Raw genomic sequence first — 72,089 nt, forward strand, 5'->3', positions numbered from 1 at the left:
AATATTTCAAGGCCCTGAATATTGTAAATGCTTAATTTATTATAAAGAATTCATATTTTAATTATAAGCCAGTAATATTTTTTTTACCACAAATGCTTCCACAATACCTTATTAAATTCAAGACACCAGTAGATTCCACAATTAGTTGAAATACATTAATTCATAACTCATTCACTTACTTGTACATTAAATACGTAGGGGGGCTATTATGTGTCAGTGACCTTTTTCAGTGAAAAAAATTAAGATAGTGTCTGGCATATTTAAAAAACATTAGCCATCATTTATTTGGCATCTACTATTTTAAAATTATTCATCTATGGTTAATACAGTGACAGTGTTAATAGTGGCAGTAGAGCAAAGTAGAGAAGCATATGCATTCTTAAACCAGAATAATGGTTTTTGGTGCAGGTTTTCCCCTTGCTAGAGATGAAATCTTGTTTCTGTCATCTCTGTGACTTACTTTTCTCATCCATATAATGGAGAAAAAAATACCACCTATGTTCTCAGATTGCTGCCAAGATTAAATGAAGTAATGCATGTAAAATATTTTTAAAAGTATCTGGGACACTTTAATTTTTCATGTATTGTAAAAATTATGATTCTTGCTGAATGGTAGGAATAATTGATCCTGAATCCTAAGTACTGGGAAAAATTATTGCTCTTTCTGATTCCATGAGATCACCTTTAAATCAGAGTTTCAAGTGACTTGTCACAAATCTCACAGCCAGTAAGCTAGGAATTAAATGCTGATCTGTCAGCTTCCAAATCTCAACTGTATTCCTATAATATCAAATGTTCCCATGATGTGTAGCCGTTAGGACCACTTTCTTTTTTCTGTTTAAATGAAAATACTCAAACTTCTTTCCAGGTACTTAGGGAAATTCTGAAGAGTTTCTAACACATGGGAGAGAGTATCAAGAAAGGAGTTGGAGAGTCTTATATTCCTTTGGCCACTCTAAATTCTTACTGCAAATTAAAGGATCTATTTACTTTTTAATTTTACTTTCCACTCATCATCGCACAATCAATTGGGTACTCTCTTTGTTATTCACACTTTTTATTCCCCCTCCCCCCCCTTTTTTTTTCAAGAATTTGCTTGAGAGAGTGTGTGTGTGAGAGAGAGAGCACTAGCGGGGAGGCCTGAGGGAGAGGGAGAAGCAGGCTCCCTGGGACCGCTATGCCGGCTCAATCCCAGGGTCCTGGGATCATGGCTTGAGCAAAAAACAGATGATGCTTAACTGACTGCTCCACCTAGGAGCCCTACACTTTTTACTCCTTTTGAAACTGACTCCTTTTGAAACAAAGTTTTTCAAAGCTCCTAGAGTAAAAGGGGTGCCTGGGGGGCTCAGTTGATTAAGCTTTTGCCTCCAGGTCGGGTCATGACCCCAGGGTCCTGGGATCGAGTCCTGCATTGGGCTCCTTGCTCAGCAGGGAGTCTGCCTCTTGCTCTCCATTTGCCTCTTTCTCAGCTCATGCTGTCTCTCTCTCTCTCTTTCAAATAAGTAAATAAATAAATGAAGTTTGGTCCTGAGACATGACATGTACAGAGTCAGGAAAATAATAGGAAATGACTTAAAAATAAATATTAGACTTCTTTTTTTATATTTTTAGGACATGTTTTTGCAAACCCAATGTTACAGGACTTGCCATTTAGAAACAAAATTGTCTGCTCCCCCTGAAACCTATCTTCTGACTTCCGTACCTTTTCTGTGACATGCTCTATTACACATTTTCCCAGTAGCCATATGAAAATATTCTTAAAGAAACGGGAAGTACCTTTTTTTTCTTTTACATATTTTATATGAAGTCAAAAATATAATCTAAGAGCATATTGGATTAAAATGTGTGTGTGTATTTGTGTGTGTGGCTAATCATCCTAAATTGTTTTTCTTAAAGCTTGCAAAGATAAAGATGTGAATAGGTAGTCTAATTCTTATAACAGCTATGCAATTTTCTACTTTGCTACATAGAAACACCTATGCTTCCCTGAAGGTATTAAGCATCCTGGATATTATGACAATAATATTTAGACTTCACAGCACTTGCTAATGAATTCTTTATAAATCAGCTTACTGTATCTAGTTAGACTGAAGGATATGGTTTCATTGTGTTTGCAATTATAAATGAGAAGGGGAAACCTTATTTTCTTATTCTTTAAGAACCTCAGAATAAGGTATTTCAAATTTAAAAGAAGAATGTTTCTCAGCAACTAACCTAAATTAAATCACTACATGGGGCAGGGGAGAACAGAAAGAACCAATGTGAATCTTTTATTTTTCCAAGCAAGAACAATGGAACATTTTTAAAACCTATTTATCTTTATTAAATAATAAAAAAAAAAGATTAGCTTTTTGGCAAAGATTTCTGAGGTCTTGTAAATTTCTCTGCTTCTTAAAGGAATCCAATACATAAGAGAATTATTTATTCATGTTTTTTGCCTTACCTTCTTTCAAAAGCCAGAAATTCAAAGAATACTGTTGTACTTCTTTCCAACTGCATATTGAAAAGGGCATTATACTAAAATCTCACATAGACAGATTCTGAATACAAGAAAATGGATGATTGAGTTATAAACTTTGCAATGATTTTCAATCAGATGCTGAGGAGCTTATTTTCAAAATTTAATCTGAAAAATAACTATTTGCTTGATAGTACAAAAATACCTTGATAATATGCAAAAAGCATGCCCTTGATTCAAGATACCTACATTATTTCTCCTTAGGAGAGTTTTAAAAATGTGTGTGTGTGTGTGTGTGTGTGTGTGTGCTCACACATTTTTTTCTCAGATCAGTACAATATATATGATGTGTAAGTTCATGGTGGGCAGGTAGAAAAACCAATCAAACATTCTTCTCGAGGAGCTAAAAGTTTAGTGAAATCACCAAATATATATCTAGAGAACACTCACTAAAGGCCGTTCACGAGCCATGCTCACTTACACAAGTTTGTCTAACAGGAGGATGGAAGTGGCAAAGGATTCTACCTGGATTGAATTTCAGCTCTATTATTCACTAGCTGAATGAAATTGCCTTAACGTCTCAATGTGTTGGTTTCCTTGTCTGTGGAATAAAATATTCATCTCTGCAAATAACAATGTTAACAACGAAAATGGAAATATTAATTTTTTTATTAATATTAACATGAAAAGAATAATTTTAAAAATATTTTAATTTTTTGAGAGAGAGAGAGAGAGCACAAGAAGGGTAAGCAGCAGAGGGAGAGGGAGAAGCAGGCTCCATGCTGAACAAGGATCCCAATGTTGGAACTCAATCCTAGACCCTGGGATCATGACCTGAGCCAAAGGCAGATGTTTAGCTGGCTGAGCAATTCAAGAGCCCCTGAAGACAATATGCATATAGATAGATAGAGAGAGAGAGAGAGAGAGAGAGCGAGCGCACCAAGCTCTGCTGAGAGCTTTTCATGCACTGTCTTTTTACAAATGACATAGCATACACTTAGACAATAGAAATTCTAATTGTTCAACTCCATGAAATTTTACAAATTGAAAACATCCATGTAATATGCACCTAGATCAAGAAACTGAATATTACTAAAGACCCAGGAGCTCTTACGTGACACTTGCCAGTCACCTTATCACTACCCCTGCTCCCTGCACCTTGATTTCCAACACTATAATTTAGTTTTGTCTGTTTTTGCAGTATGCATTTAAGTTGTGTCTGTAGCCCTGAAATGTAAACATAGTTAATCCCTTTCACATATCCTTAAGTACAGATAAAGTCAAAGGTGATGCATTGTCCTGGAAGGCTATGAAACTGTTTCTTGGAAAACTGATTCACTGGCAGGACTGTTGGATTGAAACGAAGGAAACAAAACAGTGAACTTGTGTTTGAGTGTGGCTGCTTCTGGCAAACACTGGAATTCTGAGAAATTTATTACCCCCGATTTTCCCCCTTTCTTTTTTTTTTAATTAATTTATTTATTTATTTATTTATTTTCATCATAACAGTATTCATTGTTTTTGCACCACACCCAGTGCTCCATGCAATCTGTGTCCTCTCTAATACCCACCACCTGGTTCCCCCAACCTCCCCCCCTGCCTCACCCCTTCAAACCCCTCAGATTGTTTTTCTTAATGAGATCATTGTATGGATTAAATAATGTGGAAGAATTTAGTAAACAATAAAGTGCTTTACAACTGTAAGACAACAGCTGCAGCATCAGTGGTAATACAAAGAAAGAAAAAATGAGAAATAGCTGGTGAATAGGGTGTATCCAGGAAACAGCAAGAACTGTATGATGAGGCTGCCCTTACCGGTATAGATTACATGGTAGAGAGATTAATTATGAGCGAGTACATTAAAATGTGGTTTGGAAACATGTGGAGTCAATCTCTCCAATAAGCAGCATGGCTTAAATAAAAAATAGGGATCTATAACATAAAGTTACTCTAATTTGCTTTGGGGGGGTTGGTGATTAGGATAGCTTTTTAGAAATTTAGGTAGGGTGAACACTTTCGGGAATTTGAAACAAAACTAATATAAATTTTCTTTAGCCTCTGTACTTTAGAATGTGAAGGGTAGTATAATTTATGTCAGTGAAAAAAGAAACCTCTGAACTGCTTTATTCTCTGTGAAGAGACTAGCATGGGAGAGAAAAGAGAAGGAAAGCCCATTCTACCAGTTCTTCTGTGGCCACTGAAAGCCATGTAACTTGCTGATCAGGAGGTAGATTTAATTCCGTAAGGCTATTGGTCTAGACCAGAAATGTACATAGGAATCACATCTGTGCCTTCTTAAAAGGCAAGTTCTGGGTCCCATACCTTCAGAGACACCAGATCATTATACTTCTGAAGGAAACTAAGTGATTTAGATAAAGGTATTCCAGGAGCTCCAGATCCTAACTCATTTTAGGGGACAAAGAACGAAAAATTTTGCAACTTGGACTAAAAGTTGGGTGTGTGGGTGGGTGGGTGGACAAAAAAGAAAGCCTGGTAGAGTTTGAGAAGGGAGATGAGGGTTAAGAGAAAGGATGCTGAAGTGAAACAGGAAAGAACGTGCAGGGAAAGGTGTGGAACCCAAGAAGGATAGCAAAACATTGAAAATCACACAAGAGAGGGGAAGTGTGTAGGGAAGAAATGCTTCAGAAGAATCGAATCAAAAGGGTCTAGGAGGGGCACCTGGGTGGCTCAGTGCGTTAAGCCGCTGCCTTTGGCTCGATCATGATCTTGGGGTCCTGGAATCGAGTCCCGCATCAGGCTCTCTGTTCGGCGGGGAGCCTGCTTCCCTCTCTCTCTCTGCCTGCCTCTCCATCTACTTGTGATTTCTCCCTGTCAAATAAATAAATAAAATCTTTAAAATGCAAACTATTAAAAAAAAAAGGGGGTCTAGGAAAGGCAGCATTCAGAATATTATGGAGGAAAGCTTTAGGATTGTAACAAATGGCACTTGAGTAATGTAAAAGAAATATATAAACCCTGTGATTTATACATGAGAAAATAATAGAAGAACAAGATGCAGTCCAAAAGCACTTGGCATTAATGACTAGAGAATGCATTAGCACTGAGGCTGACCCAGGGTTCGTGGGGCTGGAATGCTTCAGTCACAAACAAACATAGGCAAAATATGAATACAAAATTAGGTATAGGAATGCATGTTTATTTAGAATGAGAAAAATACGGCAAAAATTTAAAAAATGTAAAAGTTAAGAAACACGTCATTTAAAACAGTAACAATAAAATAATAACCATAGCTATGGTCTAGCATATATTGATGATACTCCTACTAATTTGTTTTCCTTCTCTATGTAGTTACCTCATTGAATGACAGTTGTTTCACGTTTTTTCAAAGAACAGAAAGATAATATGTTCTTTCCTTCCTCATTATTTCTTGAATTATTATTATTATTACTACTGAAAATTTCTGGAAGCTCCTTTCAGTTTCACAATGCCATATCAGTGAAATTACATCTGTACTTTCCTTCAGAATAATTTTCTAAAAGTAGATTCTTCTAGAAAATTCCAGAAGAATTTGTTCCATAGAATACCAGGCTTTTAACCTCTCTTGGTCCCAACACTTGGTGTTTCAGCAGCTCCGTTTCTGCCAGATCTACTTCCTGTGCTTTCAGTGTTGAGGCTTTGGAGAGAGAATCCATTCATGATGAGATGGTTATGAAACCAGGACCACAGCATTCTCTCTACAAAAGCAGGGAGTTGAGTGAGGTCTTTAGCCAGCTTCTGGTGAGATTCAAGTATTTTGATGCTCCATGAGGTCTGTGAGGGGCTGGTTGTCTCTGGCAGTGGGTGAATGCTGGCTTACAACCTGGAGAACACTGCCTGGGCTGGGTAGGCCCCCAGCTGGGACAGAAGCTGTGTCCTCCCCATTTTCTTGGAGGACAACTCCCCATTCTGGGTAGAAGAGACTCATACAAGTGAAGGTTCCAGAAACTTAAACTTCATTGCCTTCACAAAAAATCTTGTCTCTGACTTAAATTCTAGATAAGAAAAGAATGGAGGTCAAAGTTGACTGGCTACTGCTTGTCTGCTTATACTTATATCAAGTCAGCCATTCAGTAAATTGAGTCTGGGTTTTCCAAAGTTCAAGTTTGGTATTTTCTATAGAAAATATTGGTTTCAAGTACTGTTTGGAATCCCTGAAGGAGTAATAAGTGTGCCACATGGTCCCAGATCCCAATAGCTCCCAGAAGTCACCTATTATCTGGACAGGTGCTCAGACAGGAAAGAGATATCAGTGATTGGGTTATTCTACCATACCAGGTGCCTATCATTTATTTATTTACTTATTTATTATTTTTAGAGAAAAGGAGAGTGCATGTGAGCGAAGGAGGGGCAGAGGGAGAGGGAAAGAGAGACTCCACATTCAGGGAGGAGCTCCCTACAGGGCTTGATCTGACAACGTGGAGATCATGACCTGAGCCAAAATCAAGTATGGACACTTAATCGACTGAGCCACCCAGGTGCCCCAGTGTTCAAAACTCTTTTCTAGGTATAGAGACTTAGAGAGTCTATTCTGGTCCCAATAGAAATATAATTTATATGATTGTTTCCAAGGAATAGACTCATGGAATAGTCTCATGGAATAAACACCTATTTATCATTATCATATCAGAAACTAAAAATAAAGATATACACATTGCCATCAAAAGGTGATACAATTTACTTCAAATTAAAGCCAGGCTAACTGAACTGTTATTCTGAATGGTGTGCTCCATGTTCTCCCCGCAACAAACACATTCTTTGTATAGCTAGCTGACAAGTAAAATGGCATCTCTAAATTTCTTATGGTTGTATTGTATCACATTCTATTTTCTGAGAACTTTTAGAAAGTTGTTCCTCAACTTTGTGTTCTAAATTGTGGGTTATCATAATCACTACTAATGATTTGTTCCATTGACTGAATCACTTAAGGAACTCTGCCAGTAAAATGATGAGCATTTTTTTAGGGGATAATCTATGGAATAATTGAAGTCTTTAGAAAAACTGACTGCAAGTAATAATTCTAATTGTATTTGACTGATGGAAGGAACGCCTCATGATGAATTAGTGCAGGATCTAAAGCGTTACTTACCATTAATCTGATTTTTTCCATCCTTACCAAAGTCAAAATAAAATTATATTGTTGGAAGAATGAAGAATAGAGAAATAAAAGCTTAGATCTTTGATAGGTATACTGTCATTAACAAAAAATATCCTGGAGTCTCAGACACCGTGATCTTTGCATCTGTGTTTCATGTGATGACTGGATCTTGGATCAGTGCTCTTGCCAAATACTATTTTGGGGGATGTGTTGGGGGAGAGCATGAGGAAACAGAAAGTTTAACTGGCACCTGATCACAGTCTTCATCAGCATCCGCCTCCCCAACCATCTAAAGATGCCTTTCCATAGCTGTATGTCCTCAAAATAAATACAAGACATAATTAAGTTTCATGTACTTGCTATGTAGATTTGGGATCAGGATAAGTCATCAAGCCCCTACCTTCCAGCTATATTCCTACATTTCTTTCCACTAAGTGTATAGAAATTCTGATGCTGTATAGAAATCTGCATAGAAATTCTGTATAGAATTTCTGTATAGAATCTGTACTAGAATATTCTGTATAGAAATTCTGATGCTACCACTGCTTTTATTACTTTTCACTTATTTCTGGAAAAAGAGGAGTTTGTCATTATGTTCTTTAGTAGAAACTACAGTGCAAAGTGCCATCATTACACTGAACTCATAGGAGTCCCCTCTCTTCTCTGACTTGACCATTCCAATTTCTTCCACTGAGGTGCTCTCTTAATTTTAATTTCTTGTTTTTATTTTTATTTTTTTCTTCTTGCATACCAATGACCTAGTTTATATTTCAATTCCAAGAACTTCTTCTCAGAATCCAAAAAGATAAAAAGAAATCAAAATTAATAATTACGCTTTCTAGGCATATTGGTGATCTCATATAAGATACAAAAGAGAGTATTTTTTTAGACTATTTGTTGCTCTATCTTTGCAACAGACATATCAGAGTATTGAAGTCATGTCTCTGAGTTGCCCTTGTCTTTTCCAATGAAGTTACCCTCTCTCCCAGGAGCAATACCCATTTTGATAACTGATTTAATGATGTTGGTATGAATAGTGTTGAAAGTGACACTGTGCCATCCTGTTGGTTGCAAAGAGGTCATCAAAAATATGGATGGTAAGGAGCAATCAATACATCTCTATTACATACAGAGGGAAGGGAAGTGTTTAAGACAGCAGTTCTATCATCCAGAGGTGCTTATATATTCTCAAAGCAGCTGTCTTTAAATGAGTCCATTTTTAATGGGGTTAAGGCCTTATTTTAAAAGTGTTTGGCCGGTCTATAACTTTTCCAAACACTGTCATGTCATTTCTCATTTGTGAAGTTCTTCCTCAGCCTAAGTGCCTAGAGTAACATCTATTAAAAAAAAGAAAGAAAGAAAGAAAGAAAATCTATTTTGTAAAAGAAGTTTGTAATATGAAAGTTCAAATAGGTTAAAGTTGGAATTAATAGTTATCAATGAAAATAAAATATTAGTTTTCAAAAATAGTAAGCGAGTTGATTAAAAAGCAGTTTACCCTAACAACAACAACAACAACAACAAAACCCTTTACGCTCAGGAGTAATAAAAATAAATCCTTTCTGTAAGAGACTTAATAATTGGATAAGAGTGAAAAATGGGTTGGTGGGAATTGAGTATGGGTTCTTTCAAGCTGGATAATGACAATGCTGATGTGAAACTAACTCAAGCTTTTCACCAGAGCTTGACATCCTAGCATTAACAGCCTCAGGGCCTCAGCTGTTCTTGCTGAGACTTACTATAGTTATCTGCTCTACCAGAATCTCACTGGCATTCCACCACACTTCCATTTTAATATAGTAATGTTGATCCATTGACAGCAATTTTTGGCTGCGTCAAGAGACTTGTGCCACCTATTACATATCAAATTGACCTGCCTTAATTTGATTTATACATGCTATTCTTCACAATTTATTTTTTTCTTAACATTTTATTGGTGTATCATTGGGTATATGATTAACTTCACATATTTAAAGTGTAACATTTGATAAGTGTTCAAATATGTCCACCTATAAAATAACATCATCATCAAGATAAGACAGGTCTATTCCCTCCAAAAGATTCCCTTTTAAAATCCCTCCCTGCTTCTGTCTGTCAGAACACCACCTGTCCCTTAGCAATCATTAATCTGCTTTCTGTCATTATATGTTTGTCTGCATGGTTTAGATATTTATGTCATCATAAGCATGAGATATTTACTCTTTCTAGCCTAGATTATTTCACTCAGAATTATTTTCAGTTTTGTTTGAGTGTATAAGTAGATCAACAATACATTCTTGTGTATTTCCAAGTATGAATTTATCACGTCTTTAACCCATTAACTGTTGATTGACATTTGAACTTTGAACTTTTTTTTTTCTCAATTACATATAAAGCTGCTATGAAAATTCACATTTCAGTCTTTGTAAGAACACATTTTTCCAGTTTCTTGGATGAACATCCAGGAATGGAATATCTGGATTATACAGTGGGTTTGTGTTTATTGTTTTTTAAAGATTATTTATTTTAGAGAGAGAGAGAGAGTATGGGAGCAGGGTGTAGGGACAGAGGGAGAGGGAGAGAGAGAATCTCAAGCAGACTCTGTGCTGAGCACAAAGCTTGACACAGGGCTCAATCTCACTACCCTGAGATCACAACCTGAGCTGAAACCAAGAGTTGACCACTTAAATGACTGTACCAACCAGATGTCCCTATGTTTATCATTTTAAGATACTGCCAGTCAGACTGTTTTCCAAAGTGACTGCACCATTTTACATTCCCAGCAGTAGTGTATGAGAGTTTCATTTGCTCTATATCTTTGCCAAGAGTTGATATATTCAGTCTTTTTAATGATAGACATTCTAATAGGTGTGTGCAATATCTCATTATTATTTTAATTTGCATTTCCCTAATCATTGGAGATACTGAAAATATTTTTCTATGCTTATTTGCCATCCATGTATTATTATCAATGAAATATCTATTTAAATATTTTTACTTCTGTCTTATTTATTTATAGAATATACATTTATGTATTATTTTTAATTTTTTGCTTGGTTCAAGTTTATATTTGAATTCCAGGTAGTTAACATATAGTAATATTAGTTTCAGTATTTAATGATTCATCACTTACATACCATACCCAGTGGTCATCATAATTAATGTCCTACTTAATACCTATTTAGCCCATCCCTTGCCCACCTCCCCTCCAGCAACCCTCAGCTTCTTCTCTATAGTTGAAAGTCTATTTTATGGTTTGCTTCTCTTTTTTTTTTTTCCCCTTATGTTCATCTGTTTTGTTTCTAAATTCCACATATGAGTGAAACCATATGGTATTTGTCTTTCTCCGACTGACTTATTTCACTTAACATAATACACTCCAGCTCCATCTGTGTCATTGTAAATGGCCAGATTTCATTCTTTTTGATGGCTGAGTGATATTCCATTGCATATATATACCACCGCTTTTTTATCCATTCATCAGTCAGTGGACATTAGTCTCTTTCTTAGTTTGGCTATTGATAATGCTGCTATAAACCTCAAGGTACATATGACCGTTCAAATCAGTATTTTTGTGTCCTTTGGATAAATGCCTTGTAATGCAATTCCTGGATTATAGGGTAGTTCTATTTTCAACTTTTTGAGGAACCTCAGACTGTTTTCCAGCATGTCTACCCCAGTTTGTAGTCCCACCAACAGTACAAGAGGGTTCCCCTTCCTCTGAATGCTCACCAACATCTTCTGTTTCCTGTGCTGTTCATTTTAGTCATTATGACAGGTGTGAGGTGATATATCATTGTAGTTTTGATTTGTATTTCACTGATGATGAGGATGTTGAGCATCTTTTCATATCTCTTAGCCATTGGGATGTCTTTTTTTTTTTTTTGCATCTATTCATGTCTTTGCCCATTTCTTAACTGGATTATTTGTTTTTTGGGATTTGAGTTTGATAGGTTCCTTATGGATTTCAGATACTGACCCTTCATTAGATATGTCATTTTTAAGTATCTTCCCTCATTCTGTAGGTTTTCTTTGAGTTTTGTTGATTTTCTTCCTTTGTTGTGCAGAAGATTTTTATCCTGATGTAGTCCCAATACTTTATTTTTGCATTGTTTCCCTTGCCTCAGGAGACAGATCTAGCAAGAAGTTGCTACAGCTGAGGTCAGAGAGGTTGCAGCCTGTGTTCTCCTCTAGGATTTTGATGGTTTCCTTTTCACATTTAGATCTTTCATCCATTTTGAATTTATTTTTGTGTATGGTATAGAAAAGTAGTCCAGTTTCAATCTTTTGGATGTTGCTGTGCAGTTTGCCCAACACCATTTGTTCAAGATACTGTCTTTTTTCCATTGGATATTCTTTCCTATTTTGTCAAAGATTAGTTGACTGCACTGTTATCGGTCCCTTTCTGGGTTTTCTATTCTGTTCCATTGATCTCTATTTTTGTGCCGGTATTATACTGTTTGGAACCACAGCTTTGTAATTACTTGAAGTCCAGAATTGTGATGCCTCTGTCTTTGCTTGTCTTTTCCAAGGTTAATTTAGCTATTCAGGGTTTTTTGTGGTTTCATACAAATTTTAAGATTGTTTGTTCTAGCTCTGTGAAAAATGGTATTGATATGGATTACATTAAATGTACAGATTGCTTTGGGTAGTATAGATATTTTAACAATATTTGTTCTTCCAATCCATGAGCATGGGATGTTTTTCCATGTCTTTGTGTCCTCTTTGATTTCTTTCATAAGTGTTTTATAGTTTTCAGAGTGTGGCGTGATATATTCTACATGCTGAATGGGAAAAATCTGTGTCAAGAATACTCTATACATCAAGGTTGTCATTCAGAAGAGGAGAGATAAAGAGTTTCCTAGACAAACAAAACTAAAGGAGTTCATGACCACCAAACCAGCCCTACAAGAAATACTGAAGGAAATTCTTGGGTGGGAAAGAAAGATCTATTTAAACATTTTGCTAATTTTTAAATTTGGATTATATATTATACATAATTTCTTTCTAAGAATTCTTTTTTAAAAGATTTTATTTATTTATTTGACATACAAAGGTCACAAGTAGGAGAGGCAGGCAGAGAGAAATTGGGAAGCAGTTTCTCTGCTGAGCAGAGAGCCTGATGTGGAGCTCAATCCCAGGATCCTGAAATCATGACCTGAGCCAAAGGCAGAGGCTTAACGCACTGAGACACACAGGCACCCCCCTTTCTAAGAATTCTTAATATATTCAGGATACAATACCTTTATCAGATTTATAATTTACAAATATCTTCCATGAGTTTGTGGCTTGTTTTTTCATTCTCTTAAGAATTGTTTTTAAACATTCTGACTGGTGTGAGGTGATATCTCATTGTGGTTTTGATTTGTATTTCCCTGATCCCGAGTGATTCACAGACCTGTACCCCTGGGGATAAAAATATATGTTTATAAAAAATAAAAAATTAAAAAAAAAAGAATTGTTTTTAAAAAAACATAAGTTCTGGGGCACCTGGGTGGCTCAGTGGGTTAAGCCTCTGCCACCAGCTTGGGTCATGATCTCAGGATCCTGAGATCAAGTCCCACATTGGGCTCCCTGCTCAGCGGAGAGCCTGCTTCCCCCACTCTCTCTTCTTGCCTCTCTGACTATTTGTGATCTCTCTCTCTGTCAAATAAATAAATAAAATCTTAAAAAAAAAAAAAAAGCTTAGGTTCTTCATTTTGTTAATGTGTAGCTTTTAAACTTACTCTCTTATAGATCATGAGTTTGGTGTTTTCACTGAGAAATATGTGTTCAAAAAATTTTTCTTTTTTTTTTCTTTTTTTTTTTTAAAGATTTTATTTATTTATTTGACAGAGAGAAATTACAAGTACACTGAGAGGCAGGCAGAGAGAGAGAAGGAAGCAGGCTCCCTGCTGAGCAGAGAGCCCGATGTGGGACTCGATCCCAGGACCCTGAGATCATGACCTGAGCCGAAGGCAGCGGCTTAACCCACTGAGCCACCCAGGCGCCCCTCAAAAAAATTTTCTAATCTGTTTTCTACCTTTAGTTTTATGTTTCTTTTTATATTTTATTCTAAGGCCAATTATTTAATATTTATATGTGGTGTGAAATATATATCAACATTTTTTGTATATGGATATTCAATTGTTCCAGCATCATTTGTTGAAAAAATGGTGTTTTTTTGTTTTATTTGTTTGTTTTTTATCCCAGAAATGTTTTTGTACTTTTGTCAATCATTTGTCCAAATTGGTTTGAGTCTATTTTTGAACTTTCTATTCTGTTTCATTGCTTTCTTTACCTTTGTGCCAATTCCAAACTTCTGATTACTGTGACTTTATGCTAAGTAGAATATATTCTGTATAGTATATATTCTATGTTATATACTATACTATATGTTCTATAGAATATATATAGTATGTTCTATATAGTATACTAAGTAAAATATATCCTCCAAAGTTTATTTTTAAGCAGTTTTATCTAGTTTGGGTTTTGTTTTTGTTTTGTTTTAATTTTCACGTGAATTGAGTTGTCTTGTAAAGTACTACCAAAATGCCTGGGTGAAACTTGACTGGAACTGTATTGAATTCATAGCTCTACAGAGAAATCTCAGGAAGAATTAACAATAGTATTCTGACCAATGGTTACCTTATATCTGTCTACTTATTACTTTTTAATTTTCTCAGCAATATTTTATAGTTTTGAGAGTACAAGTCTTACACAATTTTGTTAGAGTTATCACCACATATTTTGTATTTTAAATACCATTTTAAGTCACATTGTTTTCTTTATTTCAACTTCTGATCAACTATTGCTGAATAATAAAATGTGGTTGATTATTTGTATTGGTCTTGTATCCTTCATCATCATTAAATTCAGTTATTAGTCTTAGGGGCTTTTGTGCAGATTTTGTTGGATGGATGATCATGAATTCTACAAATAAGAACAGTTTACTTTCTCCTTTTTAATTTCTTGCCCAATTGGACCATCTAGAATTGTCAGTACAATGTTGAATATATGTGCTTAGAATGGACATCCTTAAGCTTTTAGGAGGAAAAAATTGAGTCCTTCACAATTAGACATGATGATATCTGTAGGATCTTTTACTGATGTGTTTTTTAAAGTGGAGGAAATTCCCTTCTTTTTTCATATCTCAAGAACTTTTTATACAGAATGGACATTGATTTTTTTTTCATGTACTGTGATGTCAATTTTTTTTTTTTAGTCTGTTTATATGGTAAATCAAATCAATTTGTTGATTTTTAAAATGTTAAACTAACCTTGCAATCCTGAATTAAACTAATTGGTCATGATGTGCTTTCTTTCTTTCTTTTTCTTTTTTTCTTTATGTAGTTGCCCTTGAGTTAAAGTTTTCTTAAGTATTTTTAAGAAAAAGTATTTTTAAGTATTTAAGTAAGGTAAAGTTTTCTTAAGTATTTTTGCATCTATATTAGGAAGTATAATGTAGTTGCCTTTTCTTGCAATGTTTGTGTCTCGTGTTGGTATTATAGCAATGAGGGTACCATATAATGAGTTGGATAGTTTTATATCATCATGAGTTTTCTGGAAATGTTAGAATTTCATAATTAAGATTTGGGGCTGGAATTTAATTTGTGGAAATATTTTTAACTATAAACTTCATTCATTTGTGGTAGATACAGAGTTATTATGTTGGTCATTTCAAGACTATGACCATTTCAAGGTTGTATCCATTTCATTATCTCCTAAAATTGTTCATAATTTTCATTATCCTCTTAATATGTGCATAATCTGTGATCATATCACCTCTTCTATTCCTTATAGAGATAATTGTTTTCCTTTATTTTTTTTCCTGATTAGTCTGGCCAGTAATTATTGGTCTTATTAGATATCATGCAGATAGTCTCATTTTATTATTGTTTTTAAAACCTAATCTGATGTTTTCCACTTTTTGTAAACATATTTTGTATGACTTCAATTTTGAAAAATTTGTTAAGGTGTATTTAATGGCCCAGAATGTGATTTATCTTTGTGAATGTTTGATGTGAGCTTGGAAAGATTGGCCTTTTCGCTGTGTGAGATATCTTTAAATGTTTATTAGATTATGTTGATTGATGGTGTTGTATGATATGTTGTTTGTATGATATGTTTTTTCATATATTTTACTTTTAACCTACCTATGCTATATCTTTATATTTGATATGATTTTCTTAAAGACAGCATATAGTTGGATCATTTTAAAAAATCTACTCCAGATATCTTTAATTGGCATCTTAATTGAAGGCAATTATTGATATCTTAGGGATTATTTCACCATTTTATTATTTGTTTCTGTTTGTTCTACCTGTTTTATCAAAACACTTTTGTGATAACTGTTTTAAAATCTTTGTCAGAAGAGTGCCTGGGTGGCTCAGTGGGTTAAGCCTCTGCCTTTGACCCAGGTCATGATCTCAGGGTGTTGGGACGGAGCCCTGCCTCAGGCTCTCTGCTCAGCAGGAGCCTGCTTCCTCCTCTCTCTGCCTACTTGTGATCTCTTTGTCTAATAAATAAATAAAAATCTTTAAAAAAAAAAATCTTTTTCAGAGAAGGGCACTTCAGTGGCTCAGTCAGTTAAGCCTCAGCCTTCAGCTCAGGTCATGATCCCAGGGTCCTCGGATTGAACACTGCATGGGGTTCTCTGCTCAGCCTGGAGTCTGATTCTCCCTTTTCCTCTGCCCCTCTGCACCACTTATGTTCTCTCTCTCTCTCTCTCTCAAATAAAGCCTAAAAAAAAAAAAAAAGTCTTTGTCAGAGAATCCCAACATCTGAATCCTCTTGTATCTGATAGTTTTGATGATATATGATAGTATCAATCAGGTATAAATCATGACTGTTATCTGATTGGTTGATAAGGTACCAATCAGTAGTTGGTGTCTGTTGATTATCTTACTTTATTGAAATTGTGATTTTCCTTGTCTGTGGTATAGTGAGTGATTTCAATTGCATATTTATTTATTTTTTTATTTGAGAGAGGGAGGGAAAGCACAAGTGGGTGAAGAGTAGAGGGAGAAGCAGATTCCCCGCTAAACAGGGAGCCTGATGCCGGACTGGATCCCAGACTCCAGGATCATGACCTGAGCTGAAGGCATGGGTAACCGACTGAGCCACCCAGGTGCCCCTTCAATGGCATCTTATTTTGAGTATTATATTCTGAGAATCTACATTTCATTTCTTTTTTTTTTTTTTTGGCAAGCAGTCACATTCTTTAGGTTTAAGGCACGTAAGTTTAGTCACTCTTCAATAAGCTGTGGTTCTGACAATTTAGTTTTCAGAGCCCTTGCAGTACTGTTCTGGTCTGCCCCATTTGTTTGACACCAAGAGACTACTCTGAGAATGTAAGTGCTATTCTACACAGTAGTTCAGTTTTCAAGCTTTTCAGTATGTTGATTCTTGTCACTTTCACTTGTAGGTCAGACAGGGATCTGCCCAAGACTTCCTTTGCATGTTTAAAGAATCACTTTCTTTAATTTCCTCCTTTCTGGGATCCTATTTCCAATGTTTTGTTGGGGTAAGGATGGTTGCCTCTTGTCATCTCCGCTGTAACTGGAAATCTGGACTCCCTACACAGCCTCTGCTGCACCAGAGAGGAAGAGGAATGCTGTCTGGGCCCCTTGACCACATTGCCCTCTGTTGACACTACAGTGGGGTGGAAGGGTGATTATCTGCTCTCTTTGGCTGGAGTTGGATATATATTGTTAAAAAGCTTTTGGTAATGCAAGACTTCCCTTTTCTCAGTCCTTTGCCTGGAAAGAACAGGTGTTCCTTGGAACTCTTTTTATTTGTGCCACCTGATGGTTCACAGTTGCAGGGATTTCTACCAGTCAACCCATTAGATAATCAAAAACCGAAAATGCTGGGATTTGCTCCTGAAGTCTTCAAGTTCCTAGTCAGCCCAACTTTTTCTCCCCACTTTTCAGAATCCTCTTTCATACCCTCAAATTATCTGTGGTACTATGTTGTCACTTAGTGAGGAGAAGCAGGAAAAAGATTTACACTATCTTGTCACTAACATAGATATTTTCTTAAAGATTTTATTTATTTATTTATTTATTTATTTGACAGATCAGAAGTAGCAGAGAAGCAGGCAGAGAGAGAGAGAGTGGGGGAAGCAGGCTCCCTGCTGAGCAGAGAGCCGGATGCAGGCCTTGATCCCAGGTCCCTGGGATCATGACCTGAGCCAAAGGCAGAGGCTTTAACCCACTGAGCCACCGAGGTGTCCCATAGATTTTTTTTTTAAATCAAGTACATATCAAGTATTTATTATATGGAATTGTCTAGCTGTGGAGTCACTTTGTGAAATAATATTAATTATTTATACGGGAATGGAAGAAATTATTAGTGTTTGTATGCTCATTCCTTCTAACCTTTGTCCACCAGTGTAAGTAGAATAAGTACTGTGGCAGGGCTATGTTTCCTAATTCAGAAATCATCATTCAATTACTCTAGGACTTTAAGAAAATTATATAGCTTCTCATTCTCAGTTTAATTTCCAAAAGAAAAACAGAAATGACATTTTTTTATATTCCTCAACATTTTCTGCATCTCTTATACTTTTTCTCAGCCAATCAGAATAGCTACATGCTCCTTGCTTTAGAGATGATTTAATCTAATTTAGTCCAATAAAGCATAGGAGGTTGTCTTCAAATCTTTTGCTCAAGGCTTCTGAGAAAGAAAAGCCAGTCTTTTTCAGGCTGGATGTGATCAAAGAACATGTGAACCCAGCTGCCTCTTTCAATCATTTTGCAATCAAGAGGCGAACCAGACCTAGGAAAAAATCTATACCATGAACAAAAAATGGAAAGAACATAAGACTATTAAGAACCTTGATGAAGTACTGCATCAAATAACTCAAAGCCAGTCTCTTTCCTGCAATCTTCAAATGTGATATGCTATTTTTTGAAATTTTTAAATATTTTATTTTTTTGAGAGAGAGCAGGAGAGATCACAGAGGGAGAGGAAGAGGAAGAAGCAGATTCACCACTGAGCAGGGAGCCAGATGTGGGGCTCAATTCCAGGACCCCAAGATCATGACCTGAGCTGAAGACAGATGCTTAACCAACTGAGCCACCCAGGCATCCCTATTTTTTAAAATGAGGGCATTTGTAGTTGAGTGGTATAACTTGAAATATCCTAACTAATGTAGAAAAAAATAATAATCCTGCCTTATAGTATGGTGAAAATTAAATGAAAGAATGAATGTTGGGACCCATGGGTGGCTCAGTGGGTTAAGCTTCTGCCTTCAGCCTAGGTCATGATCTTAGGGTCTTGGGATCAAGCTCCGCATTGGGCTCTCTGCTCAGTGGGAACCTCTCTCTCTCTCTCTCTCTCTCTCTCTCTCTTCTATCTCTGCCTGCCTCTCTGCCTACTTGTGATCTCTATTTCAAATAAATAAATAAAATCTAAAAAACTAAAATAAAAAAAAGAAAGAATGAATGTTGAATGCAGAGTACAACTTCAGGCACATAGAAGGAGTTCAATAACTGACATTGATTATTTTAGATGTTTTGGATATTGAGATTGGAGTGAAGGAGTTTAATCCTTTATAGAACATGACAATTCAAGTTTTTGGAAAGAAGAGTATATTACTATAATAACTATTCCCTTTCTTTGTACTATCAATAAAACATGAATTTGCCTATTTGACTATTAAACCTGACAGGTACAGCTTAAACTATTCTGAGATAGAGACCTCCAAATTCCATGGTTTCATTTCAAACTATTTTTTTTTTTTAATTGCTGTTGAGGTTCACTGAAAGCCTCTTAACTCATAATTTTTTAGTTGAGGATAGTATTTCCTCATCTGGGAATTGTTACTTCCAAATCTGATCCTATTGAGAAACTATAGAAAACTTAAAAAAAAATTATTATAGAAAACACAGTAAATGTATATGTTTTGTGTACTATCATATTCGGGTTATGTGATCTAAAATGAAACATATTAATAAACCTAGATGCACCAAAATATTTTAATATATACAACTAGATTAATACACTCTGTTTCTTTGGATATAGTTTGCTCATAAATACTTCTACTATACCAGATACAGACAATATATTGTTAAAAGTTCATGTAATGTTTCTATGTTTTTCTTACATCTTTCTTATGATGAGACGTTAAGACAATGGATGGGTCCAGAGATATAACTGAATTTTCAATGAGCAAGATTGTTAAAGTTACCACAATCATTGGTCCTAGAATTTCTAAAACATTTTAATTCAGAATTTTAATGTCTCTGAATGTAACTTTTTGAAGTCTCTATTACCATCCTACATATGACCCATACATTTATACATTCATATAAGCAACTCTAAGACTTAATCAGTACTTGTTGAATATGTTGATTTCCTAAGGCAAAAATTACTTTTAGAACAAAAATTATTGAAGTTTAAAATGTTACTTAAAGAAGATGCAAACATTAAAATTATCATGGCCTTAAATTATGCTTTCATTTAGTTGTACAGGACTAATTTTGTATTTCTACTCTAACAAGATTGTTACGATAGAACCAATTATCCTTCTGGGTTATTCCTAGGTTATGATGCAAGAAGATATTAAAATTTGGAGATATATGGCTACTAAAAGTGTAGAAATGAATGTAATCTTTTTAATGTCATCAGTGTCATTGTTTTCACTATTTCCCATTTTGGCTTGCAAAATTCTATTAAAATATTTTTAGAACATCTAGAGGTATGAATGTAGTCAAATTCTATCTTCAAGAACTCAGGTGTCATATCATATGAAGAACATCTGCTAAGCCAGCTGTTGTCACCATTTACATTCAAGCTGTTGCCAAGAAGCATTTTCCCCCAACCGTTTTATTTGTTCATTTGGGGAGAATAATCTGAGACTCAGTGCCAAGGCTAGATGTGATTATTATGGTGAAGAGTGATTTGGTGGGCCTCAAGTGGGCCGTCATATCTTTGCAGATCAAATGGTCTGAGTTGCTGCCAGGACATATTGGAGTGTGGTTGATAGATATAGTGAATGGCACTGTTAACAGTGATGGTGAAATATTTTGCTTTAGTGAAGGTGATTGCGAACTGTGCACTGAGACCTGCTGTAAGTGTAGTCATTTAACCAGAACAAAGTACCTGTTATGCACTGGACTCAGGTAATAGAGCCAAGAGTCTGACCCGTGCTGTCAAAATGAATCGCAGGTTGAGCACAAGACTCAGTTAATTTTGGCAGTGTAAAGAAACACCCACATTATTTAGGTCAGCTGTCTGCATTTTCTTTTCTCTGGATAATTGCTAAACTCTACTTTCTATAAACAGAAGAAAAGATTTCAGATATGACAGTAGTTTGATTTAGTTGTAAAGATTAAATAGATGTTCAAATATCAATGAGAATTATCTGCAATTATTCAGCAAGAGAATGAGGTCAAAAACATAGAATTATTTCTCTTGTACTTTGTCTCACAAATATACTTCTAATTAGAGAAAAGCAGTGATTTGTATGGTTTTCATGTATATTTGCCACAGGCAATCTCAAACCTCTGAATTGACCTGTCCATCAAGAGAAAAGAGAGCTGAACTAGATGTTAAACACAATATGCTCAACTTTTTCAACTGTGATACAGGCATGATTTCACCAAGGAGAAGAAAAATAGAAAGTGTTTTTTACAAATGCTTTTACATTGTGCTAGCTAGGGAGAAAAGAAGCCACACAATAAAATGACCTGCGTATCATTGATTTTGCAGAAATACCTATTTAAAATGTTTACATGGATATGTGTAGTTAAATGCCTTACTTCTTAAGACAAAGGAAATACATTTCGCACTCTCGTGTCTGTGTTTGTAAGATGTACCACGAGCACAAGTTTGCCCTTCCCTGGAATTAGCTCAGCTTCTCTGGAAGGGTTAGAAACACTGAGGCACATCCAGATGCTATGATTTAGACATATCAGAGAATACAAGGTTACTTGTGCTGGGTTGTAGTTTGGACAGAGAGCAACTTTAATTGCCCAGCGACTTTTATGTGAATATTGAATTATTTAAAAATTATAATACTTGATAAAAACCCTTCATAAAATAATTGGTAAATTGCAAAATTTTATCCTCAAAGAGAACAGTGCCATCAAAGAGGCAGTACCTAATTCCTTGGAAATATTGGGATAAGTCTTTACCTTCTCCATTTACAAGAATTGTCACTTGACCATGATCTGCTTTTCCTAGACAGTCTACCTTTCTGATGACACTGTCTCCTTTCTGTTACCCCCTTTTACACTTTTATTCATTAAATCATCCTCATTCTATCTCAAAACATGAAAACTTCTTGTCTTCAACTTGTCTGAGATTGGGTTTAGAAAGTTTTTAGATGTCCACTCAGGACTTTGGAATTACTTTGACGTGAAAGGAAACAATAAAAGAATTTTTTGCCCAAGGATTAAGTAGGGAAATTCTGTCCTCAGACTTAATTACATCAGCTAGAATATATATGTTTTATATAGCAAAATCTGCCACAGAAAATTCAGCATATTTTTTCCAACTGGCTTCTAGGACTTTGGTAAGTTGTGTAAAGATAGACTAAGTGAGAGCCTGAATACTTCTCAGTAAGAACTAGTCATTTCGCAAAATGATGGGGAAGGGAGAGAAAAAGAGGATGTAGAAGGCATTAGCAAACTGTGCCTTGCCAAGTGTCTCAACTTGCCAAGAGAGTTCTTTGACCTGGCGAAATGAAATTTTCAGAAAATGGAAGGAGGCTGAGGAGCTTCTGTGAGATTTTCTACTCTGCCTGCCTCTTCCACCTAACACAGCAGTGGAGCTCCAAGTGAAAACCCTTGGGCATCAGGAAAAGATTTAGCTTCAGTTGGTGAGAAACAGGATTTTGAGTGCCACAGTGATGTTTTAAGTCAGTTTGACACAGTCAGTTGTTATGGTTCCCTCTTACTGCAAGCCCAAGATGAAAAGGGGCTCAGGGGATGGGGCCGGTAGCCTTATACTAACAAATGTGTGTCCATATCAGCAGAAGAATATATGGATGCTTTGGGATGGCCTGGGCCCTTGTGTAGACAAAGTTAAAGCAGTCAGGCAAAAAGTCAATAATCAGAATTTCCCTAGAGGCCAAGAATTTCTTCCATATTTTTGAGCCAGAGGAAAAGAATATGGGAAGATGGGGTACAGAATGTATTTTCTATTTATCTGCACTTTAAAATTCTACTTTCCTTTTATGAGTGTAAATAAGACCCTTTATTTTCTAGACATAGGAATATTGAAAGATATATTATATTCATTTAAATGCTAAAAGATGAATATGTCTTAAATTACATGGATAATTTACATTAGTTATCTCCTGTATCTAAATAACTAACACTGGAAGTTCCCCCAAACAATTTGAAATGTCTCCAATTTTCTACTATACTTCTAACTTCTTTTTGAAAAATTTTTTTTTTTTTGACAGAGATCACAAGTAGGCAGAGAGGCAGGCAGAGAGAGAGGAGGAAGCAGGCTCCCCACTGAGCAGAGAGCCTGATGTGGGGCTCGATCCCAGGACCCTGGGACCATGAGCTGAGCTGAAGGCAGAGGCTTTAACCCACTGAGCCACCCAGGTGCCCCTCTTTTTGAAAAAATTTTAAATATAGACAGATGAATCACTGAACTCTAGCTCTGAAACTAATAATAGACTATATGTTAATTAATTGAATTTAAATATTCTACCTCAATATATTGGGAAGTATCTATTATACCTATGTTTGAAATCCCCCTAATTTGAGCCAAAACACAGATTTAAGAAGTACAGGACACTGGCTCTGAACAATGTATTTTTATTGGATTGTTTTCATGCCAGCCTTCATCACCACTACCATCGTCCCTGTTCTTTTTAAAGCTTAAGAGGCTAATCTACGGACACAGAAATAATTTCCCTCCACCATGGAGTAAGGTAGTATCTGCAAAATTTAAAGATATTTTAATATAAATATGTATTAGAGATATTGGGCAAAACCAGGGCATTGGTGAAAAATTTAACACAGAGTTTTTAGTTTTTTATGTCTTAAAGTATTTCGAAAATCAATTCAGCCAGATGTGATAGGTTGCCTATTAGGAGTAAGAAAAAGTAATTGGCAAGAATGATTTCATAAATATTTCCTTACACATGAAGTGTGCTGCTGCTACACTTTTAGGTAAAGAACACAGAAAAATGGCTGATTTGGGATCAGGGAGAGAGAGAAAATAGCAGTTTGTATTTGGGCATATTGACTTTGCGCTACTTTGCATTATATAGAAGACTATCCAATAAATGGTTGCAAAAGCCATTTGGATAAATAGGTCTGAGGCTTTAAGGGAATGTCCTGAGCAGTGATATAACTCTAGAGTCCAGTAGGGCTGGAGTTAATTGAGAAAAGGTACTAGTACTAAGACTTGAAGAACTTCCATAATTAATGTCTGATAACTGGAAGAAAGAGCCATTTAGAATGAGAGAGCAGGTATCCTGAGAGGTAAGACTTTCACCAAAAGATATCTTCATAGAAACCAAGAAGAGGTGTTTCTGCCAAGGATGTCATCAGCAGTGTAAGAAGTTACTGAGGGCGGGGCACCTGGGTGGCTCAGTGGGTTAAGCCTCTGCCTTTGGCTCAGGTCATGATCTCGGGGTCCTGGGATAGAGTCCCACATCGGGCTTTCTGCTCAGTGGGGAGCCTGCTTCCCTCTCTCTCTCTCTCTGCCTGCCTACTTGTGATCTCTACCTGTCAAATAAATAAGTAAATAAAATCTTAAAAAAAAAAAAAGAAGTTACTGAGGGCTTATGAGCAAGACTGAAAAACTGGGCTCAGTGTTTAGCAATACATAAGGCATTTGGTGACATCACCAAAATTAGCTTTGTGGAGTGATGGGACAGATGTTGTATTAATACTGGTTATGAAATATGAAGACTTGCATACAATGAAGGCAACTTTTTCAAGATTGTGGGCTCAAAATGGTAGTGTTATAAAAAAAGAAAATAAAGCAAAAGCTAGAGAAAGATGAAGAATATGGAAGGAAGGGACATTTTTCCATTTCTCTTGTTTTTATGTGAGAAACTTGAAAAAACATAAAGTTTGATTTTATAAAATATCTAGTCAAGTCGCGCAAAGCATGTAAGAGAGGGAAAGATAACAAAGAATGCGAATTCCTGTAAGCTGGGAGGTGTGAATCCAAAACGGAAATGGGGGCAAAATCCAAGAAAGAGTGTTTGTTCTAATTATTATGATCTTGTATCTCAATCTTCAGCCTGAAGAAGCTTAGAGAAACATAAGGAAAACTTTATTTTTAGCGATGCTTTTTCCTTTTTTTTTTTTCCTTATGTATTTCCCTGAGTTTAGATATTAAGTTCATGGAAGCATATTGGTTGCTAGAGAGGAAAGACCATGTCATTTAATCCAGTTGTTTTCAAATGCCAACACAGCAGTTTAGCTAGTCATCTGATGTCTGGTAAATTCCCCATCTCCGAGACTGTTTTCTCATCCTAAATGTAAGATAATTGTATCATGTTAGGGGCTTTAAGCCAAAGACAAATGAAATGATCAGATTCAATACTCAATAATGTTTCTCACATTGTATGCATTCAAGAAATCTTAATTTTTTTCTTCCTTTAGTTTGATGAAAAATTAAAATTGTAGTTTCAAGGTTGAGGTTAGAACATAAGTTGTATACATAGCCTTAAAGATGGCTTGTGTATTGCCTTGATAGTCATGAGGTCTACTACTGCAGGCTCCTTTCTCATTTTAGCAAAGGAGGAAACATCATCTTAGGTAATTACACAGTCAATGAGGGGTCTTCTTCAATGGCCAACTCTATGAATCCCTCTTTCAGATAATGAATGACCAACCAAACAATGGTAGATCTACTGGAAAATGATAGATTTAGCTCTGTTTTTCCAATGTAAGTGTTCTCTCAATGCAAAGCTCACCCAGTAGGGCCTTTGCCCTGGCTTCCAAAAGCATAGTGTTTAATGTTCAGAACTCAAGAAACCACACATGCTATATGTTCTGTGCCACTCAGAGGAGTTATTATGCTTTAAAAATCTTTATCTTAATTATAATGATTTAGCTGGGTTTTAGAATGAAACTACCTGCATCTGATTGCAGTTTCAGGTACTACTATGTGCCCTTATACAAGTATCCTAAACTAATTTGTCTTCAGTTTCTTCATTGGTAGAATGGAGATAATAGCACAGAGTTATCTTTATGATTAAATCAGATAATATATTCAAAGCCCTTAGAGTTGTCTTTGGACAAACTCATTAAATATAATCTAGCAATTTTCTTGGTATTCTGAAATCTCAACTGTTTCCTAAGTATATTAATTTTCATAGATTTTTATTTAAAAATTTTGGTTTGCTTTTACTAAAACCAAGCAAAGATTTCAGTTTAGAAACATGGTATGTTGTTAATATCCCTGATCCAGACTGCTTTCCAGATTAAGGAGCATAAAGTTTAGAGGATAAACCTGGAAATCCTTAAACTAGGACAGGAGTGAAGACTCCCTTCTTCTTTGCTGATGAATGAACAGAAAGGAGAAAAGAGAATTTAATTTTAAATACCTTACTCCTTATTTTTTATATCTTATAAAAGAAATTTTAATAGTTCAGTACGACATCTTTTTATATTTTGGAAAAATGAGTATGCATAGTAGTTTGGGATGAAGGTCAATATTTTTTAAACATGCTTGGGAAATCTTAGAAACAAAATAGTCACTCTTGGTTATGAGATTTGTTTCAGGAAGGCTAAGAAACAGTGTGACACTTAGAAAATGCATGTTTATTTGGAAGAAAAGGCAAGGGTGTGCATAGTCTTTAAGTGAAACTGTAGGGGAAAAAAGGATATTTTGAGAAGAAGGAAATAAGTTTTGAAAAATGGTTTGATATCTTGACAAGAATTAATGTTTGCTCTTTGGAGACAGAGATAATGAGCCTCATCTTCACTTATATTCTTCGTACTCAAAGCACAAGTGTTTATTTTCTGGAAATTTGAAGAAACTGTTTCCTGAATTTTCAACAAAAGAAAATGTCTCATAATTTACCATACACTTCTTCCAATGCAAAAGCAAGAAAGCACTTTAAAGATCAGAATGTTTGGAAAAATAGAGGTGGGTGAAATACACTGAAGCAGTTCTGGATTTTCCTAGGTCCCAAAATAAATTATCATTGCAACATAAAGTTGCACAAGTGAGGCATGTGGAATTTTGAATATTTTATAAACAATTATTCAGGCAGAGTCATAAAGAATAATTTATCTTTATTGTTCCCATCAACATCCCTGTAACTAAGCGAAATTAAACATGAATTATAGTTCATATTTTATTAGCATATTCTTCTCTCTTTAAGGTTTGTTTTTCCATTCTCTAGTTATTTATTTTATTCCATTCAGTTCTCTGTATATGTATGTTTAGTTTAAAGATTGCTCTATATTTATTTCCTTGTACAACATGTCACCTGGGGAGAATATCTCTCTATCTATCTCATCCATCATCTCAAGTAATGTTTGTAATTTAAATAAAAACTTGTGTAAATATTAGTAACCATTTTTTAGAGAAACAAAGATACTTAGTACCAAAGTCTTAATAACTTTTTTGTCATTGTTTATTTCTTGATCAACCTATGCTAAAATTACATAAGATTATTGATGAAAGGCAATGTTTTTGTTTGAAAGATCAATAGGTATCTCTGTGGATCAGCATTTTCTAATAGATTTTCCTAATAAGTATATGTAAACAAAATGAGAATACATGAAGAAATAAATTCTGAAAATTCTTGGTGACATGAAGGAAAATTAGATTCCTAAATACACAACTTCACTGAGTTCTTGGTCTCCTTATGTGCTGTATGAAATAGTCTACAAACATGCATGACCAAAGGATCTTTCTATACAGAGCCTTTTGTAGGACAGGTTTTGGAAGAAAATCGTTGTCAAGTCAAAAGCTCTCTCTTCACAGTTCCATATTTAAAGTATGTAAAGTCATAGCACTGGTTTCCTCTTAAATATTAATCTGTGACTTTTGTGACATGGTTTTCTCATTTGTAAAATTAGGGGCTTGAGGTGATGAAATCTAAGATTCCTTTTTTAAAAAAAGATTATTTATTTTAGAGTGAGAGAGGGAGAGTGTAAGTGAGGGGAGGGGTAGAGGGAGAGAATCTTGAAGCAAACTCCTGGCTGAGCACAAACTCAGTGAAGAGCTTGATCTCATGGCCCATGAGATCATGACCCATGAGATCCTGACCTGAGCTGAAACCACGAGTTAGAGACTTAACCAACTAAACCACCCAAGCACCTGGAAATCCAGAATTCTATGTCCTTCTTGTCACGGACATTTTATGATTATATAATTTTATATTACACATCATGATAAATTCATGCTTCAAGTGTTCTGGATGAATAGTTCATTTTTCTTTGGTAAATTCCATTTTACAAGAAAGATTGTGAAAATTACAATTTTTAATCCAAGGAAAACTAATAATAGTTTTCTACTCAGAAAGACAAATATAACCTTCATTCTGCCAAGATGTACCTCTCACCAAGATTTTGTTCCTCCATATTGCTTTATAGACTTATCCTACTGTAATACATGCCCGTATGCAAAGTACTTAATCTGGAATGGAGCTAGAGAGCCTTTGACTCTATTTATTTACACTCTGCAATGGATATAGTAATGTGCCAAAATAAAAGGTTTATGCAGCCACGAGGAGAAAGTTATGCAGAAAGAGCACTAACCAGGCCTAACTGTTACTAAAGATAATTAATTTAACAACTTTGAGTCTTAAATTTCATTACTGAAAATGAGAAGATAAATCTCTATCTTTTCAGTCTTATAGTAGAGTGACTATACAGTTTATTACCCAAATCCAAACACTATTTATTTATACAGTGAAAGCAGCAGTTTTATCCAATCTTAAGAAACTCATGAACTCTCTCTAATATTATGGCTCAGTCAGTAAAGCATGTGACTCTTGATTTCAGGGTTGTAAGTTTGAGCCTCATATTAGGTGTAGATAATAATTAAAAATAGTAAAAATTAAAAATAAATAAATAAATGCACCAAGACCACCATAGTTAGATTTTTAACGTATCAGAGATTTTGTGTAAAAACAAGATCACAAATCTAAAAGTAAATTTTCTATTAGATGCCAAATTTGGATCCTTGATTTGTAAACTCTGATTTTCCAATAGTAAAATATACCCACCTAGGGATATAGGATACTTGTGTTTAATAATCAAAGCACAGTGTTCCCAGAACATACTAGAAGCAAGCACATAGATCATTGAAAAATGTCCAATTCTTTTTTTCCTTTTTTAATTCATAATCAGAACATTTACAAAAAACAACAAATATTTATAGACCTTTAATTTGATCCCAGAACTAGTATAATACATTATTTTCAGCTTTGTAGGGTTGAAATGATATCCTGTTAACAAATACACCAATTTAGCAGGTATAATGAGGTCTGTTTTGGACTAACTGGAATGTATGGTTACCCTTACTAACAAGCTGGATCAAATGAAATAATGTGTAGCAGACAGTTGAAAGTCTTTGTAATTGTGTGAATACATGGTACAGTGAAATCTTACTATCTAGATATGCTTTTGATGAAGAGAGTGAGAGAGAGAGAGAGAGAGAGTTGAGCTACTTTCAACTTATAAATGGACAAACAGGCTTATGACAGAGTTAATCATTACCCAGACTTGTAGTAGGAGGAAGCTGTGAGAGTAGAAGGTTGCAGGATTGCTGATTATTAGGTTAGGGCTCTGAGTGCTTTAATGGATGGCTAATTATTAGAGCTAATTGCCTGTGTGGTGATGGGAATACGAATGTTATTCCAAATATCAGGGAACTTGTCTCTGTCTTTGTACCGTAGTTGAGCAAACAAATTATATATTCATTACTTTTCAAGGTCCTTTTTTCTCAGAATAAGCAATATCTTAGAATTTATGGGTAGGTGCCCATTTCTAGAAACATTTAGGATATTTGTTATTCTACCTTTTATGGCTTTAAAAGAAAATATTTTATCCAGTATTAGCTTCTATTGGCCTGTAGTAGACATGTCTACAATAGATATATCCATATTGAAACAATGAAGAACAGCATAGTTGTCTTTTCAATTTAAACTGTCTGTAGTCTTTACTGAATTATGAGAAAAGTTAGGGGATCTGGTCTAAATTACTATGCAAGATGAAATGTTAAATATTTGCTCTCCCATATTATATCCATGCATTCCCAAAATATTTGCCATAAACCTTATATTTTTTAAACCTTATATTTGAAGTGAACTTACAAAACTCTCAAAGCTCTTTGACAGTATCCAAAGGGCATTCCAGACACATACATTTCTTCTGTTCTTCACATTCACTTAAACTTGTCGTCCAAACAAGAACTATTTATTGCATGGAGGTGAGTGCTGAGATTGCAGTGCTGAGATTGTGAAATCCATTTCGCCATTGTTTACTCTAGCAATCTAACCAAAGTCATTCTTCAACATATCTCACTAGTCTAGATATGAACCACAGCCCCTGCAGTAAGTTATTTATGATTAATTTATGCAGCTACTCAGTTCCATTTCCTATTAATAGTGTTTTTATCATATAACTGTATTCAAGGGCTTACCATTTTATCTGATGTATAAATGTGTTTAATACATTTGGCTGATGCAAGTTTTAATATATTTAATAAAGTGGTCTACAAACTTCATTATTAATGTGTACATTTCACAGATAAGTGAGACTGTACCTTCTATCTAGGTCATATGCTAAACAATTTATAACCATTTTTAATGTTTTATTTAGATGCCTTTGGAATGTGGACTGGAGGTTTTGAAATGAGCCCGAGGCAGGTTAGGTGGCATACTGATTCTGTGGGGGTACTTTTACTGTTCTAATGGAGAGTCTGTGTACATAGGACTCCTTTTGAAGCCCGTATTTTAAGTAGATCTGTATATACTATGGGCCATTTTTTCATCTGAAATGAAAACATGGATAAAATGAGGGGGGTTGGGAGAAGGGGGTGGGATTATGGACATTGGGGAGGGTATGTGTTTTCGTGAGTGCTGTAAGTGTGTAAACCTGGTGATTCACAGACCTGTACTCCTGGGGATAAAAATATATGTTTATAAAAAATAAAAAATTAAAAAAAAATAAAAAATAATCAAGTTTAGATTTTTTTCTTTCACCTCATTTAAGTTACAGTGGGTTTCTACTCTAACATTTTGAACATTTCTTGCTTTAGTATCAAATTTACTTTCCTAGCCCATGTTCTTGAGATGAGAACAGCTTCTGAGTTTACAGTTATTAAGAGGTAAGATCGGTGTAAGATTCTGACTATAATAAGTATATATTTAAGTATACATAAATGCTAGTATTTCTATAATTAATTGAAAATGAAATAACTATTTCTCAGTTGCTCTTGCAGCACAGGACACGGTCTTAAAGGGCGCTAAAGCAAAAGAGAATATCCAGTATTTCCATACAGGCACCATGTTAGCCAGAGGAAAGTTGGTGGCATCAGCTGTGTGTGAATCAGACCACAAAAATGTCTAGGAAAAATAAAATAGAGAGGCCCTCACTCAGCACCCTTCCTCCTTCCAAAGCCTGTTACTCTCACTGAAGGAGATTCCTGATTTCTCTGTACAGGTTATAGGAAAGTTAAAAAGAGCTGGAAAATAAGGTCTGCCTTAGGAGGCAGAGAAATTCTTAGTCTGTAGAAACATAGTTATGTTCATTACTCTTACCACTTTTTAATTATTTTTTAATTCCAAAAGTAGAAGTAATACAAGTTCATTTTACATTTTGAAAAAAAAAACCAAAACAAAAAACAAATATTTTAAAGAAAAGTGTTAAGTATCTCCCCCTCAGCTCTTTTTAATATTAATAGCTTCATGGTATCTCCCCAGGTCCTTATCCATACACATATATGGGGTTTATTGCTTTTCTTAAAAAAAAAAAAAAAAAAAAAGTGGTAATTACTTTGACTCTTAATTTCCGTATTTAAAATATAGCATGGTCATCTTTCCAAATTAAGATATATTTCTAACTAATTCTTTTTTTAATAACCACATTAACACCCTCAATATTATCATACCATAATAGATAAAACTATTTCTTCATTGAAAGGGATTCTGATTATTTTCAGTTGTTTTGCCATTATAGTTACATGCTGCAATATTCTGTTAGTACTGGTGCTTTTGTTTGAAAAGGTTAGATTTTCAAGAGTTGCTGGTAGAAGATTACATATATTTTTTATTAGTTTTAATGTGCAGTCATTGCATTTACAAGTTAGGCTCCCAGCATGGAATGTGGACACAAGACAGTCACCAACTTTGAGAAGAGTTTAATAAAGAGATCAATTATAAAGGAGCGGGTAGGATTTAGGGAGACTGTGAGATCTAGTTCAATCCACTAATGTTCATAACACTAATGAATTATCATTTCTAGACCAGGAGGCTCTAGAAGACAGAGGGGATGTGTGAAGATTGCCCTGAGGAGTTGCAACCTTCCTCAGGGATGTGGTCAGCCAGTCAAGATCCTGAGAAAAGGGAATTGGTAACATATATCCTGTGACCTCAGTCGTGTCCTTTTCCTCATCTTTATTGGCTGAATACAACTAGAAATTTAAGGATCAGACATCTAGGTAATTGAATCTTTATAGGTAAGTTTCCCAGGAACTCAAAGAAGGTGGAGATAAGGGAAGGAGAATGAAGTAGAAAGTAGCCCCCTTAGCATTCCCTTCCATTCCCTGAATGTTGGTCCTTCCCTTGGTCCACATAAAACATTTGTGCTCCCACCTCAGAGACCATGAAAATCTCCTCAATACTTATCACTGTGAGGCTGGAATTCATTAACAAACAAAAGATGTCCATCATTTTGTCCAAATATGTTAGAGAAATTAATAGCTTTTCAGTCTCTGCACCTTACAATTTTTTAAATTTGTCAGTCTGATGGAAAAAAATAACAAATTTCATTTGAAATTGTTGTAATTACCTTTATTCTCTTGAGTAGAGCAAAGTTTCAATTTTTTATTGGTTATTTAGGTTTCCTTACCTATGAACTATGTATTCATATCCTTTGCCAACTTTTTCTACTATATCATTTGAAAGAATTCTTTGAATATTAAGTGTCTACTCATTCAGTCACTCAATCAATATGCATTAAATACCCATTATGTGACGGGTTTTGTTCTAGGCAGTGGGATCCAATGAATAGAATAGACAAAAATGCCTGCCTTCCTAAAAGTCACATCCAGGAGTTCGAAGACAGTAAATAAATGAGTATAATATATGGTGTATTAGATGGTGAGACCTAATGCAGAAGAGAGAATGCCTAATGCAGAATGTCTGAGGAAATGAAATTTTAAGTGGGATATTCAGAAAATGCTCTTATGTAATGTAAGCGAAATCCCAAGTCCCAAGGATCTAAGATAGGGAGTGGTATTTATACCTTGGGAAGAACATTCCAAACAGAGAGAAGAGCAAGCCAGATTCCCTTTGGTGAGCATTTCTGATTGATGGTTAAACTGCATGGAAGTCTGTGTGGTGGGAACACAGCGAGAGTGGATGGGAAAGGTGGAAGATGAGGTCAAGTTGTTGTGGTGGAGGAAGACCGATCACAAAAGGCCAGGGTGTTGTTACAAAGTTTTGTGTTTTACTCTCAGTGAAGTGGGAAGTCATTAGAAAGAACCAAGCTGAGGAGTGACAGGACCTAACTCATTTTAAAATATTTTTTTAAAGATTTTTATTTATTTATTTGACAGAGATTACAAGTAGGCAGAGGAGATAGGCAGAAAGAGAGGAGAAAGCAGGCTCCCTGTCGAGCAGAGAGCCCCCTGTGGGGATCAATCCCAGGACCCCGGGACCATGACCTGAGCCAAAGGCAGAGGCTTTAACCCACTGAACCACCAAGGCACCCTGGGACCTAACTCATTTTAAAACAATCACCCTGGCTGCCAAATTGATACTACAGTTTCGGCCAGATAGGGAAGAGCATTGGTGGTAAAGGCAGACCAAAAGAGAATTTTGGAGACTATTTCAATAATCCAGGAAAAAGATGATAGTGGCTTGCATCAAGGTGTCTGTGGAGGATAAGAAAACTTGAATTCTGAAAATATTTTGAAGACATAACATAAGGAGTTGTTGAAGTTTTTGATATTGCATTTAGAATTGTTTGTGTGTTTGAGGATGAGAGGTCTTATTAAGGACAGGTTAAGTTTGAGATGCTTATTCCACATCCCAGTTGGGGTCATAGCTAGATATAGAAGCCTAGAGTACTTTGGAAGATAACCAGCAGGACATATTTTCCCTTTGCACCTGAAATATGCCACGATTGGTTTTTCATAATCTTGCATTTGTATCTTGACATTTTTGCTATTCTTTCTGATGTTGTTGTTGCTATTTTCTGTCTCTGTTCCTTTCTGTGTTTTAAGTTTCAGATTTGCTTAGCAAAACCTCCAAAAGCACAAATTTATAAATGCAAATTTTTCTTTTAATCATATTTATGAGTAGAAAAAAGATATACTTATGACATTTATAAATCTTTTAATTTTGTATACTTTTCACTCTTAACCATAATTATAATTTAATAATTATATAATATAACACACAATACTATAATTTTAATTTAATGAAATACAATTTTTAAATGTTCTATATTTAAAAATATAAAGGAGGTAGTCTAGCTTTGTTGTCAGATAGCAACAAAGTAAAGAAATATAAACTATAAATATATAGATATAAAATAATAAAGGCAGTAGTCTAGCTTTATTGCCAGATGGCAATAATAAAGTAAAAGGTTATTTTATTTTTCTAAAGATTTTACTTATTCATTTGAGAGAGAGGGAGAGATAGAGTACAAGCAAGAGGGGGGCAGAGGGAGAGGGAGAAGCAGACTCCCTGCTGACCTGGGAACCTGACATGGGGCTCGATGCTAGGACCAGGGATCATGACCTGAGCCAAAGACAGTTTTCTAAAGGTGAACAATGTAGAGGAATATGAAAAAGGAAAAAGAAAGTTAAAGATCTTAAGTCCTAGGGCACCTGGGTGGCTCAGTGGGGTAAGCCTCTGCCTTCGGCTCAGGTCATGATCTCAGGGTCCTGGTATTGAGCCCCGCATTGATCTCTCTGCACAGCAGGGAGCCTGCTTCCCCATCTCTCTCTCCCTCTGCCTACTTGTGATCTCTGTCTGTCAAATAAATAAATAAGTAAATCTTAAAAAAAATCTTAAGTCCCTATTACTGACATTGTCTATAAAAAGGAGTCTGGTAAAGAAAATGTCTTTTTTTTTCCAATATGTATGTATGTAAGTAATTAAGCTTTTGGATTGTGTTCCCTACTCACACTTTTTTTCCCTTTACCATTAAATGAAAAGTGCACTTTTTTCACCCTCAGTAATGGCCAATACCATCTTCCTCAGTCCCCACTCATATATTATCATGTCTCTTTATATCTGAATATGGATAATCTTCACAAAGCCTTATTTTTTACAAAGACTGTTATCAGTTATAGTAAGACAGGTATTTTTATAGCATGGACCTTTCTATGATTTGTTTTTTTTCAAAAAGACCTGGGCTTACATCATGTTTGCATCTAAGGAATATTGCTTTGTTCTGCTCAGTGATACAGAACACATTTAAGAAATACTAAGTTCATCTAATAACCAGTAATGAATTCTTGATGGCTAAGCAGACTTAAGACTTTTTTTTTTAATTTAAATGCATTGAATAAAAAAATAAAAAAAGAGGGAAAATATAGTAGTCACTAACATAATTTAGCATCTTCAAAAAACTTTTTAAAACTTCCTTAATATCCCTAAAAATGAAAGCAAAAAGTCCAGTATCAATTATAACAAGGAGTCATATTTTTCCTATGGAAAAAATGGATAAAAATGAGTCTTAAATCTGCTTAACAATCAACAACTCATTGGTATATTGAACTCCTTGATTTCTAATACCTACATATATGCATTTACATTTAAAAACTTATTAAATTGTAATATTTGTCTTGTTTTTGTTCAATAGTGTCTTAGGTTTGAAGATATCAAGTCAGAGCTGATGAGGGTGTGCAATGAGCTAGTTTTGGAGAAGTATATAAAGATAGTTTGATGAAAACAGAGATTGAAACTGAACTAAGAACAACAAAGATCCATGGAAGAGTGGGAAAAGTAGGAAATGGAACAGGAGAATATGTGCTTAGAGGTGATTTTGAAGGAAAGGAAAATATGAGTCGTGTGGTAATCGTCCACTCTTTGAGCCATCATTCTTTAGAGGTGCTATTTTCACTTCTAAGTTAAAGACTTAATTTGGAAGGCTCATAACAGAATTAAATGCATTTACAAAGTATTTAACAGCTTCATGGAAACTTACAAACACTGTCTATACACCTTACTCCACGGAGGAACCAGCTTAAAGAGGTTTTTTTTTTTTTAATTTATTTATTTATTTATTTATTTTAACTTTTTATTTTTTATAAACATATATTTTTATCCCCAGGGGTACAGGTCTGTGAATCACCAGGTTTACTTTAAGCAACTTGACCACAAGTTTGACTTTCAGTGTCATTTGAAACTAGTTTCGTATATAAGTGAATGAAATAGCGTGTTGAAGAAAATAAAACATCAAAAGGAAGTAGTTAAGCAAAAATTAAGCAGGATCTAATTATTTTTTCTCTTTAGATCAGCCATTAAAGGTCAACATGTGCGGGGTTTAAGTTAGTGAGAACAACCTGAACCAGCTGTCCTGGTGTTTATCTTTTGCAAGATGCAGTAGAGCTACTGAGCACATGGAGACTTCTTGTTTGAAAAACATTTGAAATACATTTAATTTGTAAATCCAGACACACAGCAAAGTTTAGTTCACTTTGTTTCTGGCTTCATATCACTTCTTCTGAGAGCTGCTCTGTGTGCTATCAAATAAATAAACATTTCCCACTTGGGGCAGAGCTCTGAAGCCAGATTAGACCAAGGCCAAGTGGTATCGAATGATCATTTAAGAGTAAACAAGACTAGCATAATTTATCTCTTCAATTTGAAGAGTTTAAACATGATATTCACACAGTGATACTATCAGAAATACATCTAAACATTTCTCAGACTTTATCAACAGTGCATTTAGACAACAAGTAAAGAGTAGTAAGGAGTCCCTCAGTGGCTCCAATATTTTTACTCCGATAAATCCAGAGTTAGTGTTTATCTAGCTGCTTGTGTTTCCAGTTTTGCTTTGGTCCAAGTAACTTTAAAAGTTGGCTGATATTTTCTTCCATTATATATCAGCATGACTACACTATAGAAAAAGAACAATAGAAAAATCATTATGAATAATCTCTATAATTTTTACCAAGTTTATCATCGAGCCAAGGAGTTAGGCTGAGTGGGAATACAGATTGTAAACCAATAGATGGAATTACAGAACTGTCCTATGCAGAATCCTACTAGGCACAAGGGATAATTCAAAGTTCATTTTTTAAAATTGAAAAGTCTGTTCCTCAGTCATATAAACCACAATGCTGCCAGTAGCCATATATGACTAGTGGTCACTGTATTGAACAGGGCAGATATAGAATATATCCATGAAATTAAGAAAATCCTAGTGGGCAGTATTGCTAGAATCATGAGTACATTGACCAAGGTTGTGTTCTTTACTCTGTTGTGTTTCTCTACTCTGCAATGTCTGTTTTGCTAGAGATGTGATTGATTCAGAGTGACTGGATCCTTTTCCTCACGCCTTCCTGAGCATTTCAAAATCATATCTGGTGCCAGGAATTTATCACCGATTCCAAATTTCTACTTTTCTGCCATTTCCTAACTGGGAGACCATTGCATTTTGTGCTTACAAATGGTTAATTTTTTTATTCCATTAATTTAACTGTGTACCTTATAGAATTTTTTCGTAAGCCTGAAATGAAAGATTCAGCTTTTGCGTGCATATATTCATTTTGGCTCTAGAAACTTTGGAGATGTGTAGCCTTGTATGATATTGCCAGTTATTGATTTTCTGGTTGTAGAAATTGTCTTAATGCATTGTTCCTTATCCAACTGTATATTGTTTAGTCTAAAATGGGTTATATAGAAATTGATTAATTTGGGGGCATCAATGCTCATTATGTATCTCAGTTACCAATTGTAGATATAGTTTTTGTCATTTTAAAAACTTTAACCAATGTTGAGATTGGTTTTCTTGAGAAATGCAAAAACAGTGTTTTCTTCCATTAGTGGAATGAAAGAGAAATGTTTTAATAGTCTAACTTGAGTCTAAAAGGCGAAACATATGTTTGATATAAATTGTGAATCAACATCCTGCAAAAGATATATATTTTTAAAGACTTTATTTACTTATTTGACAGAGAAAGAGAGACAGCAAGAGAGGGAATACATGCAAGGGGGAGTGGCAGAGGGAAGAGCAGGTTTCCCTCTGAGTAGGGAGCCCAGTGTGGGGTTGAGCCCAGGACCCTGAGATCGTGACCTGAGCTGAAGGTAGAGGCTTAACAACTGAGCAACCCAGACATCCCCCTGCAAAACATATTTGAGACTGACCCCTACCATGAAAAAAAAAAGATATTATTGAATCTCAGGCTTAGGAAAATGAAGTTGTGCAATTAGTTATTATGATATAAAACTTGTGTTTTAGACATTTGCAGACTATTCATTTCTTTTCATGTTTGATTTTTAATACTTTCAATCATGCATTGATTTATATAAATTATGTTTCACAAATTATGGCTTAGACATCCATATTAGCATAAATGACAATATCTGATCAAAAACATGATAGATTGGAGTAAATAGATTTTTTAAATTAAGATGCTATTTTATTCATTCAGACCACATATCTCCATATATATGTTGTGATGAACTGTGAAAGCAATATTATTATGGTTTCTCCACAACTTCTTATTTTTATACCCTTTGCTAGTGCCATCTCATACTGACTCAGCCTGCACGTGAGACTTGCATTAGTTAATATTATAGTTCACAAACTTGAGTGAAACAGAGAATGTGAAAACCTCTTGTACATTTTTACTTTGTCTTCCCTGCATGTGGTTGCCATGGGAAATATCTGGGCTCATCTGTCAAAATAATATGACAGATGCATAGAAGAGATTGTAATGACACATTTGAGTCCTTTCTAGACCCAGCGGCACCCAGCTGTCCTAGCAGTTGACCAAAGACCCATAAGCAAGTCCAGCTGAGAAGAGTCCAGACAGGCCCTTAGCAGAATCACCCAGCTGACCCGTAGGCTCATCAGCAAAAAGGAACATTTATTAGCATATGCCATGGAAATTTGTGGTTGTTTATTATGCAACATTATTACGGTACTAGATAAGTGATTCTGGCTAAAATCAGAGCAAAGCCAATCAATGTACACCATTGTCACATTTTACTGACATCCTATATTTCTCCTGAAATCCTTATCTCATATCGGATAGAGTGGTGTTCTTCCTGCATGACTAGAAGTAATGGGTACTCGGGATTTGTTTCTATTCTCCAAAAAAAACTCCATTCCAGGAAATAATTCAAATTCCAGTAAAAATACTATTCGCATTTGATATTTAAATTTGGAGCTCTCTTTGTAAAAATACTAGAAATTCTGCTTTTCTTTTTTAAAAATTTAATTTAATTTTATATTTATTTGTATTTATATTTATTTTATTTTTATTTATGGAATTCACATTTATTTTATGTTTATTTAATTTGTATTTGGCATAGCCAGTGATAATTTTATGTATTTCTTCATATATATCATAAAATTAATTTCATAGTTTCAATGCTTTTCTAACTTTGTTTTATTTCTCAAACTCCTCAAACTCAAACTCAACTCCTCAACTTCACTTACATACTCCCTACTCATTTCCTACACGACTTTTCCATGTAATTCAAATGTTCTACCAAAGAAAGTCATCTTTCTAATTCCCAAATCCAGAGGATTCATGTGGGTTGGCTGTCCTCTATGTGATTCATCAGAGCTCTCCACTCCCTGGGTCAATTTCTCTTGTCTTTTTACCCCATGACAATATGGGGTCTTATTTTACCTTTATGATTATTGGTTCTCTATTTTCTTCTTTAATTAACCATTATTTATTTTCCTCCACCATTTTGTGCTTGGTTCTTTTTTCATTCCACCTGAACTCTCTATGTAATGTCATAGCTTCTTCTGACTTTAACTACCACCTATATCCTGATTATCCTTAAACCTAAATCTCCATCCCAGTGATGGGTTCTGAGCTCTCAACTGATCATTCAAGGACCAAAATGAAGTTTATATGTCCTTTCAACCCAACCCACTTCTTTATTATTCCTACTTTAGTGAATGGCCTAACACCTCAGACCCAAAGCAGAAACTCAGAAGGCATTGCAAACTCTCACCTCTCCTTTCTCATCCACACCCATCGAAGGAGCCCTGCAGCCCAATGTATCTTGATATGCCTCTTCCTTACATGAGTTTCTACCTTAACTTTGCCCTAATAATTCTCACTTAAATTGTTTAAAGAGTTTCCCTCTATTTCTCTTCCTGCCATTTTGAGACTTTTCAAACTAACCTTGAAAATGTGCCAAATTTATCTCTCTAATATACATACCTGAGCATGCTATTCCACCTTAAATTTTCTCTGTGACTATCAAATACATGAAGTATAACATTCAAATTTTTATATTGCAATAAAAGAACAGTCAACTGAAATTTGAATAACACAACAAACTAAATATGCATATGCACGACTACTTTCTATTCTTCCTTGACAAAGCCCAGGGTGTATATACATAAGGGTAAAGTGTGTGTGTGTGTGTGTGTGTCTGTGTGTGTGTGTGTCTGTGTGTGTGACACAGAGAGACAGACAGACAGAGAAAGTGTTAACCATGCTAGAAAGCCAGAAAGTCTGCTCCAAGAAATTATGTGGTCTTTCTGGAAGATGGATGGAAGATGGCATCAGATACACAGATTAAAAATTCCATTGGAAATCAGAATTTCAGATCTGCAGGAGAAAACCTACAAAGTGTGAAACATGATTACAGGACAACTCTGTTTCTGGTGGAGTAAACTTTTGGTGAAATGGGGATCCAGAAGCAAACAAAGTGGAATTAATTGAAGCCATTGCTTTCAGAGGAGCTGGGTCAATATGATTCTAATGTTTATGCTTTTAATAAAAAGATACTTCTGGGAAGTAACAAAGAAGAGCAATGCTACTTTCAAAATAGAATCTTCACTTACTATTAAAATATAGTATTGATCAGTTGAAGGTCAAGCTAGAAATAAAATAGAACACTGCAGCTATATATATCTTTGTAACATATAAGCCAAGTGTAGTTTAACTTCATTTGCTAAGCTCTGATACAGTTGTGTACAGTTGATCTAATTTTGTCATTGGTTGTAAAGTCAGAATAACTGGATCTCATATTCTGAAGACTGGATCACTTTGGTTGTTTGATACTGAGCTCAACCTCTGCAGATATTAACTGAACAAACGAACTTTGGCAAGAGGCAAACTTTCATTTAAGAAATGGGGGGAAAAATCCCCTCATACAAGCAAGTAGATAACGAATAGGCATTTGAAATCTTTGCACTTCAGTAATTTACCCTGCCCCAAATCAAGTGTTCTTGCTCTATACCATATAAAATAGATTTTTGAATGTCTGCTAAGCTTTTGCCAGTATCTCATTGTTGAATAATTTTCTAGATTCTATATGCCCCCACACACATTGACTAAACTAACCAGAATCATTTTCTATTTCTTATACCCAAATATATTATTATCCTGATCTTAGAAGAAAACTTTTCACCTACATGAAAGTACCAATGGGTCAAATAGAATGACTTGTGCCCAGAGGCAAAAATCAATCTTAAAATTGAATGAAATATTTAATCCAACAATTATTTGTTGAAAAATAAATAGTAGTCTGTCTCTGATAGAGGCATCAGCATGGATTTATTCTTCCTTTCATATTCTAATACAGCAGTATCATTCAAGCTGCTTCTTTGACAAAATATAAATTTAAAAAATTAGTGTGTGTAATATGCACTTTTTGGTATCTTAGGGATTATGTCTTACTTGATTCTGAATCTGTTGAACTGATTTGAAAAAAGTTCTTTTGATGAGCTCTGTGAGATAGAGAGCAAATAGAAAACAGGAGCTATTGTTCTTTACCCCAGGTAAACATTGTTTCAGCATCAGCTAAAAAGTATCTTAAGAATGGTTGGAGAACATACTCAGCATTAAGGTCTCCCTACCTAGTGAGATTGTCTCATTACTATGCCAGTTTGACTCTGTGAAAATGGGGAGAAAATATCTTATTCTGCCTCTATAGCTAATGTAATGTAATTAGGGTGATGTGGAATTGTTTAATTGTGAATGTCAAAACACAACAGGATACCCACAGAACCAAATTTCATCCTAAGGTAAATCTATCTCTACAAGGTGTGAAAAAAAAAAAAAAAGGAGACATTTCATGCTCTGAGCAAAACAAAACTTTGGTACATGATAGCCTCTCTTGAAATTTTAGTGTTTTTACATACACAGTAATAACGTGAAAGGAAATGAATATGGTTTTTTTTATTTATAGGCAAAAAAGTTTAAATGCCACTTAAGAGGAACCCAATTATAAAGATATCTTTCTGGATATTTATACTAGCAGATTTAATATAAATCCACATTCCTGTGGGTTTATAATCTCAGGAAAACAGAAAAACAGATATTCAGTATACTAAATAATGATATTACTTAGCAGAAAGGACCTTTTAAAGAAATTACATGTCTAGTTATCTTGAAACAAAATTAAGAAATGAGGAAAATTTTATTTTTGTCATTTTAATATGTGGAAGAAGTTTTCATTTAGAAGTTATATATTTGAAGAGGAAACAAAAAAATACACCTTTACCATGGCAGAATGTAAACATTTACTCCATCTGTATGTGAGTGACTTGTTTGCTTGGTATTTTATAATTAAAATAAAAATATGTTATTTAATATATAATAACACATTATGATAAATACTTATAACTTTCACACATTTATTATTGCTCTTTGCTTTATATTAATACATATAAACAGGATTGCATGTTTTAGAAAATGTAATTTAGTAATGAAATTTCTAAATTGGAGTAATAAACAAAAAAATTTAAATCCTATTAATAACATAAGATGCAGGGAAATCTTATTTTTTTAAAAAATTGAGGTATAATTAACATATAATATTATATTAGTTTCAGGTCTACAGCATCATGATTTGGTATTTGTATGTATTGCAAAATGATCCCCACAGTAGGTCTAGTTAACATCCATCAACATACATAGTTATAATTTTTTTCGTATGATAAGATCCTCTTAAGAAGTCATTTTTAATTTGTAATTTTGCTGTTGAGAGACAGTGAAGATACTGAAAAAAATAAATCATTCATACAGAATGAAGATCAAAAGACATGTTTTCAAGGATTTTCTTTCTAAGAGTTAGATATGTTAAATACATAAGATTAAATTGCTGAATACTAAGCAGTACAGCGCCATAAACTGTTAAAGTATAGGGCATACCTATTTCATGAAATGAGTCTGATCGTTTACTCACAAACTGTAGCCTATGTGGATCCTTCAGTCAATAATGTGATACCCCCTCAATAAGACTGTAGAAAGCTATCATTTACTAATTAATCCACCTACAAATTAATTAGATACAGCAGGGGGTTGTTAGTTCCCCATTTTACAGATGAAGAAGCAAAGGTAAGAAAGGTTAAGATAACATGCCCCAAGCCTCAGTTAATGAAGGCACATTATACTTACTAGTGCCATTCTCTGAGGACCTCGGAGCATCAGACTGAATCTTTAATCCTTTTAATTTTACTGTGCATTTGGTAGGGGAAAGGTACAATTATCCTTATTTTACCTTTAAGGAGAACGAACTGCTCTCAAATAAATGGTTTGCCCAAGGTATCTGGCAGAGTTTACAATTAGGTTCAACTCTTTAATTCATAGAAGTTATTTTTTGTCTTGTGTCAGCATAATAGACTTTTTGCTAACCAAAGTTTTAAAATTTAGAAGCAAATAAGTGTTTTTGATATCCTGTCCTGATCTTCAGCCATTACATAACACTTTCTTCCAGTATTTTCTTTTTAAGAATTTACTTATTTATGGATTTATGTATTTATTTATTTATCTATTTATCTGAGAGAAATAGAGAGAGGGGGCACAAGCAGGGAGAGGAGCAGAAGGAGAGTGAGAATCCTAAGAAGACTCTGAACTCAGTGCAGAGCCTGACATGGGGTTTGATCCCAGGACCCTAAGATCATCACCTAAGCTGAAAGTCAAGAGTCAGACACTTAACTGACAGAGCCACTGATGCACCCCTCCAGGATTTTCAAAGAATGAGTCCATTTTTAAAATAGTGTCACCTGGAACTGACAATACCTGCAAAAAAATATAACCAGATGTCTCAGTCTCTTCAAGCTCTTATAACAGAATCCCATAATTGGGGTAGCTTCTAGCAACAGAAGGTTGCTTCTCATAGTTCTGAAGGCTGGGAAACCCAAATCTAGGTGGTGACAGATTGAGTATCTGGTGGGACCCCATTACCTTGTTCATAGACAGCTATCTTCTCCTTATGTCTTTAAATGTTGGAAGAAAAAGGAATCTCTCTGGATCTTCTTTGAAAAGGGCACTAATCTCATTCATGATGTCTCCATCTTCAGGACTTGATAACTTTCTAAAGCTCCCAACTCCTATTACCATCACATTGGGAATTAGGTTTTAATATATGAATTTTGGAGAGACACATACAATCAGTCTATATAGCACCAGAGGCAACGAGTATTGGTCTAAATAATTGAGAAATGTAATGAGAAGACTGTATGAGGCATTGAAGTATAACACTGATCTTAATTATACATCTTAACTCTACTACTGATCGTCAATGATGAAAATTTATTATATTTTAATCAAAATATTTTTAAAATATACAAAATTGATGGGGCGCCTGAGTGGTTCAGTGGGTTAAGCCTCTGCCTTCGGCTCAGGTCATGATCGCAGGGTCCTGGGATTGAGCCCCACATTGGTCTCTCTGCTCAGTGGGAACCTGTCAAATAAATAAATAAAATAAAATAAAACAATAAAATATACAAAATTGCTATGAATAGCCACATGACTATCTCTTCCCCAATCATTAACTCTAGTTTTTAGTTTTGTGTCTTTGGGCATTGTTGAGAGTATTTCACCACTAAAAGTAGAGAATAAATATATGCTTTAGAAAAGACAGCTAATTTATACTGAAAGAACATTAAAGAAAAAAAACTTTTCATAGGTTAACTAAAATACCAAATAACAATAAAATCATACATTTTTGGAGCTAGAATAAGTTGAGACTTCTTTTTGATTCTTCTTTTTAAAATTAGAGTATTGGACATTTGAAAAATTACTTGTTCAAGATTGCACAATGAGAACTAGAAAATTGTAGAGTTTCCAACCTTCTAATTCATTACTTTTTTCAGGTCGAATAAAAGTAAAGTGTCATGAAGATAATACTCAGAAAAATTGGATGAGGATTTGTCTTATAATGCATATATATTAACTAATTGCTTTGAACTGAAGCAAGTTTGGAATCCCCCACATAAGTAGTAGAAGGTCTTCCCTCTCGAAGAATGAAGTTAATATAATCAGAACTAAATACGTAAATGCCTTTCCATTTGCCTTCTTTTTCAAATATCCTTACTTTTTATGTTTTAAATTTATTTTTAAATTTTTTAAAGATTTTAATCACCAGTGATCATCATGACAAGTACACTCTTTAATCCCCATCACCAGTTCCACTCATCCACCCACCCTTGTCCCCTCTGGTAACTACCAGTTTCTTCTTCATAGTTAAGAACCTGTTTTTTTGCTTTGTCTCTCCCTTTTTCTCCCCCCATACCTTTGCTCATTTGTTCTGTTTATTAAATTCCATACATCAGTGAAATTATATGGTGTTTGCCTTTCTCTGGCTGACTTACTTCATTTAGCATAATACTCTCTAGCTCCATCCATTTCATTGCAAACAGCAAGATTTCATTCTTTTTTATGGCTGAAAAATATTCCATTGTATGTATATACCATCTCTTCTTTATCCATTCATTAATTAATCAGTGGACATTTTCATATCTTGGCTATTGTAAATAATGTTGCTAAAACATAAGGGTGCATGTATCCTGTTGAATTCGTGTTTTTGTATTCTTTGGGTAAATACCCAGTAGTATGCAGATTGTAGGATAGTTCTATTTTTAACTTTTTGAGGAAACTGCATACTGTTTTTCAGAATGTCTGTACCGGTTTGCATTCCTACCAAAAGGGCACAGGCTTCTCCACATTCTTGCCAACTCCAGTTGTTTCCTCTGTTGTTGATTTTAGCCATTTTGACAGGTGGGAAGTGATATCTCATCGTAGTTTTGATTCGCATTTTCTTAATGGTAAATGATGATGGGCATCTTTTCTTGTGTTTGTTGGACACCTTCTTTGGAAGAAATGTCTGTTCATGTTTTCTGCCCTTTTAAAAATTGTATTATTTGTTTTTTTGGCTCTTGGGTTTTACAAGTTCCTTATGTATTTTGTATACTAACCCTTTACCGCATATGTCATTTGCAAATATTTCCTGCTATTTAGTAGGTTGCCTTAGTGTTTTGTTGGTTGTTCTCTTTGCTGTTCCAAAGCTTTTTATTTTTAAGTGGTCCCAATAGTTTATTTTTGCTTTTCTTTCCCTCATGTCAGGAGATCTATCTAGAAAAAAGTTGCTATGGCCAATGTCAGAGAAATTCCTGCCTGTGCTTTTTTCCTAGGCTTTTGATGGTTTCCTGTCTCATAAGTAGGTCTTTAATCCATTTTGTTTTTTTGTTTTTTTTTTTTTTGTTTGTTTGTTTTTAAAAAATATGGAACGCTTCACGAATTTGCATGTCATCCTTGCGCAGGGGCCATGCTAATCTTCTCTGTATCGTTCCAATTTTAGTATATGTGCTGCCGAAGCGAGCACTTTAATCCATTTTGAATGTATTCTCCAGTTATCATTCTTCTGCATGGTGCTTTCCATTTTCCCAATACCATTTTTGGAAGAGACTGTCTTTTTGTACATTCATTTATGCTTTGTTGAAGATTGATTGACCTTATAATTATGAATTCATTTTTTATTTCTTTTCAGTTCTATTGATCAGTGTGACTATTTTTTTGTGCCAACACCATACTGTTTTGATTACTGCAGCTTTGTAATAAAATTTGAAATCCAGAACTGTGATACCTCCAGCTTTGCTTTTCTTTTTCATGATTGCTTTGGTTACTCAGGGCCTTTTGTAGTTCCATACAAATTTTAGGATTGTTTGTTTTGTCTCTGTGAAAAACGTTAGTGATATTTTGATAGGGATGTATTAGCTGTGCATATTGCTTTGGGTAGTATGAACATTTTAACAATATTTGTTCTTCCAATCCATGAGCATGGAATGTTTTTCCATTTCTTTGTGTCATCTCAATTTCTTTCAACAGTCTTATCATTTTGAGGGTACAGGTCTTTCACCTCTTTGGTTAGATTTATTCCTAGGTATCATTATATTTGGTGCAATTGTAAATGGGGTCACCTTCTTAATTTCTCTTTCTGCTTCTTCATTATTATTGTATAGAATGCAGAAGATTTCTGTAGATTGATTTTATTTCCTATGACTTTACTAAATACATTTATTAGTTCTAGCAGTATTTTTGGCAGAGTCTTTTGGGTTTTTTCTCTATGTGGTATCACACAATTTAAAATAGTAAAAGTTTGACTTCTTCCTTGCTAATTTGGATGCCTTTTATATCTTTTTGTGGTCTGATTGCTGTAGCTGGGACTTACAGTACTATATTGAATAAAAGTGATGAGAGTGGACATCCTTGACTTGTTCCTGACTCTAAGAGAAAGGATCTGTTCTTCTCTATTGAGGATTGTTGTGAGTTGTGAGTTTTTCATATATGGTCTTTATTATGTTGAAGTGTTTTCCCTCTAAACCTACTTAGTTAAGGGTTTTTTTGTTTTTTTTTTCTTTTGTTTGCTTTTTGTTTCTTTTTGTTTTTGTTTTTAATCATGAACAGATGTTGTACTTTGTGAAAAGCTTTTTCTACATCTATTGAAATAATCATGTGGTTTTTAATCTTTTTCTTATTGATATGCTGTATCATGTTGATTGATTTATGAATGCTGAACCACCCTTACAACACAGGAATTAATCCTACTTGATCACGGTGAATGATTATTTTTAACATATTGTTGGATTTGTCTTGCTAATACTTTGTGGAGGATTTTTGGCATCCATATTCATCAAAGAGACTGGCCTATAGCTCTTGTTTTTATTGTGCTGTCTTTTTTTTTTTTTAAGATTTTATTTATTTAACAGACAGAGATCACAAGTAGGCAGAGAGTCAGGCAGAGAGAGGAGGAAGGATCTCCACTGAGCAGAGAGCCTGATGTGGAGCTCGATCCCAGGACCCTGGGATCATGACCTGAGCCAAAGGCAGAGGCTTTAACCCACTGAGCCACCCAGGTGCCCCTATTGTGCTGTCTTTATCTGGTTTTGGTTTCAAGTTAATGCTGGTCTGATAGAATGGATTTGGAAGTTTTCTTTCCTTTTCTATATTTTGGAATAGTTTGAGAAGAATACGTATCGGTTCCTCTTTAAGTGTTTAGTAGGATTTACCTATGAAGCCATCATCTATCTGGTCATGGAATTTTGTTTATTGGAAGTTTATTTGTTTATTTATTTATTTATTTATTTGCTGATCCACTTTCTTTGCTAGTGATTGATCTGTTCAAATTTTCTATTCTCAAGTATCCTTACTTTTTGCACACAGAAGTGCTATTAAGTAACATTGCATGTACTCAAAATTTTGAATCAAGTTTTAACCTTTCTCTTTACTGGGGTAGCTCACATTGCCAAGTTCAGTTGTCAAGTCCTGTTAGTTCTGTCTCCCAAATATCTCTCAAAATGCTTGTCAGTCTCTTGGCCATTTCTAGGATCATTTGGTTGTGGAAGGGCTTTATCACCTATTGTGTTGGCTACTGCAAATAAATTTCATCTAGACTTTATCTGTTCTTCTCCTCCATGGAATTTTCTTTGTGTCATACTTTATGAATATTTCCTTCTCACTTTTAAGGTCTTTCTAAGCGGTACTGTTCTGATCATCCTATCCCATTCCTGATTCGATCTTTCTTCACAGTACTCATTATCTAAAATAATCTTGCTTATTTATTTATTTATTTGTATTTGCTTATTGTTGTCCCTAAAGAGTAAATATCTGCCTTGGTCATTGCCTGATTCATAGTAGCAATTTGACTCTCAAAAAATATCTTAAATAAATACCAGAAATAGTAACTTTATGTTTAAGAACCTCATTCTCTGATAATTACTTGTTTTTTTCAGATCTGTCAACCATTTCTACTTTACATGTACTTAAGGGCCCTCAGTTCCAAGTCGTTACAATTTCAGCCTGTGCCAAGCCTCATCTCAGGTTATTTCATAATCTAGAGGTTTAGACGCATCACTGACTTGTTGATTATTGCATTATTGTGGCTATTTTTTTTAAATGGTGCCTATTACTGCTCCTCACTACTGAATCACCCTAAGTTTCTGATTCAGAAATATATAGATCTCTAGGGGCGCCTGGGTGGCTCAGTGGGTTAAGCCGCTGCCTTCGGCTCAGGTCATGATCTCAGGGTCCTGGGATCGAGTCCCGCATCGGGCTCTCTGCTCAGCAGGGAGCCTGCTTCCTCCTCTCTCTCTGCCTGCCTCTCTGCCTACTTGTGATCTCTCTCTGTCAAATAAATAAATAAAAATCTTAAAAAAAAAAAAAATAAAAATAAAAAAAAAAAAAAAAAAAAAAAAAAAGAAATTTCCACGTGAGAGGGAGGAGTCAAGATGGCAGAGAGGTAGCAGGCTGAGACTACTTCAGCTAGCAGGAGATCAGCTAGATAGCTTATCTAAAGATTGCTATTCAAATCCATCGGCAGATCCAAGAGAAGAAGAACAGCAATTCTGGAAAGAGAAAAACAACCACTTTCTGAAAGGTAGGACAGGAGGAGAAGTGAATCCAAAGCGACGGGAAGATAGACCCCCGGGGGGAGGGGCTGGCTCCTGGCAAGAGGCGGAGCAATGGAGCACAAAATCAGGACCTTTAAAAGTCTGTTCCATTGAGGGACATCGCTCCAGAGGCTAAACCGGGGTGAAGCCCACGCGGGGTCAGCGTGGCCTCAGGTCCCCCAGGGTCACAGAAGGATCGGGGGTGTCTGAGTGTCGCAGAGCTTGCGGGTATTGGAACGGGAAATCCAGCTACAGAGACAGAGCCGACAGTAAGCTCACAGCTCGATGTTACCTTGAACCAGCCACAGGCTCGGTGAGCTCGGAGCGCGGCCAGAGGTCAGGCAGACGGGAGTTACTGGGCACTGTTCTCTGAGAGCGCACTGAGGACTGGGGCCCGGGGCTCTCGGCTCCTCCGGGCCAGAGACCAGGAGGCCACCATTGGTATTCCTGTCCTCCAGAACTCTACGGAAAGCCCTCAGGGAACAAAAGCTCCTGAAAGCAAACCCGAGCTGATTACTCAGCCCGGTCCCTGGTAAGGGCGGTGCAATTCCACCTGGGGCAAAGACACTTAAGAATCACTACACCAGGCCCCTCCCCCAGAAGATCAACAAGAAATCCAGGCGAGACCAAGTTCACCTACCAAGGAGTGAGGTTTCAATACCAAGAAGAGCAGCAGAATTCCAGAGGAGGAGAAAGCAAAGCATGGAACTCATGGCTTTCTCGCCGTGATTTTTTAGTCTTGCAGTTAATTTAATTTTTTTCTTTTTCATTTTTTTTCTCTTCTTCTGCTAAAATTTTTTTTTAACTTTTATCCTTTTCTTTTTTAATGTTTTTAAACTGGTTTATCTAATATATATATTTTTTCTTTTTTAAACTTTTCTTTATTCGTTTTCATTTTTAATTCTTTTCTTTTTTTTTATTTATTTCTTTCTTTTTGAACCTCTTTTTATCCCCTTTCTCCCCTCTCACGATTTGGAATCTCTTCTGATTTGGTTAAAGCATATTTTCCTGGGATTGTTGCCACCCTTTTAGTATTTTACTTGCTCCTTCATATACTCTTATCTGGACAAAATAACAAGGCGGAAAAATTCACCACAAAAAAAAAGAACAAGAGGCAGTACTGAAGGCTAGGGACCTAATCAATACAGACATTGGTAATATGTCAGTTCTAGAGTTCAGAATGACAATTCTCAAGGACCTAGCAGGGCTCAAAAAAGGCATGGAAGATATTAGAGAAACCCTCTCGGGAGATATAAAAGCCCTTTCTGGAGAAATAAAAGAACTAAAATCTAACCAAGTTGAAATCAAAAAAGCTATTAATGAGGTGCAATCAAAAATTGAGGCTCTTACTGCTGGGATAAATGAGGCAGAAGAAAGAATTAGGATAGGGAACCTGGGGGATTCAGTGGGTTAAGCCGCTGCCTTCGGCTCAGGTCATGATCTCAGGGTCCTGGGATCAAGTCCCGCATCGGCTCTCTGCTCAGCAGGGAGCCTGCTTCCCTTCTTCTCTCTCTGCCCGCTTCTCTGCCTACTTGCCATCTCTCTCTGTCAAATAAATAAATAAATAAAATCTTAAAAAAAAAAAAGAATTAGGATATAGAAGACCAAATGACAGAGAATAAAGAAGCTGAGCAAAAGAGGGACAAACAGCTACTGGACCATGAGGGGAGAATTTGAGAGATAAGTGAAACCATAAGATTAAACAACATTAGAATAATTGGGATTCCAGAAGAAGAAGAAAGAGAGAGGGGAGCAGAAGGTATACTGGAGAGAATTATTGGGGAGAATTTCCCCAATATGGCAAAGGGAACGAGCATCAAAATTCAGGAGGTTCAGAGAATGCCCCTCAAAATCAATAAGAATAGGCCCACACCCTGTCACCTAATAGTAAAATTTACAAGTCTTAGTGATAAAGAGAAAGTCCTGAAAGCAGCCCAGGAAAGAAGTCTGTAACACACAATGGTAAAGATATTAGATTGGCAGCTGACTTATCCATAGAGACCTGGCAGGCCAGAAAGAGCTGGCATGATATTTTCAGAGCACTAAATGAGAAAAACATGCAGCCAAGAATACTATATACAGCTAGGCTATCATTGAAAATAGAAGGAGAGATTAAAAGCTTCCAGGACAAACAAAAACTGAAAGAATTTGCAAACACTAAACCAGCTCTACAGGAAATATTGAAAGGGGTCCTCTAACAAAGAGAGAGAGCCTACAAGTGGTAGCTCAGGAAGGAACAGAGACAATATACAGTAACAGTCACCTTTACAGGGAATACAATGGCACTAAATTCATATCTCTCAATAGTTACCGTGAATGTTAATGGGCTAAATGCCCCAATCAAAAGACACAGGGTATCAGAATGGATAAAAAAACAAAACTCATCTCTGTGTTGCCTACAAGAAACTCATTTTAAGCCCGAAGACACCTCCAGATTTAAAGTGAGGGAGTGGAAAAGAATTTACCATGCTAATGGACATCAGAAGAAAGCGGGAGTGGCAATCCTTATATCAGATCAATTAGATTTTAAGCCAAAGACTATAATAAGAGATGACAAATGACACTATATCATACTCAAAGGGTCTGTCCAACAAGAAGATCTAACAATTTTAAATATCTAAGTCCCCAATGTGGGAGCAGCCAACTATATAAACCAATTAATAACAAAATTAAAGAAACACATCAACAATAATACAATAATAGTGGGGGACTTTAACACTCCCCTCACTGAAATGGACAGATCATCCAAGCAAAAGATCAACAAGGAAATAAAGGACTTAAATGACACACTGGACCAGATGGACATCGCAGATATATTCAGAGCATTTCATCCCAAAGCAACAGAATACACATTCTTCTCTAGTGCACATGGAACATTCTCCAGAATAGATCACAACCTCGGTCCTAAATCAGTACTCAACAGGTATCAAAAGATTGGGATCATTCCCTGCACATTTTCAGACCACAATGCTCTGAAGCTAGAACTCAACCACAAGAGGAAGTTTGGAAATAACCCAAATACATGGACTCTAATAGCATCCTTCTAAAGAATGAATGGGTCAACTGGGAAATTAAAGAAGAATTGAACAAAATCATGGAAACAAATGATAATGAACAAAGAACAGTTCAAAATCAGTGGGACACAACAAAGGCAGTCCTGAGAGGAAAATATATAGCGGTACAAGCCTTTCTCAAGATACAAGAAAGGTCTCAGGTATACAACCTAACCCTACACCTAAAGGAGCTAGAGAAAGAACAAGAAAGAAACCCTTTAGCCCAGCAGGAGAAGAGAAATCATAAAGATCAGAGCAGAAATCAATGAAATAGAAACCAAAAAGACAATGGAACAAATCAACAAAACTAGGAGCTGGTTCTTTGAAAGAATTAATAAAATTGATAAGCCCCTGGCCAGACTTATCAAAAAGAAAAGAGAAAGGACCCAAATAAATAAAATCATGAATGAAAGAGGAGAGATTGCAACTAACACCAAAGAAATACAAACTATTATAAGAACATACTATGAGCAACTCTACGCCAATAAATTTGACAATCTGGAAGAAATGGATGCATTCCTAGAAACATATAAAGTATCACAACTGAACCAGGAAGAAATAGAAAGCCTGAACAGACCCATAACCAGTAAGGAGATTGAAACAGTCATTAAAAATCTCCAAACAATCAAAAGCCCAGGGCCAGACAGCTTCCCGGGGGAATTCTACCAAACATTTAAAGAAAAACTAATTCCTATTCTCCTGAAACTGTTCCAAAAAATAGAAATGGAAGGAAAACTTCCAAACTCATTTTATGAGGCCAGCATCACCTTGATCCCAAAACCAGACAAGGATCCCATCAAAAAAGAGAGCTATAGACCAATATCCTTGATGAACACAGATGTGAAAATACTCAACAAAATACTAGCCAATAGGATTCAACAGTACATTAAAAGGATTATTCACCACGACCAAGTGGGATTTATTCCAGGGCTGCAAGGTTGGTTTAACATCCGCAAATCAGTCAATGTGATACAACACATCAATAAAAGAAAGAACAAGAACCATATGATACTCTCAATAGATGCTGAAAAAGCATTTGACAAAGTACAGCATCCCTTCCTGATCAAAACTCTTCAAAGTGTAGGAATAGAGGGCACATACCTCAATATCATCAAAGCCATCTATGAAAAACCCACTGCAAATATCATTCTCAATGGAGAAAAACTGAAAGCTTATCCGTTAAGGTCAGGAACACGGCAGGGATGTCCATTATCACCACTGCTATTCAACATAATACTAGAGGTCCTAGTCTGAGCAATCAGACAACAAAAGGAATTTAAAGGCATCCAAATCGGCAAAGAAGAAGTCAAATTATCACTCTTCACAGATGATATGATACTATATGTGGAAAACCCAAAAGACTCCACTGCAAAACTGCTAGAACTTGTACAAGAACAGTAAAGTGTCAGGATATAAAATCAATGCACAGAAATCAGTTGCATTTCTCTACACCAACAGCAAGACAGAAGAAAGAGAAATTAAGGAGTCAATCCCATTTACAATTGCACCCAAAACCATAAGATACCTAGGAATAAACCTAGCCAAAGAGGCACAGAATCTATACTCAGAAAACTATAAAGTACTCATGAAAGAAATTGAGGAAGACACAAAGAAATGGAAAAATGTTCCATGCTCCTGGATTGGAAGAATAAATATTGTGAAAATGTCTATGCTACCTAAAGCAATCTACACATTTAATGCAATTCCTATCAAAGTACCATCCATCTTTTTCAAAGAAATGGAACAAATAATTCTAAAATTTATATGGAACCAGAAAAGACATCGAATAGCCAAAGGGATATTGAAAAAGAAAGCCAATGTTGGTGGCATCACAATTCCGGACTTCAAGCTCTATTACAAAGCTGTCATCATCAAGACAGCATGCTACTGGCACAAAAACAGACACATAGATCAGTGGAACAGAATAGAGAGCCCAGAAATAGACCCTCAACTCTATGGTTAACTAATCTTCGACAAAGCAGGAAAGAATGTCCAATGGAAAAAAGACAGCCTCTTCAATAAATGGTGCTGGGAAAACTGGACAGCCACATGCAGAAAAATGAAATTGGACCATTTCCTTACACCACACACAAAAATAGACTCAAAATGGTTGAAGGACCTCAATGTGCGAAAGGAATCCATCAAAATCCTTGAGAAGAACACAGGCAGCAACCTCTTCGACCTCAGCTGCAGCAACATCTTCCTAGGTACAACGCAAAAGGCAAGGGAAGCATGGGAAAAAATGAACTATTGGGATTTCATCAAGATCAAAAGCTTTTGTACAGCAAAGGAAACAGTTAACAAAACCAAAAGACAACTGACAGAATGGGAGAAGATATTTGCAAACGACATATCAGATAAAGGACTAGTGTCCAAAATCTAGAAATAACTTAGCAAACTAAACACCCAAAGAACAAATAATCCAATCAAGAAATGGGAAGAGGACATGAACAGACATTTCTGCAAAGAAGACATCCAATGGCCAACAGACACATGAAAAAGTGCTCTATATCACTCAACATCATGGAAATACAAATCAAAACCACAGTGAGATATCACCTCTCACCAATCAGAATGGCTAAAATCAACAAGTCAGGAAATGACAGATATTGGCAAGGATGCGGAGAAAGGAGAACCCTCCTACACTGTTGGTGGGAATGCAAGCGGTGCAGCCACTCTGGAAAACAGCATGAAGGTTCCTCAAAATGTTGAAAATAGAACTGCCCTATGACCCAGCAATTGCACTACTGGGTATTTACCTTAAAGATACAAACGTAGTGATCCGAAGGGGCACGTGCACCCAAATGTTTATAGCAGCAATGTCCACAATAGCCAAACTATGGAAAGAACCTAGATGTCCATCAACAGAAGAATGGATCAAGAAGATGTGGTATGTATACACAATGGAAAACTATGCAGCCATCAAAAGAAATGAAATCTTGCCATTTGCGACAACATGGATGGAGCTAGAGCGTATAATGCTTAGCGAAATAAGTCAAGCGGAGAAAGACAACTATCATATGATTTCCCTGATATGAAGAAGTGGTGATGCAACATGGGGGCTTACGTGGGTAGGAGAAGAATAAATGAAACAAGATGGGATTGGGAGGGAGACAAACCATAAGTGACTCTTAATCTCACAAAACAAACTGAGGGTTGCTGGGGGGAGGGGGGTTGGGAGAAGTGGGGTGGGGTTATGGACATTGGGGGGGAGGGTATGTGCTTTGGTGAGTGTTTTGAAGTCTGTAAACCTGGCAATTCACAGACCTGTACCCCTGGGCATAAAAATATATGTTTATAAAAAATAAAACATTAAAAAAAAAAAGAAATTTCCATGTGAGAAGAATGTACTGTCTAGTTCCTTACCTATTCCTTCTCTATCAGCACAAAATTATTCATCTCGATACCAGATCCAGATGTTGTATCTCTACTGAAATACTTCACACTCATATCCCTAAATAAGTCCTCCCAGTCTAAGGCAACGCAACTCTCAGTTTATCTCTTTTATGGTTCTGATAAACTCCTTTGCTGTGATGATGAAATGTATAATACAGGTACAATGCTTAGAATATTTCTTTTTCCTTTAATTTCTTTTCTTTCCTTACCTTTTCTTTTCTTTTCTTTTTTTGTCTTCTCTCTCTCTTTTTAAGTATTTGTCCAAGCTTTTATTTGGCCCATCTCTACTTTATACATATTAACAAATTTAAAAGTCAGTTTTCATTTTTTCTGTTAATAATCTTCATAACTAATACATACACATATGTACCTATGTAATCTGATGTAAAACAAACGCAAATATGTATACACAGAAATAATTATAGGAACATGTTTTTAAAAAATGGAAACCAGAGATATTTACATAGGAAGACAAAACTCAAAACAAATATGCACAGTAAGTCTCTGTTCACCATAATCTTCAAGATTATTATCATAGCTATATTTCTTGTTTTGCCTTTCTCTTCCTTCTAAGAAAACTATGTGCTACTCAAATACACTCTTATACATGTATACTAGATAGCAATTCTTGAAGAACAAAACTTTTTTGTCCGCTAATTTTGTTTAAGTCAGTATTTCTGGACACCTGGGTGGCTCTGTCAGTTAAGGGGTTGACTGCAGCTCAGGTTATTACCCGATTGTCCTGGAATCAAAACATCGGTCTCCTTGCTCGGCAGGGAGCCTGCTTCTCCCTCTGCCTCTGCCTGCCACTATGTCTGCCCGTGCTGTCTCTCTCTGACAAATAAATAAATAAAATCTCAATAAATAAATAAATAAATCAGTATTTCCTACAGGTCATAGTATGGTACCTTTCACTAAAAAGAATATTATTAAATACTTGATATGGAAATTTAAAAAAAGGAAGAGAAAGGAAAGGATGGAAATAAAAATAAAAAGAGGATAAAAGAATGGAAGGAAGAAAGAATGGAACAGAAAAAAAAAAGGAAAGAATATTTTAAAAAAGAAAGGATTGTATAGTAACTGAGTAACAGGGTCTATTTCCTCACAGTGCCAGATACACAATATTCATTTTTTAATATAAATTTAAAATATATTCTCCATCATTTCTAACCCCCTATTAAAAAATATGGGAAATATTTGGGACTACTCTCATGATGTATTTATTTATTTATTAAAGATTTTATTTATTTGTTTGACAGAGAGAGAGATCACAAGTAGGTAGAGAGGCAGGCAGAGAGAGAGGAAGGGAAGCAGGCTCCCTGCTGAGCAGAGAGCCCAATGTGGGGCTCCATCCCAGGATCCTGAGATTATGATCTGAGTCAAAGGCAGAGTCTTAACGCACTGAGCCAACCAGGTGCCCCTCTCATGATGTATTTAAGAGTAAGAATTATTCACCAATTCCAGGCTGCTGTTCCAATGTCACTATTTCTGTTCATATATGCCATTCTTTTTTGGGATCTCCATTAGGTAGCCTAGAGTGGCTAGCGCAGATAATCTATTGTTCTTTAGCTTCTATACATGATACAAATTGAAATAATACAATGACTACTTTAGTACTGTAGTTCACTATCCCTGAGTGACAATATTAATAAGTGTCTTAGACAGCAACAAAAAATGAAGTAAGTGCTTGGAACATGTGTAATGTATGGAATGACACAGATAATAAGTCAAGCACTACTCAAGAGTTTGAAAGGTCTAAATGTAAAAATAAAGGCAGAGATATAAATTTACCAACTCCATCTCCTGCACCACTCAGAATGCCTGACAGAAGATGCCAGTAAGCAGAGAATGACAATGACACAAAATGGTTACCATGTCAGTCATGCCGAACAGGTTTTATCAAATTTCAAATAGCTAAGGACAATGTTTGCCAGTCTATAAAGCAATGTGCATACACAGCTGACAGGTTGGTGTTATGAATAGAATCGAGGAAGGGAGTAAACAAGTAAATTAGCAATTCCTGGATAGCTTGTTCATATTCCTACAGGACAGTGTTTAGAAGTAATTTCTAGCTTTTTTTCTGTCTTTTTGGACACCAAACCAACAGAAACAAATGATCCACTCTGATCACTTAATAGTACCCAATTTCACAATGAGGGTTTTGCTAAATCTCATTTGTTGGCAGATAAAAAATGAAAAATATCAAACATCAAAGGTATGTTTCCTCTGTGTCAAGCCCTAGGCTTGCTGATGAATGTGCAAATAAAGAAATAAAGAAATAAATACAGTGTCTTTGAGTTCATACACGTGGGACTAGAAGAGAGGTTAAGAGACAGAAAAGTAAACCAAGAATGAAGTTAGTTGAATAAAAGTATATTCACTATGTTATGCGGGCACTGAAGAGAGACTAACATCTGATGTAGGGTCGATTCTGATACTGTTTTCAGAGGACGATGATATCTGTCTCTTGCTATCAGGAGCTGTGCACCCAAGAACAACTAATTGTTATGTAATTAAGTAAACTCTGTATCAGCAAAATTGACAACACTCCAGGGAAACCCAGAAGAGAATGTCTGCCTAAGAGTTTTAGGAAGGTAATATTGTATCTAAACTTGAACAAAGACTTAGTTTATGATGTGGGAATGTGGGTGAAGTATCTTATAGGCAGGGAGCAATGGTTTCAGAGGCCCACAAACAAAGTATGTTTAAGGAACAATTAATAGTTGGAGTCAATCAAAGATATTTGCAGATAGGATGAGTGATGGGGGGAATGCTGCAGGATGGGTTTGGGAAGTAAGTTGAGTAAGACGGTGATGGACTTTTTGGCCATGGTAAGCAAATGCAATTTAACATTGTAGCGTTTTGGGGTAAAGATCAAAGACACTGAAGTAGGACAACTGCATTTTTAAACTATATTTTACACTGTAATCATAAATTAAAGGAGAAAACAAATTAGGAGGCTATTATATTATTCCATGAGGAGGAAAAATGAAAGCAAGTGTAGAGCAGGCATATACATATATACATACATACATACACATGTATATGTATATAATTAGTATTTAGAATATATATGTATATAATTAATGTCTTGTTATAGATTCCAAACATTTTAAAAAATGTTTTATTTACCTTAAGTCATTTAACACCTTGGAAAGTCTATATAATTCTCCCCTTTTCTATAATGCAGAAAATGAAGTCTCAGTTTCTGTGGCTAATATATGATGAGCACAGGATTCAATTGATACTGCCTTTGACAAAGATTTTTTTTCCTACTCATAAGAGATAATTCTAGATGAAAATATGCAAAGAAGAAAAGGATAGTGGCAAGTGTACTAAATACAGTATTTAGGGTTCGGTGCACACATTCATTTTTCAGACCACTAGGGTACCATTTAGTGTGATGCAGTAAATTAGAAAAACTCAGCTTAATACCAAGGAGTGTCATAGATACTGGAAATTATGAATCTCCAAAGGATCATAAAACTCTGAGCTAGAAAAAATGTTAAAATGTAATATAGTCTGTTCTCAACTTCTACTAAGACTGACTGAACATAAAATTCCTCTAAGAGATGGGTTCAATCCACCTGTGTTGTAAACCTAAGGCTCTGAACTCTGACAGAATCCTGCAAAAGATGAAAAGGATTTAGTGACAAGGTAGCCTGGTCCCTCATCCTGAGAAGATCACTAGGAATCAGGTTGACTATAAGCTATTGTACTTCACATATTCTGTAGTTACATGAGGTCAGATACTCAAATTTTCTGCCTCAACTTCCTTCTTCACTACCTCTTTTTTATTTCCTGATACTATGATTGTTTAATTTTCTTCTAGGAATAAAAGAGTATTCCTTTGCTCACTCAGCCATAAAAATATCTTTAAGAGGAGAACAAAAGAGGAAAAAAAACCTACAACATGCTATGGTACAATCTGTAGCTAAACTAAGGGCTTTTATGTGCAATGCTTATAATAAACACTCTTAGCATGATCATTATCATTTAAGAAGAAGAAAATAGTATAGGATAGCAGAGGGAGATAAGACTCCTTTTGTGTGTCTGAATTTTCTGAGACTCACCACTCCTAATCTCCAATAAAATGCAGAAAAATATTCCTTTTCTCTTACAGGGTCGTATTAAGTGTCAAATGAAATGGTTATATAAAAGAACTTTGTGAAGTAAAAAGTAACATGGCACATAAACAGACTTTGTTCAAGGAGCAATCCTTCATTATGTAAGGACCATGGGTCACGGAGTCCGCCCACAGGAATATAGCATTCTCTTGCCTGCAGTTGTCACCTGGACTCAAAACGTGTTGGTTATGGGTGCCCAAATAAATATTGTGCATATATTTTAAATTCTAATAGAAAGGATTCGTTAGTAGAGAGCTATTGAATCCATACCATTAATATCAGCAAATACATTGGAAAAACCAAACAATAAATCTAATGTGAAAATATGCCATAAATTAAAATCCCTATGTAATAATACATCAGTACAACTTTATGAAGTTCAATGACAGGCAAAATTAAGCTCTTATAAAAGAAATCAGAATAGTGGCTACCTCTAGAAGATAGACTGGGAAAATGAACACAAAAGCTGGGAAAAAGGAAATGTTTTATATTTTGAACTGGGAAGTGATCTAACTGGTATATACAAAGGTAAAAAAATCACTGAGCAATACCTTTAAAATCTGTGAATTTTACTGCATGCAAATTAGATCTCAATAACACCTTTGTTCTGGTTCTAGGCTTACTGCACACGTCTTGACAACATGATACTATTTCATAGAGCTCTTTCTCTACAGCCCATTTTATCTGGTCCCCTAATGGTGACTAGCATGTAGGAGAACTGAGTGTTTTCTTTGGAAAAAATAATGACTTTTGTCAGTGTTCAGTATCTGAGCATAGTGCTTTTAAGCTCATTTTGATTTCAAGTGCTACTAAACATAAATGTGCCTTAGTGTTACTAGAGGACGTCAGTTCTGCTCCAGTGAACCTGTAGAAAGGGATTGCTCCAACTACTTCTGGCCACTTTTGATTTGCAAATTGTCTCTATCTCGGCTTTGAGTTGTGAAAGTAAGAGCAGTTACTGAATTAAATGTTATGCATCTGTAAAGGCTCTCAGAATAGTTGTGCTCATCTGAGCTCCATTGTCTAGCACAGTTTTGGTACAAAATACACACAATGAATATTTGATAAATGAAAGGACAGATAGAGGATTTACTTGCTGTATCTCCATATGTGTTCTATTTTCTTGTTTATTTACATTTGCCTGCTAAGTTCTGTTGATACATAGTAGTCACTTTTGTTGAAGTTACATTTTTCAATAAAACATGATACTTAATTTATGTCACTCAAAAACCCACAGGGATTTTCTCACAAAATTCTTCCCAGGGCGCTCTCTTCTAATCCCGGCCCAAAGCAAAAGGGAAAAATTAGAGTGATTATATTTTCCCTAACTTTTTTTCGTAACAATGAGAAAGAATCTTCCTGCCAGATTCTGGAATAAAATACTACTTAATCTGAGATAAATTGGACAACGACTTGTTCCTTAACATCCCCAGGTAAAAATAACACGTTTTCTATACATTCCAGTGATAAGTGATTTTAACACACTTTTAAAACCTGAAAACAGAACTAAGATTTATAAACAAGAATGCGGAAATGACTCCATCTCTGACATTTTAAACCACAGTTGCCCTATCTGTAATTGTAATAATGAGGATTTTTCTTCTAAAGCTTCTAATTATAATAAGGGAATTATTTTATCCACATATACATCCTCCAAAGTTATACAGGGACAGATTAGTTCATATTTATAAAGCATGTTGAATATAAAAATGACAGTTTTAATTAAATTTCAAAGAAAGTTTTAAAACTTGGCTTTTTGTTACCAATTACTTGTAGCATGTTCTCTATAAATGTGGCATTGTCTATACAGCAAAGTTGTCATAACCACATGTTCTCTCCTAACTCTCTCTGATTTTACATTTAAGAAAACAACAAGAAAAAAAAAAGTGAGAAAGACTGTATGAGCAAAGTTTATATAAATTGGTTCTAAATTTAAGCAAGAAGCTATAAGACTATAAAAGCACAGCAAGTGGTGAAAATGTTTTAGATTTCTAGTAGTATAATATTCTTATTGGCTCTGGAACTTGTAATTTACATTTTCATTCATTCATCTTTCCTTCAAGGAGGAAAGGATTTAGAAGGGGGTGACAGACAAGTTAACAGATAATTACCAGACATTGTGATAAGTGCTTTCATGGAGAGAAGCAATTTGAAGTGCTATTTAGTTTAGCAAATTGCTCTCATACATATCGCACCATCTGATGCTCAAGGTAACATTCTGAGTAGGTTGAGTACATACTACCTATAGTGTCCCCATTTTACAGTTGGAAGAAGCTGAGATTTAATGAGTTCAAATTAATTTTCCTGAAATCATATAAAAAGCTGTCGAAACTGGGATTTAAACAAGATATCCTGACTTCTAATGTTGTGGCCAATCCAGTGAATACGTGTCTAACTGGTTAATACTCCTTAACCAGTATAATCTTGGGCTTCAAATGCTGATTCAAGTGACTCATAAATGGTGCAAACATTATTTTGTGGGACAAAAGGTGATCTTAGAGAGAAAAGCTAGTCTTAAAAAAAAAAGAGGGGGGGCGCCTGGGTGGCTCAGTGGGTTAAGGCCTCTGCCTTTGGCTCAGGTCATGATCCCGGGGTCCTGGAGCTCTGCATGGGGATCTCTGCTTGGCGGGGTGCCTGCTTCCTCCTCTCTCTCTGCCTGCCTCTCTGCTTACTTGTGATCTCTGTCTGTCAAATAGATAAATAAAATCTTAAAAGAAAAAAAAAAGAGGGAAGGTATAATAAGAACAACAGTAAAATAATGGATAAAAAAGCAAGGGCAAAGAATATTCTCCTAAGATCTAGTTAATACTATAAAGGTCCTGGTTCAGTACCATTATCAAATGAACTACGTAATACATAGTCATGTGTTTATGGAAGCTTTTAAAGCATATAGAGAACAGTGGAGAAATGATGTATTTAATTCATATAAGACAAGTAAAGGTAAGTAAGTAAGTAAGTAAAGTGTTAGAAACATAATTAATTGAACAAAGTATCTGTTTGTAGGGGGAAAAATACTGAAATGCTACTGAATAAGAATTAAAGATCTATTATAGAAAAATCCATAAAGCTTTCAAACAAATACCTAACTGAAATAAAAGCAAAAGGGATGCTACATTTTATTGGCAAAAAATAGAACACATATCTAGAGAGAGACCATTTATTTCACTGATTAGAATTCTTATAAATATAGTGAAGAAGGTGTCTCAATATTATATTTCTTACCTTGCTCTCCTTTTTCCTCCTTAATAAGTTTCAAGCTAAAATACCTTTGATGGAGGGACCTAAGTTTAGGGATTAAGTCTCCCCACCCCTTTTTTTCTAACAAAAAAAAGTTAGACATTAATGTGCATTTACAGCTTTTGGGGATTTAAGATTTTTTATTTTATGAAAGTCCAGGTGATTAAGTAAGTCTGCAAATCCTCTGTCGCATCCTGGGGTGATTACACAGCATATTACCCTGAATGGAGAGAGGTTTGACTGTTAGAGATGCATGTTATCCATGATATAAACTAAGCATTCTCATTAACAAGAGGAGTTTAAAGGAAAATTCAGAATGGAATGTGATATTAAACCATGAGGAAGACCTAATATGTGTTGGTTGTTTACTCTGAGGCAGACATTATGCCAGACTCTTAAATTTACCCCATTCAATTCTCCCACAACTGCTGTGACACAGGTCACTAGTTAAGGTTTTTAGTAGAAAGCACCAGAGGTTTACTTTGGCTAATTTAATAGAAACAGAATTTATTACAAGAATGTAGGGTGTCTCATAGAATCCCTGGGAAGTTTAAAGAAGGAGGCTCACAAAACTAGCATGATCAAGGGGGCTGGGCAGCCAGACATGGCCACATTCCTGACAAAAATACCTCTGGAGAGAACACACAGACCTTTGGCTCAGGCTGCTACATTGTTGACAGAGAACACTGGGTTTATTACTGATTTTGTTGCCATTTTGTCTCTGCAAAGTTAATTTGTCTGTCAGTAGCCTCAGGGAACTTTTAGGGGTGGTTGATATACGAAAATGAAGTCATCAGGAAGGGGGAAGTTTTCCTTAAAAGAATACAAATAAAAACTTGTCTTAAGCCTGAAATCGTATTTCATATAGTCCAAATACTAAAGTAGGGCCATTTTATAAGGAGATCACAATACAAATAACATATGCTTTTATATCTAAAAAATACCAGTATGCCTGAAATGGCCAAGTTGGAATGACTGAAAGAAGGGAGATGTTTAAAAATGCTGAACATTTTGTTGTTGTTGTTGGAAAAGGAACATGTGGCTTATTAAAATGCAAAATGAGTCTAGCTTCTTAAAACTGTTAACATGTTAACACTTTATTTCATATTCTAACAAATTTAGGTAAGAGAACTTAATATTTAAAATAAGAATATATAATGTAAACACATAAATGTAAAATAAATATTACAATAAATGTTATATATTTGATCTATTTCAGTGAAATATATTCCATATGGGCCATGGCAGATATCAATAACTAAGGGATGATGGGGCGCCTGGGTGGCTCAGTGGGTTAAGCTACTGCTTTCAGCTCAGGTCATGGTCTCAGGGTCCTGGGATGGAGCCCCACATCAGGCTCTCTGCTCAGCAGGGAGTCTGCTTTCCCCTCTGTCTCTGCCTGCCTCTCTGCCTACTTGTGATCTCTGTCAAATAAATAAACAAAAAATCTAAAGAAAAAAAATTCTTAAAAAAATAACTAAGTGATGATATTTTGTCTGTTTTACATCATTTCCTTGTGTTAAGGATATCTTATTTGGGAGTGTCACTGTAGACACAGTGACAATGTGTAAGTAGAGGACAGTTGCATCCCCACATGGTTTGAAATGACAGTAAAAATTGTGTCAGTGCCTACTGTTTCACTCTTCTGTGGAGTGACTCGTGCAGAATTCCCTTTCTAAGCCAGAACTGAAGGGTAGAGTGGACTGCTGAAAAGTCAGTAAACAGAAATAGGATCGGAGTGAAGAATGTTCAGTTTCTCAAAAATGTCAAAGCTTATTATTATGGATTTTGGCCAAGGAACATGTTGTAAGAAGAAAATGAGGTTACAGTGAATGTTCAGAGCATTTTTTTGTCTCTTTGAACTTCTTTCAATTAATCATTTTTGGCTGCAAAAATATGTCTTTTCATAAGATGTTCCCTGTAGCTCCATGAACTTTTCTTTCTCTTCATTATCATAGCTTCTCATCTTATTACTAAATGTTCATTGGTTTTACTATTTTGTTCATTAATTAAAATCAGAGAGACAATGATTAAAGTTGTATGAAGAATGTGTTTCATATATTCATGTCTTACATCATACTCAGGGTTTCCTAATAGTAATTATAATCTAATACTGTTACTCCTAAGTAAAGAGAAAACTTGTAAGTCAAAAAGAGTAATAGAAGGAAAGTACCTCCAGATGTAGCAATGACCTCCTAAAATTCTCTCTTCCATAAAATCAAAATGAACCCTGAATTTTTAAAAATCAGCACTGTCAGAAATCTGGACATTCACCAATGGCTTATAAAATTTGGAGTACAATTTATTCAAGAAAAAAATGGTTGATAGTAAGAAGAGCGAGCTTTGCAATTTTTAGCTCTTAAAAATCACTAGCTCTGCAGTCACAGTGAACACCAGCAGGTAGCAGCCCCTGGAGGGGCCAGATGGGGTTAGAGCAACAAAAATGTCCCATACCTGCAAAATTGTCACAATTTGACCTGTCTGGCAACTCTCATGAAAAATCTTATTCACAGGACATTTCTTTATTTTACCTGACATCTTGCTGCATGAGGGAAGACCTTTCCCCAAAGCTTTTCACTTAACAATGGCTGCCTTTGGCAGTGATACCAGTTAGAGCAAAAAAAAAAAAAAAAAGATTGCCAGAAAACTAAAAGGGAAAATCTGTAGAGAGAAATGTCCATGTGGGACTTGAAAAGCTCCAGCATATTTAATGGAGATTTGGAAGGCCATGGGCACGTGCAGGGCTGTGCTATGACCAAGAAAGACCTTAGAAAGCCTTAATGTCTTACTTCTGGCAGACTTTGAAGCTAAGCTGCTAGAGCAATGAAGGTGTGCCTCCACAAGCACACAGCGCTTTTCAGCAAAAGGTAGGAGACTTATTGTTTCAAATAAATTATTGAAAATAATCATTAAGTGACCACTAAGCTAACTGAAGAGACTTCAGTGGTCACCCTATAGAACAACAACAACAATGATAGTGATTTTGTAGTGTGGTTTCAATAAATCACTAAACTAACAAGCAACACCAACAAAAACAGCACCAAGAACAAATCTGAATGAGGTGGGTGAATCTCAGGATCTTCACATTATATTACTTAAAATATCCAGTTTTGGGGAGGCACCTGAGTCACTCAGTCAGTTAAGCATTCAACTCTTGATTTCAGCTCAGCTCATGATCCCAGGGTCGTGAGCTCAAGCCCCAATTCAGGCTCCATGGTGAGCGTGAAGTCAGCTTGAGATTCTCTCTCTCCTACTTCTGCCTCTCCCCACACTCACGCATGTACTCTTTCTCTAAATAAATAAATTAAATCTTTAAAAAATAAATGCATAAAATACCCAATTTTCCATCCTACCTGTCTTACTCCTTTAACATTCTCAACTTCCTGATTAGATATGCACTATTTTGATTCCCATTTATTTTATTTTATTTCTTTTCAGTGTTCCAAAATTCATTGTCATTTTAAAGATTAAGAAACTGAAGCATAGGTAAACTAAGTTTGTTGATTATTTAAAGACTATTGAGTGATTATCATGTGCCACTCACTGTTCCAGGTACAGATATGCAGTAATAAAGAAGACTGTCAGTGATGTTATTATTGAAAGCTTATAAGAAAATATCAGTAACAATAAGTTATATAAGGAAAATAAAAAGATGAAAGGATGATGTAATAACAAAACAAAACAAAACAACACAACAAAAAAAAAACAATTGGATACGTTAGATTAGTGGTTAGGAAGATAACTTGCCCAAAATTATATAGTTAACTAATGTAAACTAGGGTTCAAACTCAGTTCCATGAAGTGTGAGGGTAGAGGTATTTGCCTCCCCTTTTTACTGTTGTTTTGCCAGCATATCACTGAAATATTTGTTGAATAAAATGCATAATAGCTAATATTTATTGATGGCATGTTATTCATTGTACCATATTATTTCCACAATATTTAAAAATATTTATAAGGTTAATATTATTACTCTTATTTTAAGGATTTTGAATCTGAGGTTTACTCAGTAAAATAAAAGGGTCGCGTTTACACTGTGGCTCTGTAGAGGTGGATATTTGAACGGCTGAATCTCCAAACAAGTCTGAAAATAGGAATATCTTATGGATGAGCATTTACAGTGAACCTCTTTACTACTCCATAGGTTTGGGAATATTGCCACTGTGTGGATCTTTTTTTCTTTTCAGTGCAACAGTATTCATTGTTTTTATACCACACCCAGTGCTCCATGCAATATGTGCCCTCCATAATACGCACCACCTGGTTCCCCCAACCTCCCACCTCCCGCCCCTTCAAAACCCTCAGGTTGTTTTTCAGAGTCCATAGTCTCTCATGGTTCTTGATGCCAGGTTGTGGGAAAAGCCCAGATTCTTGTCTCTTGGAATCTGGATGCTTGCTCCAGCACCCTGAAGAGAGGAACTCCGTATTTCTTGAATGCAAGAAGTCATCATCAGTCAGTGAGAAAAGAAATTACAAAACTGTTAAATACCCAAATCTAAAGTTACCACTATGTCATAGGATAGCTTAAGAGTAAAGATACTCTTTTCTGTTTTTTTGCTGGCATTTTGCTAAAAGTGTAACATTAAATCGTGAATGATTTTTGAGTTAGATGATACCTACACATATCTCAAAAACTAGGATGTAATTTGGATATTGGGCTCATTCTGGCTCTTGTGATAAGGAATAGCAATGGATAAAACCTAATGTAATCTGCTTTGGTGATTAAGTTTGGGAAATGGACAAAAATTTCAAATTGTACTTTGTTTTCTGTGTTCTAGGTATTTAAAATTTTGGTCTATTTATAATAAAAATTGAATGGAATATGCAACTCTCAAAACCAATATGATTTCCATTTCTGAATAATACAAAATGTTCTCATTTTATCTTGAGCTGTTTGATATCTTAGCAGTGATTATCATTATATCTTATATAATCTAAGCAAAGTTAGAAAATCTGTTGACATTTCAGCCTACAGTCAGGAAGTGCTTCAAGGTTGGTTGGAGATAAATCATCTTTAAGTGCAAGGATCAGTTGATGGTAACAAAATGCCTTATCTCCCATATTATTGTGAACCCCTCATTAAGCATGCTGTGAGGAAAGACTACAAATCTGGCCAGCCAGGATAGATCAGTATGCTGTTCCACATCAATTTGTACAGTAATTTGGTTTGCTGCAACACTGAAGATATCTATCAGTTGCTTTCTAAGAGGAAATGCATCAAAATATTCTTTTGATTTTCTTTTGACTTAAAAATAAAGTCCCCGTTTTCCCACAACACAATGAATGTATTTATTCTCCACATTCCAAAAATTTTCATAGGATACATGGCAAAAGAGTCTAATGCATTCTCTTTGATTTCTATCAGGAGATAGCTCACAGACGGCTTCCTTAGCCTATGACTTATTCAGCTTCTTCCATGGTGCTGGCAACCCTCAAAACTAATTCCATACCTGTCTGTTGAATTCTTTAAGTGCCACATTTAGTTGCTGGCACTGGGAATACAGTGGTGCACAAAAGTGATTACCATTTCTGTTCTCATGGAGATTCCTTGTCAGGGAAAATCCATAGCCAAACTAATTTTTCTATTCACATTAAATTCTTACATACCCTCTACCTACTTTAATTTCTCAAGTGGCCTATTGATTTTTTTTCAAGCCTAAGACCCTATATACAAGCATATTGGAAGGTTGTTGCAAGTGAACTAACAAGTTCAAAGCGACAAATGTAAATAGAAATGAGCAATGATGAAAGATATGTAATTAATCTCACTCAGTCAAATATTCAAGGATGAACCAGAAGCTACATAAAACATAATGTCAACTTCTCACTTTATTTTACTTAGATAAAAATTCAAAGAAAAAAAATACTATACTTCCTAGCATGCTTATTTATGGTTCTAGGATAAGACTAGGCGGAACCAAGGTTATCTATCACCTTATTTTTTTTATGGCCCGTGATCACTGTATTTTTTATGATTCTCTTCTTTCATGATTTCTATCATGTTGCAAGTCAGGAAACTGTAAACGATAACTGATAGTATCTGCAATTAAGCCATTAAGCAACATGGTCTTATAATAATATAAAGATATATTACAAAACAGGTCTCAGGTAAAGAAGTTGTGGAAGTTCATTTTTCAATTATTTTTTGTGACAATTATACAAGGAACCCTTCTTGACCTAATTCTAAGCTTATACTTAACTACAGTCACCATTTACAATGGTTCGTGAATGTGATTAAATTTCATTGTGTTCCTATCATCTGCTTCTCAGAGATTTTCAGTTATTTTTAGACATCTTATAAATGCAACCAGATTTATGTTTTATTTCTAAAATTTAAAGATACCATTTCCTAATGCTTTGTAAGCAGTCTAAAATAGTTTGAGAACACCATTATATCATTAATTTGGGAATGAAAGGGAGAAGAGTTCATTTTGTTTATTTCATTCCTAATTGTATTTCTGTCCAGAAGTTTTCACATTTTCTAGCAAGTTTTATTTGGTATTGCATTCATGAAGCCCTCATTGATGAAGTGATCCAGAGATATTTTATGAGCATCTGCTATGAGGTCATCAAGGCTCTGATTTCTGAGGATTGAAATTAAAGTTTTTGATTTCACTAAGAGGGATGTATACTATAGGCAGTAAAGATAAATATGACAGAGGAAATACTAAGAGTGGTGAAATCAGGTACAAGAGGTATTTAACCCATTCTATATAGCCCTTTATTTCATACCACCATATTCTAAGCATCAACCTGTACTCAATCTGATTTGTGCAGATTTATCAATCACTTGGCAAAGAGCATATCTTTTCGATGAAGTGTATACTTTTTGCTGTAATGTCACAGTAATCGATATCATCCAAAATGTATGTCTTCACATATATGTATGATATAAATTATGTAAAGATGAGTGCTTTGTTATGTTAGTGGGTATATATGTATTTATGTTCAAACACACACACACACACACACGTGCACACATATTCAGTTGGCCTTTGCACGATATGGGTTTGAAGTGTACAGGTCCACCTACATGTAGATTTTTTTTTCTTTTTAAAGATTTTATTTATTTGTGAGAGAGAGAGAGAGCGCAAGCACAGGCAGAGAGAGTGGCAGGCAGAGTCAGAGGGAGAAGCAGGCTCCCTGCGGAGCAAGGAGCCCGATGTGGGACTTGATCCCAGGACGCTGGGATCATGACCTGAGCCGAAGGCAGCTGCTTAACCAACTGAGCCACCCAGGCGTCCCAAGATTTTTAATGATAAATACAGTACAGCATTATAAATGAATTTTCTCCTCCTTATGATATCCTAATAACATTTTCTTTTCTCTAGCTTACTTTATTGTAAAAATACATTCTCCGATACATATAATACACAACACATGTGCTAATTGACTGTTTATATTATTGGTAAGGCTTCTGTCAGCAGTAGGCTATTAGTCATGAAATTGTGCAAAATTAAAAGTTAAACAGATTTTCCACTGCACGGGCCTTGGCAGCCCTAACCTCCACATTGTTCAAGGGTCAACTACATATATATGTCTGTATCAAACAGATACAAAAACATGTATGTACCTATTTATGTATACATATGTATATGCATATATGCACATATGCACATGTGCATATACATATAGTATACATACATAGTATACATAATGTATACTGCTTAACCAACTGTATACTATGTATGTATACTATATGTATATACATCTATGTCCTATCTACACAGAAGGAGGGACTGGATTAAGTCTGATGTTCAAAGGATTTCAATTTTTATATTTTACTTTCTTTGACCTTCATGGATTTGCCTCTATTGAATTGAGGTTTTGTCATTTTACCTTGAGATTGCTTTGAGGGACATGTTCATTAGGATTCAGGTAAAGCTTAAAATTTATGGTTTTATTTATTGCAATGACATTTTGCAATGTCTCCCACATCACATAGGGTCTTCTTTTTAAAAAATTCTATGGGGGTTGGAATGAGGAGATTATTCTCATGAACCAAGGCGATGCTCTTAATCTTTTAAGTGCAGTGATTTTTGAAATGTTATTTTTACCTTTACTTTAGCCACTAGAAAATTAGGAAAAGAAAAATGTTACTTCACTTTTTCATGAGCTTTGCTTTTTCTTAATGTTTTCTTTCCTGGGGCACCTAGGTGGCTCAGTGGGTAAAAGCCTCTGCCTTTGGCTCAGATCATGAGCCCCGCATCAGGCTCTCTGCTGGGCAGGGAGCCTGCTTCCTCTTCTCTCTCTGCCTGCCTCTGTGCCTACTTGTGATCTTCATCTGTCAAATAAATAAATAAAATCTTAAAAAAGAAAATGTTCTCTTTCCTTATGTATTGTGTCAAGTATTATCTTAGGCATCAAACAAAATATGAGATGCAAAAGTGTATTTCGTATGCATTCTCTCTATTTAGGTTTTATGAACAAATTGGGATTTTAACATACAAAGATGTAAACAATACACTGCTTTTTTATTTAGTTACATGTTTAGTTGATAGTTTTTCATTTTAGCATTAAATAGCCTAAATTTTTCCTGCTATCATTTACATTTTCCTTTTTAGTGTTCTATTTTTATTATGATGACATCTGGTATTCCATATTTATAGCACTGGGTAAGAGGATAGTATTCATTTTTAACTTGTTGATTATTTATTTTCTGTAAAAATAATTTGGGCCTCCTGAGCCCAATCTTATTCTGCTGGTAGACACAGCAAACTTTTATGACAGAGACACAAGTTTAATTCATCAGTATAAAAGGAGAAT

The sequence above is a fragment of the Mustela nivalis genome (genome assembly GCF_964662115.1).
Source record: "Mustela nivalis genome assembly, chromosome: 2".
Lineage (NCBI taxonomy): Eukaryota > Metazoa > Chordata > Mammalia > Carnivora > Mustelidae > Mustela > Mustela nivalis.